The 72,089-nt window shown below is 37.6% G+C and overlaps 1 pseudogene; it reads left to right on the top strand.

Annotated features, from left to right (window-relative positions):
• The first annotated feature begins 30,468 nt into the window (after positions 1 to 30,468).
• On the top strand, positions 30,469 to 35,089 carry LOC148125318 (uncharacterized; annotated as a pseudogene).
• The last annotated feature ends 37,000 nt before the right edge of the window (positions 35,090 to 72,089 follow it).

The raw sequence follows: 72,089 nt of genomic DNA on the forward strand, positions 1-72,089 counted from the left end.
ATCCTTGAAAATGCATCCTATAAAATAACATATTTTTCACACTTTAAGGTGCACCTGACCATAATATGCACCTGGTTTAAAAGAGGAAAACAAGAAAAAAAATATATCAGGCATAGTCTGAAAGACCACAGATAGGTGTCTTCTCATGTGCCAGCTCCGCCTATTGACTCCTGCACTGTGGAAAAGAGACAGAAGAGGTGGGCAATGATAAAGGCAGAAGAGGCAGGGTTCAGCACTGTAAAAGGACCCCACTGTGGCTGCTATTCATCAAAAGACCAGCACCAACATACAGACATTTCCACCCACTTTTTGGGGGGAGAAAGTGCCTTTTATGAAGCAAAAAACTACGGTCGTCATTGGGTTCCACACCATTAAGATTACCAAGAATATTCAGGGCCTCTAAGAACATAAAAAATGACTTTAAAGTTTGCACCTCTAAACTGAATCCTGGAATACGTATGGAATTTTCTGATTGTCTAAATAAATATGTATTTCCTTTAACAAGAAAATCCCCCCTCAAAATTATGCAGTGTCAGATGAATGTCAGAAAACAATGTTGATTGGTCTTCAAAAATGGAAACTATTGATCAGCTGATATGATGTTAATACTTGATAAAATTCTTAGGTAGTGTGCAGAAAGATCAATCTCTAAAGCAAAGTTATTATTACATGTACAGGTCTTAACATATTATATTGCTTTTTAACTAGATAACTTTCTTACAAGTTGGGGAAAAGGTTGCTAAATATTATTGAATGCTATTCCTAAAACTTAGGTTAAAAAGCATATAGCACCCGTTCCAGATTTCTAACAGAAAATAGTACATTAGGAATCATTTGGGATTGTAGCATTACAATTAGCAAGCTATATGAAATATATTTATCATAATATGCATTGATCACAAACATGCCTGTATTGTATATGCAAATGCAATAAAAATATTTCTGAACATCAGACAGATTTTGTAACACTGGTTCTTTAGTGAGAAGCACAAGACAAATGTTATGGTATATAAAATGCAACTGCGATGTAGCCAAGAAGGACAACAGAAAGGGAATCCACTTTTTTTCTCTGAATAGTGCCATTATTTGAATTGAGAAAAATTACAAAAGGAAGTATGCAGGTATTCAAAGTTCCAAATCTCTTTAACAAGCAATGTCCAGCAAATGAAAGGGAAATAAGAAATCATTCCTACTTTATTATATTTAACTATGTTTATTCTTTTTACTCCTGGATCCTTATTATTTTTTTTAGAATTGTTCTTTACTACTCAGATAATACAAAATTAATAATACAATGACATATAAGCATTAGTAGGGTTTATATTATAATAATTGGCTGCAATAATCACCATATCACTATCTTTCACTTCACTGATAAAATCTCAACTAGCCCATAAGCATTGTGCCAGTGTTGCAGTATTAATTCTTATAATTCAATGAAATTACCTAGCTAAGCTAAAAGTAAGGATCACAATCATTTTGATATTATTCTTACTGTAAGGTAGAACAACTGAAACTCAGTACAGGAAATGGGGCATATACTAACATGGAAAAGAATTTAACTTTAAACTATACAAAACGTAAGGGATACCAGGATTAGCTGGAATTTTTAACTTTTAAGTAATTGAATAATACCAAGTTGTATTTTTAATATATATTTTGACCTTTTAAGCTGGGAAAAAAATGAAGTAGCTTGAAGGATGCGCTATGAAAATCAAGCTTGTGGGCTAAAATGTTACATGCCATTGCTAATGGTGACATGATTACTAATTTGGAAAATACTTAAGGCTGAATTTCTGAACTGGGATTTTGCCAATCTGGAAAAAAAAACCCATTGAGATCTGGCCATAATATTTTAAACCAATAGTTAAACTAGTGTGATGTAATGATGTATTTTATTGTGCTGGTGTTCTCAAATGTCAAAGTAAATTATTAATGTCATTCTTATTGTTAACAGTGTTTATCGTATTCTACCATTATTAAAACAGATACTTATGTTGAATTATACTTATTTTACAAAAGTATTAGATACCATCAATGGAAAACAATTCAACTGAGCATGGATAAGCATTACTAAGGATGACCTCATGACAATAAGAGTGCTGAAATATGCTTTTGCCACTGGTCTTATTTAAAGTTAACCAATAAGTGCAGGTAGGAGAGACTAGGATCTATTTGCAAGGCTGGTTTAATAAAGTCACTTATATATACTTGGTGCTGTTGTTGATTATGCAGTTCTTTGGAACTGGTTGTGGCATGGTCTAGCAGTAGTATTAGTAAGAGTTGAAGACTATTAGTCCAAAGGAAGCTCTTACCATCAATGTGACAGGTATCAAACTCACAGCATCACGTTGCCATCACGTGATGTATCATGTCATTTTTTTCCCCTTCACAGAGCTGGAGTGGGTGTGGTCTTTGTGTGATGCATCAGTTTGACACCCCTTTGGATACCCATGCTTTAGATGTCAAACTCCAGGCCTGCAGGTGGACCTAGAAATATCAAAGGACTAGCCCTTGGTGCCTCTGCTAGCAGCCCCTATGGCCCATTTTTGATCTGGACAGCATCCTGCAGCACTCTGCTGGTCAAAATGGGCTGTGAAGACCTCCAGAGGCCTCCCTGTCTTGTTAAATGAAGGTTCCATGGGTTTCTCCAGGCCTATTACAGGCCGAAATGGAGCCTCTGTGGGCTGCATTCGGCCCTCCAAGATTCCATTCAGTCCTTTGGAGGCATCACCCGGCCTGTTACAGGCCAAAATGGAGCCTCTGTTGGCTGCATCTGTCCCTCCTCACCCCTTGGCTTTATTGTACTTATTTTCAGAAGAGCTCCAGAAGAGGCTGACCCACATGGCAGAGAAGACAAAGTCTTTTATTCAGAAGTCTGTAAAACTGTAAGAATGTGAAATGTAAGGAAAACATTCCCCATCTGAATAAAAGACTGGCTTCTCTGCCATGAGGGCCTGCAGGCTTAGTTTAGGTCCAGTCTGGCCAGCGACGAGCAGCGACGAGCAGCGTCTCGCTTGCTGCTGACTGTCTAGTTCGAATGAGCAACTTCAGGGATTGGGGCATGGCAGCCAATCAACAAGGGGCTTGCAGTTCAGCCAATGTAAATAGTATCTAGATTTTGCAAGAGAACAATATTGTTTCCATGAGAACAATATTAACAATAATACATCTCTGCAGCATTATGGCTGACTAGTAAGAACAGATTAAGAAAATGTCCCTGTGTTTTATTATAATGAAATATAATTTAAAATAAACAAATAAATAGATGAAAATTGAAAATAGTGGTAGATTAGTGCCAAAGAACAAAAATTGCCCTGTAGCAGCATGATAGTCAAAACAACTCATCTCTCTTGCCAGCCAGAAAAGGAAATAGTCAAAGAGCCAACTGAGATGACACTGAAGAGTTAGCAACAAACCCAGATGCTGCTGCTAGGAAAAAATAAACTAAAATGCAGACTTTGGCATCTGGCTTCGACTTTTGCCAAATATGCCCTGTTTGTTTCCACAGCTGTTAAATGTATTTTCTATAAAAGGATGGAGCTGGAGGAAAAAAGGTCAGCAACTGCTATGTCAATGACTGTGAGAAGCTGTCTGAAACCAACTCCCTGTTAAACAATGTTAGCAATTTGCTCTAGAAATGTACTCCTACTTATTAAAATAAAGATGAGGTGGCATATTTATGCCTCAACTTCAAAGGATAACAGAATGGTTAAAATATATATTTCTTTCAAGTAAAAATGATTTGCTCCTTCTCTTCTCCCTTTCCTTTTTTTTTATTTCTGAATACCATTCCTGTTCTTGAAACCAACGATATTTATTGTGCTTATATTCTGCCTCCTTGACACCATTAGCAAAGACAACATTATTATTGTTGTTGTTACCAGTACCTATCCAGGGTCACAGTTCTAACATGTGATGTGATTTCATTCAAACTTAAGCCATCTTCAATACTATACATGGTATTAAACCTCCACATAGGCAACACTAAGTAGATTATAAAAGCTTGCTAATAAAAATCATAATTAGACCAATAATTAGGACATGAAACTGAATATAGTACCTAGTAATAGCCATTTTCAAATAGGAATTATTATTAGAAAATTGAATGGTTAAGAAATAAACATGAAGAAACGCAAACAAGAAGAGCAGATGGGGAGGATGTGAAGCCAATCATATTTAAGTAGCTGAGACCAATTAGAAAGGTATCAGTGAAAGTATAACACTACAATCCTAAAATGGAAAGTAAAAATTTCTAATAAAATGTCATGGTTGACAGCATCTAAGGCCTATAGAATGTCAAGAAGCAGCAAGAAGGTAATGTTACATTCTTAATAAGCAATTTATTAGCAATTCAGGCCAGGAATATTCTAAGTTGGAAAGCAAATTGAATACTATGTGGAATGAAAAACAGTTGGACATTCCTATTAATTTCTGCAGCTACCACATGCTCAGGTAGCTTATCAACAAATAATAATTGGCAACAGATTAAAACGATGCATCATTACATCTTTAGATTTTAGAAAAGTAAAGTGACATTGTACATTTAAAGTAAAATGAAAGCTAAGGACATAGAATATTTTTAAAAATCTCAGAAATTAACTCTTCCTTAATGTTGTTGTTTTGAAAGTGAAAATTAGTCTGCAGAACAATAATTCAACATTGTGCCCAATATTATGAATAACACATATTAAACATAGTAGTTTTGCAACTAGAATAAATAAGTTTAAACTGTAATTCTGACTCTAGTTTCTATTGCTAAGTAAGAAAGTTGTTAGGGAATCAATGTAGTTGTTAAATTAGTAACATGGTTGTTAAGCGAGTCTGACTTTCTTATTGACTTTGCTTGCCAGAAGATTGCAAAAGTAGATCACATGACCTTGGGACACTGCAACCATCGTAAATGCATGTCATTTGCCAAATGTCCAAACATTGATCATATGACTATGGGGATGCTGCAATGGTTGTAAGTGTAAAAAACAGCCATAAGCCTCTTTTTTCAGTGCAATTATAATTTCTCACTTAAACACTCAAATGAATGGTTGTAAGTCAAGGACTATCTGTATTTTAAAAAATGGATTAGAAATAACTGGTCTATTTTTAAAAAATATTCAGCATAGGAATTCTTTTCTATATTTATACTGTAAAGTTAATGAAAAAAATATTTAAAATTTTTCATTCTTAACTAACATGTTTAGGATGCCATGGCCACTATGATAACTGGACCACTGGTCCAATTCTGAAGATACTTCTTGGATGAGAAGTGAAACATTGTGAAAGAAAAAAACAATAAGGCAACAATTGTCTTTTGCAAAGCACCTTTTGGACAACCGTGACCCAGAGGATTGAGAATCTTCATAGAAATTTAGTGTAGGGAAAGAAAAATATGCATTCTAATAAAAAAAAGTATTATGCCCATCCTGACAAGGAATGTACATTTTGGCTAGGGTTGTTTATCTCGATATGGTAGTCATGATACACACCATTTTTGTAAGCATTTCTTATATATTCCACTAAATATTAATGCATATTTTATTGGCAATTAATAAAATATATACAAAGGTATTGACCTGAATTCTTGTCATTTCCAAGTAACCTAACTAATTTCTGAATGTACATATTTTTTTTAAAAAAAAATACTTCACAAAAATATGACCTTGCATTAGAACATCCTTTCAGAATATTAAGCACATGGATCCAAATGGTTTGAGAAATAATGAGCCAGATATTGCTTTAACATTGCTTTAAAGCTGATTAGTACAAGTGGGTATGTTTTTAACTAATGGATAACGCTAGGCCTGTAATTCTAGCAATAATGGACTACTTAGCATTGTGATCAGATACGTAAATAACTATTAAATCATTCAGGACTAGTTGATTGATATGCAGTAAATAGCAAAGACATATTCTAGACCTTGATAAAAATTAAAATTTCATTGCAAATATGACTCTTGGATCCACTAAACATTACTGAATATTGTTTTCTGCTGATGATTAAATACAGATATTCAGGTACTATATAAATCTAAAGAGCTCAGTCCATTCTATAGTCTTCAAAGTTAAACTAATTTATTTAGTGCCCCAATTTAGAATGATTTGTTAGTAGAATATGTGTATACCTTTTTTTAAATAAAAATTATCAGTAGTTTTGATCAGTGACATCATCAAAGTAAACAAAGCCCACAAACGGAAGTGATGTGTGTTAAGTTTGGGTAATGAGAGGCTGAACCAGGGCATGGATGCAACAATACTTTATTAGAATAATAAAGGACTGAACGTGCTTGCCAAGCCTGGAACTGGCTCGCAGCGATCAGCAGCTGGTTGGACCCCGCAGCCTGCTTTTATAGCTGGCTGCTGGGAAGAACCAACCAATGAGAGAGAGGGCAACCGCCCCCGCAGCGCGAACGGACCTGAGAGGGAACTTCTTCAAGTTCCAGGGACATAACACCCCTTCCCCCCAGATGCGAACACGCATAGTCTTTGAGGTACGCTGGAGGCTTGTGCTGGCGCCCAGAACGGCGCAACTCTGGTGAGTTGTCTGTCAGTTCAGAGTCTGCAATGGAGGGTTGGATCGGTAGGGAGTCACGAGCGCGTCCCTCGGTCAGGGCTGGCTCGGGACTCGAAGGGTTGGTCTCTGGGGACGTGTTCCCGTTGACTGGTCCGGACTGGTCGGCCATCTGGAGGTCGTGGTCCGTGTTCGGGTTCCCTGGCTCGGCTGCTGGTGTAAGCAGGTCACCGGAGTTGGTGCTGATGTGGGGTTGATGCTGTGGACTCGCTCCGGTCTGTAACCCTGAGTCACCGCTAACGAGGGTGTCGTGGCGCTTCCACAGCTGGTCCACGTGCCTTCTCCAGACTCGGCCGTCCTCCAGTCTGACTCGATACGACCTGGGTCCGGTGATGGCCATGATCTCGCCCGGGATCCACAGAGGGTCACCAGCGAAGTTCCTCGCAAACACGGGTTCCTGTAAGACAAAATGCCTAACCCCCGATGTGGAAGCGAGGGGAGAGTCAGGGCAGTAATGTGGGTGAAGCCTGTCCAATACAGTCCGCAGGCGTCTACCCATCAGGAGCTCAGCCGGGGACTTATTAGTGACTGTGCACGGGGTTGAGTGCTGGCTCATCAAGAAACGGGAGAGTTTGTGGTGCCAGTCTTCCTTACTGAACCTAGCTAGAGCCTCTTTAGTGGTCCTAACGGCTCTTTCTGCCAGCCCGTTACTGGCAGGATGAAAGGGAGCCGTGAAGATGTGGCGGATGCCCAGGTTGGCAGCGAAACAGCTGAACTCTGCCGATGCGAACTGGGGACCATTGTCGGAAACTATAGAGTCTGGTAGCCCGTGTGTTACAAACAGGCGAGTCAATACCTTGGTAATCGCTTGCGTGGTGGTTGTGGATAGATGTGCCACATCAATCCACTTAGAGTAAGAGTCCACGATCACCAGGAACATTTTGCCGTGCATCAGGCCTGCTAGGTCGATGTGAATCCTGGACCACGGTGCGCTGGCGCTTTCCCACTTAGTGGGGGTGGCAATTGGAGGGGATGGACGGGATTCCTGGCAGGGATGGCAGGAGCTTACCCATCTGCTGATGTCTTCATCGAGGCCCGGCCACCATACATAGCTGCGTGCTAATGCCTTCATTCTGACGATGCCAGGGTGTCCTTCGTGCAACACCTCCAGAACTTGGGTACGCAGTGAGGTCGGGATGACCACTCGTGTGCCCCACAGCAAACAGCCCTGCAAACTGGATAATTCCTGTAGGCGGGTCTTGAAAGGCGTGAATTTGGTTTCAACATCACTGCCTGGCCACCCCCTCCTCACCCAGTCCAGTACCTGGGCGATTGTTTTGTCTGCCTTGGTTTTGGCAGCAATGTCAAGGGCAGTGATGGGAAGGTCCAATTGGGTGACCTCAAAGATAGCATGGACCGGCGCAGGATCCTCAGCTGGAGCGGGCAGGGGGCAGCGGCTGAGGGCGTCTGCGTGGGACAGTGTTTTACCTGGACGGTGTGTGAGTCTATACGAGTATGCCGCTAGGAAAAGAGTCCACCTTGTCATTCTAGGAGACAGGACTTGAGGGGTCTGTTTGTCACCAGCTAGTAGACCCAGGAGAGGCTTATGATCCGTGACCAGCTCGAAAAAGTGGCCAAAAAGAAATTCATGGAATTTCTTCACAGCTGCGACAGCTGCTAAAGCTTCCTTATCGATTTGACTATAATTGCGCTCTGTTGCAGAGAGCGTCCTGGAAAAAAAAGCGATGGGGGCCTCGGAGCCATTGGGGAGCCTGTGACTTAGTACCGCCCCAATTCCAAAAGGGGATGCGTCCGCTGCTAACACTAATGGAAGGTTGGGGTCAAACTGAATAAGGACCGCCTCCGACGTGAGTAGTGATTTGACTGCGCGAAAGGCGGAGTCTTCCTTGTGTCCCCAATGCCAAGCCGATTTTTTATCCAAAAGTCTGTGTAGGGGTTCCGCCACAGATGCTTTATGGGGCAGGAACGACGCGTAAAAATTCAATAGCCCCAGGAAGGCTTGCAGTTCCGCTTTGGAGGTTGGTGTGGGTGCCTCGTGAATTGCCTTAACCTTGGACTCCAGGGGGTGAATGCCTGAGGCGTCAATTTTATAACCCAAAAAGTCCACCTGTCTAGTGGCAATGGCACATTTTTCTTTTTTTAACTTGAGGCCATGCTGTCTGAACCTCTCTAACACTGCTCGAACTCTCTGGAAGAGTTGGGGTCTGTCCCTGGCTGAGACTAAGATGTCATCGAAGTAGGGTACTACACCAGGGAGGCCCTGCAAAATCCGCTTCTTGAGGGATTGAAAAATGCCTGGGGCAACACTTACGCCAAATTGGAGACGCTTGCACCGGAAAGCACCCCTGTGGGTGAGAATGGTCTGGAGTTCCGCTGTTTGGTTGTCAACAGGGAACTGTTGATACGCTTGAGACATGTCCAATTTGGCAAAAATGCTGCCAGGTTCAAAAGTGTGTAATAAATGCTGAATGACGGGCACTGGGTAAGCGCTAACTTGTAAAAACTTATTAATTGTGGTTTTGTAGTCCGAGCAAATTCTCAGGCTACCGTCTTTTTTGAGGGGTGTGACAATGGGCGTCTCCCATTTGGCGAAATCTGTTGGCTCAATGACCCCTTGTTTTAATAATTTATCCAGTTCCGCATCTAATTTAGGCCGAATAGCGAATGGAACTCTACGAGGTTTTAGCCTGATTGGGACTGCTTGGGGGTCGACTGAGAATGAGATAGGGGTACCGTTATAACACCCCAGTTCATTGCTGAATACGTCTGAGTAGTCAGCGAATAAGGAGTCAGTGTCTGAGGTTGAGACAGCATGGACTCCTGTCAACCCTAGGCCGAGATGGGGAAACCAATCAAGCCCCAAGAGTGTGGGGAGGTTTCTGTTAACTACCACTGGAGGTAGGTGGCCTTTGAAAGTTTTAAAATTAACAGAAAACTTGCCTCTGCCGATTACAGGAATGTCCTTCCCCTGGTAGTCCTTCAGGCTAAACTGGCACTTCTGGAGCTGGTTCCTGGATAGACTGGGCTGTAGTCTCTTGAGGGTGCTCCAAGAGATAATTGAGAGCGCTGACCCCGTGTCAACCTCCATGCGACAAGGTCTACCTTCTAACAAAAGGGAGAGAGAGATTTTACTAATGGCATGGCAAGCGTGCTTAGCATGGTGGCGAGTGCGACAGTTCAATACTTGCCTTTGGGGTCCAGACTGTGAAAAGGAGGGGTGCCTTTGTGCCGAGCTGTGAGCAGCCTGGCAGACTCTAGTGATGTGCCCCTTTTTGTGGCAGATGTTGCAAGTGGCTCCCTTGAATTTGCAGGTGGACCTCAGGTGTGATCCACCACAGGATAGGCACAGGGTGATGTGCTTGGGTGGACTGACGCTCTCCTGCTTGGCTCCTACCTGCGGGTGTCTGGCGTGGGCGAGGCGGTGGATGTCGGCTGCGTCGCTGGGGTCCTCCTCTATTGCCACCTCTTCGGAGTGGACTGAAACTGCACCTTGCTTGGAAGCAGGACCTTGGATTTCGGTGGCTGAGTGTGCTGCCAGTTCTGCTGCCAGGGCTTCCTCGACGGCTTGCGCGAGGTTGAGGTCCTTCTTAGCAAGTAGGCGCCTTTGGAGGTGAAGGTCCTTGACTCCGCAGACTAGCTGGTCGAGGAGCATGTCCTCCAGGTAGGTCCCAAACCCACAATGGAGAGCTGCGGTTCTGAGGGCAGCCATGTACTGGTTGATGGTCTCTTTGTCTGATTGCTTCCTCATTCGGAAAGTGAACCGCCTGGCAATCTGTGAGGGCCTAGGAGAATAGTGGTTAGTGAGGATTTCTAACAGTTCTGTCCAGGGAACGTTTTTTAACTCACGTGGAGCCATGAGTGCCGTGGCAGTATCGAAGACGATGGCTCCACAGTAGATCAGGAAATATGATTTTTTCCTGTGCTCCCCTGCATCAGCCAACCCAATTGCGTCGATGTAATGGTTAAAACTATTCTTGTATGACTCCCACTTCTCCTCATCCGGCTTGAATGCTGGGAAAACTGGGTTGGAGTTCATGATGACAAAAAAAATCAGGCTGGATAATCTGTTGAAAAAAAATCTCTCTGGGGCAGCAGCAGGACGGTTTTTGTGCCTGTGGCAGGCAAGTGACTTCAGCTCTGGAGAGGCTTTTCACAGCTCTCTCTCTCTCTCTGGGTAACACGAGGTTAGGCTGCAACGGTCGTTGGCAGCGTTTCGAAATTCGCGCCTGCGTGGCGTCAGTGACTTGTAATACAGCACCGCGCTGTACTTTTAGGGCGGAAATTCAAATGACAGCCGTTTGAATTTCGCGCCTAAAAAAGCAGCGGCTGCGGCTCGCAGCGCTTCACTTTCCCTGTAGCTTGGCTAACAAGCGGCTACAGACACTTCTCACTTTCGTTGCTTGCTGACCGCTTTCTCTGGCTGCGGATCAGCGTTCGCTCTCGTTGCTTGCTGACCGCTCTCTCTGGCTGCGGATCAGCATTTGCTCTTATTGCCTGCCGATCATTCTCTCTGGCTACAGATCGGCGGCTAGTGATTCAGCGGTTGCATTGTGCCTCTGGTAGCCATCCCATCCTCGTCGCCAGTGTTAAGTTTGGGTAATGAGAGGCTGAACCAGGGCATGGATGCAACAATACTTTATTAGAATAATAAAGGACTGAACGTGCTTGCCAAGCCTGGAACTGGCTCGCAGCGATCAGCAGCTGGTTGGACCCCGCAGCCTGCTTTTATAGCTGGCTTCTGGGAAGAACCAACCAATGAGAGAGAGGGCAACCGCCCCCGCAGCGCGAACGGACCTGAGAGGGAACTTCTTCAAGTTCCAGGGACATAACAATGTGCACAGCCCTCCTCCCCGGATGTGATATGCATAATCTACCCCCATGTGGTGCAGGACTCATAAGGTCATAACCCTAGCTGGATATGACATATTAGCCTAAGCCCATCAAAATAGGCATGGGTAACCCTAATAGATAAGGCATGCTGCAAGGTCACAGCCCTATTTGCAGGGGGTCTTGCTGCACCTAATCCCATCAAGAAACATGCTGCAGTCAAGCTTCTGGGGTACTTGATTACATTAACCCTAGACTAATTCTATGGACATTCAAAACCAAAAGAAACACAGAGATCTGTCTTTTTGGAAAACAAAGCCCTGCTTTGGGGGAGAGCTGTAACAAAAAAGGCCTTTTATTTCTGACCATTCTAGCCTAATGATGCTTTTAATTTTTGTGGAGTTTTAAAAATCAATACCTCAAAAGCTGGGGGAAAAAGGAGCACCTAAAAGGCAGCCAGAGTTGAATGTAGAGGGAAAAGCCCACACACCTTTTAAAACCCACAGCTGGTTTTTACCTTTGTAAAAATCTAAAGACATATTTTGGCAATTGCAAGCCGCCCTCAAATCCACATATACATGTAAGCATTCCAAGCACGGGCTTAATAAATATTATTCTACCCCTACAGCAAAAGACAAGGAATATTAACAGGAATTTTTAAAAAAATGGCTACAAAAGACAGGCAGGCAGGAACGTGGCACCAGGTATGCGTGTTTGAATCTGCTAGTAGAAAAGGGGTTAGGACTTCTTCGGGGCATGACGGGGCATGACATACCCTCCAGTGATTCAGCGTCTGTGCAAGGCATCTGCTAGTAGAAAGGAGGGATTAGGGTTAGGGCTCAGGTTAGGGACATGACATACCCCCGGTGATTTTGGGCATGCGCAAGACTCCAGGATAGGTCATTTGCAAGGCGGGGCAGCAGAATTTGTGCAGCCAACCCTGAACAATTGAATTCCGGCAATCTTGAAGATGGCTAGCTCTGATTCCAAAGATGTTTTTAAAACCACAGCAAAAGACAATGTTGCACTCTCTGACACAAGGGCCCGGCCATCAGAATGCAATAAGTCCTGTTGCGGGGGTTATGATAAAGAAATTTTTTAATTCAGATCTGTTTTGCACGGCTGCAGCATGTTGTATTTAAAGAGCAGTTACAGAGTACTTACCGTCCAGCCTGTGAAATGGTGAATGATACTACATTATATTCCAACAATGGTAAGTAAACATATTTTTATTTATCATAGTTTTAAATGCTGCTGGAGAGAATAGCGCCCTAATAAGATATGTATTATATTTTGCAGATTCCGAATTAATAACACCTAGACTGCAAACACTTCAAGACACACCGGTTTTATATTCCTGTGGTAATCGCCGCGGTCACAAAGTTTCTGCAGAATATTCTGATCTAGATTATAGCGGGCATTCTGAGCTACCCCAGAGCCCACTCAATCTATCCTGTGAGCTAAAGAGCTGTGATTTGTGTAAAGAGTGGTTTGTTTGCAGCTACGAACATCATTTGTGGGGTACAGAGGGGTCAACGTATTGTGAACTAGCGCATCATGAACCTTTAGCTTTTCATTATGATAGTGGTGATGAGGGGTATATTTCTGATGATGATAGAGACATCTGAACTCTGTCTTGCCAATAAAAGACTGTGTTAACGTCAACGCTTTGACATTTTCAGTGTTCTTTCAGTATAATGATGCATGAAAAGCTTCTAAGCTATATTTATTATACACCAGGCTGTGTAGGGAGTTATGGAGTTGTGAATACCCTTTTTCCGGAAGCTAGAAAACATGATAAAAAACTGACCATAAAGCAAGTCAAGTCGTGGCTGTCAGGGCAAGACGCTTATACGCTTCATAAGCCTGCAAGAATTAATTTTCCTAGAAATAAAACAGTAGTTTCTGGCTTAGATCATTGATGGCAGGCTGATCTCATAGATGTCTCTAAATTTTCTAAGGAGAATCATGGAAAAAAGTATATCTTAACAGTTATTGATGTGTTATCTAAATATGCCTGGGCCACTCCTTTATCTGATAAGTCGGGGAGGGCAGTTACGGCCACCTTCCAGAATATCTTTGAAACAGGACGCGCACCCCGAAAAATACAGACAGATGCTGGTAAAGAGTTCTTGAATACCCTGCTGAAGAAACTTTTAGCATGTTATGGCATTCATCATTTTGTCACTCATAGTAAAACTAAAGCAGCTGTTATAGAAAGGTTTAATAGAACCCTAAAAAACAAACTCTGGAAATATTTCAGAGCTAGAAATACCCATCAGTATGTGGACATTTTGGCAGATACTCTTCATATACCTCAATTTTTTATCCACATTCTTTAACCTCTCTCCCTTCTTGCTGGAGCCAATGGCATAGCTTCTGGTCATAGATTACATGATATTCTTGTCACATAATAGATGGGGGTCTCGTAGACTGAATACTTTGCTCTTAAAGTTAGTAATAATAATGATAGAATTTTTCTTCTATTTGATCATGTCTCATTCTCAGAAAGTCCCTGAACAAGTTCTTTGCAGTTTTCTTGGCAAGGCTTTTCAGAAGTAGTTTGCCATTGTCACTTTACTAGAATTGAAAGAAAGTGACTAGTCATAGTTAAGATAATACCAGAACTCACAGTCTCACAGTCTTAATCACCACATCAGATTAGCTCTTTCTTAGCAGTAGTAATGCAAGGTCCTTTGAGTTTTGAGACATATAGCTAGAACAGTAGCTTTGCTTCTTTTGAAAATATGAGAATAAAAATAACAACTTTTGTGATTTAAAAGTCACCTGTATTAAAAAAAAATAACCAAGAAGAATAGTAATTTTAGCTGAACTGGACCTGAAAACAAAATAATCTGAATACATATTCCTGCCTAGAACTATTACTTAACCTCTGATATGATGAACACACACACACACACACACACACACACACATCACTAATGCACACACAAACACACATACTGTATAATGCAGTCTTGATATTATGTGGCTAACAACAATGATTCACGATGAGAATTAGTGCAGCATCAGCAAATCATAATTTGAAAGCATTTAGTGTAATAATTTTATTCAATGTTTCTCATGAGGAAATAATAGCTATTTGAACAATATTTATAGCATGGTCAATTCTGACAGAAACTGAGTGGTGAAGAACACACAAAAAATTAAACAAGCAAAAGTTTGATAATCAACAGTGTCCAAACTCCTGTGATGCTGCATCCACCAACAAATGATCACTGTGGTCAAAGATTAATTAAAATAATAAAAATTTTAGCTTCTTGCAGACTGCAAGAAATCCCAGGGTGAAATGGACTTTAACTAGAAGATGAGGACTCTCAGCACAGATCTCTTTCTCTTGAGCACTAATAAATTGAAAGAATGGTGCCATAATACAGTATATAAATTAAAAGCACAACAAATCGTATTTAGATAATGAGGGGAGTATGAAACAGAACATACTTATTTTTATAACTGGCATCTTTTGTCTTCATTCAGAATGGTTCCATAAAATGAGGTCATATCCAAAGAAGAAGTACTTATTCCTTAAGACAAAGCCTGATTTTTTCCATTCAATATCATTGCCGCCAAGTTTGACATTATATAGCCAAGTCTTCTCAGATGTACTAGTTAGCTCTTCTGTTCTAGTAATATATTTATTTTATGAAGAAGTAGTTAATCCATATATGAAAATTTCCTTTTGATTAAAATTGTTTAGCATATCTCTTTAAAAGTTGATGCAATTTTTATCTACTAAACAGAATACAATACTGCAGATTGTATCACAATTCATAGGAAAACCAATTACAGATTTATAGGAATATTTTATTAAATAAGTTATTTACTTTTCTTTCTTTTTTCTTTCTTTGCTTTTTCTTATGAATGTCACTTTTGAATTGCTACCAGTGATAAATTAACACCGGTAGATATAAAATTCATTTGGATGGCTAGGCATTTTGTATGTTAGAAGGTATAGTAGCATTTACTTGAAATATAACTTGCAATATAATAGCCTCTATTCACTATGACTTCCTTGATTCATATGGGACACAATTCTGCATGCTTCAAATATTGTTAAATTCATTCTCTAGAACTGCCAAAATGACTGCATTAAAATGGGCTCTTGAGAAGCCGTAGTAATATCTATAGTGGTTACATTACTTTCCAACTATCATAAAGTAATACATGAAGTTTCTGTGCTGGATTGATATTACAGGTTTGGATCATTCACTATAATCCTACATTCACAATCTACTGCTTAACACTCTTCCTAGATTTTTGTAAACCAAAACTGAACAATTATTTAGGTGATTGTTCACAAATGTGCTCATTACATTTCTGCAACACTTATATCTGTAACTTCTGGTAATATTAGTAGGAAAAGCTCCATGATAATCAGACATTAGCTTCTAGTATGAGAAAGTTTTAATCACAGAACTGCCTTATGTTCTAATATAAATCTACTCTATAAATCACCACTGAACAAAATAGTCCTATAGCAGCTTTCATGGATAATAATGATAATAATAATTCACCAGCAAAGCAATACCTTGACACCATTGTAAAGCTTGTGTTGTTTGAGTCAGATCAGATGTATGCCAAAGATTCAACCACACCAGACAGGTTTCATCAGAAGAACCAGACAAAAAGTGTGTCTCCTATAAACATTAAGGTGAGACATCATTAATCAAAACATATAGTGTCAATATCTACTAGTTTATCCCAGCTGTTCTATATGGATGATTTGAAGCAGTATAAAAAAGTCCATCTACAACAAATTCAGTGCTCAACGTTGTCTGAATGTATAGCCAAATTATTGTAATGGAGTTTGGACTGCACAAATGCTATCAACAGGAGAAAATAGTGAAAATCGAAGGAATCAAGGCAGAGGTGGTATTCAGCAGGTTCTGACCTTTTCTGAAGAATCGGTAGCAGAAATTTTGAGTAGTTCAGAGAATTGGCAAATACCATCTCTGACTGGCCCCACCCCATCTATTCTCTGCCTCTTGAGTCCCAGCTGATCAGCTGGAGCTGGAAAGCAGATTAGTGGGGTGGGAGGGAATGAGATTTTGCAGTGACCTCTCCCCAGAAGCAGGGAGAGAACAGGGATATAGCAGTAACTTTCCCCTTGGAGTGGGGTGGGAGTGGAGATTTTGCAATATCTTTCCCCTGCCATGCCCATCAAGCCATGCTACAGAATGAGTAGTAAAAAACATTGAATCCCACCACTGAATCAAGGTGCCCAATGGAAATAACATCAAGAGTCTGGATGAAGATCATTTCAATTACCTTGGTATGCTTCAGGCTGACAACAATAAGAACACTCAAGTCCAGGTTAGTAGTGAATAATTGTTTTTAGATGAAAAAACAATCTTTAAGTCACTGGTGGAAAAACCATCAAGGCAATTAACACCTTAACAATTCCAGTCATTAGTTATACAGCTATATAGTTACACAGTTATACAGAATAGTGGACTGATCAATAGCTGAACTATTTTATTTCATTTTATTTATTATTTTATTTGTCAAAAGCTTACAATATAGCAGAAGCAAGAATAAACATAAGTTTAAATACAAGTTATAGGAACTAATAATTGGGAACAATAGGACAGGGACGGTAGGCACAATTGTGCGCTTATGCACACCCCTTACAGACCTCTTAGGGTGGGGTGGGGTCAATAGAGGTTAGTTTGAGGGTAAAGGAGTGGGGGTTTGAATAGGTGACAACAGAATCAGGAAGTGAGTTCCAGACATTGACCACTCTGTTGCTGAAATCATACTTCCTGCAATCGAGTTTGGAGTGGTTTACATTTAGCTTATATCTTGTGTTGTTGTTGTTGTTAAAGCTGATATATTCATTAACTGGTAAGATGTTGTAACATATATTTTATGTACTAGCTTAAGTCTAACCTTAGTCAGTGTAGTTCAAGGTTATCTAAGCCAAGAATCTCAAGTCTGGTGCTATAGGGTATTCTGTTGTGAACAGAGAATGTAGTACTCTTCTGGTAAAATACTTCTGGACTCACTCAATTGTACTTATGTATGATATACAGTGCGGATTCCAGACAGCAGACCTGAATTCAAGTATTGGTCTGGCAAAGGTTTTAAATGCCCTAGTTAGCAAAACAGTATTACCAGAGAAGAAGCTTTGTAAAATTAAATTTACAACTCTTAAAGCCTTTTTGGCAATACTGTTGCAGTGAGCTTTGGCACTTAGATCATTTGATATGGGAACTCCAAGGTCCTTGACAAAGTGAGGGTCATCAACAAGGTCATATCTGCCTAGATTGTATTTGGAATATAGATTTTTTTTACCAATGTGTAGGACAGAGCATTTATTGGTGGGTATTTGGAGTTGCCAGTTGTTTGACCATTTGAACACATAATCAAAGTGTTTTTGAAGGATGGTAGCATTGACAGTGGTGTTGAATAGTTTTAGATCATTAGCAAAGAGGACGCAGTAGCTAATAAGGTGATCACAAAGATCATTTATATAGGGTGTAAAGAGTGTGCGTCCTAGAACGCTCCCTTGGGGGACACCGCTGATAACTGGTGCAGGGTTTGATAGGGCATTTCCTATTTTTCCTATGTGTTGCCTGTTTGACAGAAAGGCACTAATCCACTTGTGAAGGGATCCGGAAATGCCATAAGAATTTAACTTTAATGGTAATTTGTCATGTACCACTGAGTCAAATGCTTTGCAGAAGTCGATGTGAATCACATCTATTGCTTTACCCTGGTCAAGAAGCGTAGTCCATATGTTTTTGCAGCATAGAAGTTGCAAATTGCAGGACAATTTTTTTATGAAACCAAATTGTTTTTGGTTTTTTTGAAAACAATTTTATTGGTTTTTTTTAAAAAAACAAACAAACAAACAAAGCATTAAAACATTAGCTCTCTTCCATACATATATACAAGCAGTGTGTCGGTTGGTTCATCAGTTTTGTGCATTCATTTTGTAGTCTCAATTACGGTTATATTACATAATAACTCGTATTATCAATCCAAACTTATATGTCCTCATATCATTATTAAAAAATCATTTGACTATGATTTTATTCATTCATACTTTATGAGATAACTATAATTTAGGTAGTTTATTCTATAACAAATCATATAATCATACCAAATCTATCCTAAAAAACACTTTATAGATATGATGTCAAATAACAAAAGGAAAAGAAAAAACAAAGATATTCCTTATTATCTAACATTGTAAATATTCTATTATTGTATTTTATCATCCAACCATTGATAGAAAAGGTCCCAAATTTTATAAAATTGTTTATCCTCTTGCTCTCTAATTTCAAATGTCAATCTACTCATCTCAGCACATTCCAATATTTTCTTAATAATTTCTTCCTGCAATGGAATTTTCTCATTTTTCCAATTTTTAGCAAATACAATCCTAGCTGCAGTTAATACATTTATAATCAGATATTTCAAGTCTTTACTGTATGCATCTGGTAAGATTCCCAATATAAAAAAAACTCCGGTTTCAAATCTATGTGTTTCTTTTTCATTTTTTCCAACCACATGCGGATTTTAGTCCAATATTTTCTAGCATCCTTGTTAGGAATAACATAGGTTACCTAACGTAGTTTGGGTAAAATAATATATATAAACTATGATTGTAAGTTTAAGTGTGTGTCACTTTAAACTGCAAAGCATGTAATTTTGGGTGCGGTGTTGAATCACCATAAGACAGAGCAAGAGAACCTGACGATTCCTGACAATTACTGGATTGCATGGATTGACGGTTTGTTAACTGCGTGTTTCCCCTACTGCTGAGTTGCTGGAGGAAGAGAGGAGTTTTGACTTCTTCATATCTCTACTGCGAGGAGATATATTCCTGGACTGATATTTGTAAGTTTACTGACCTCTTTTTCAACACTGGAATTTGCAACTGAATAATCCCCGGACGGACTGAACTAGTTAATGATATATGGACTGTTTGACTATGCTATAACTCTTACTGGAATAAACTATTTAACTAGCACGGTGTATCTGTTTTACTGAGTGTAAGCTACAAAAACGTTTATCTCACATATTTTGCCTGACTGACTGACTGCCGTGCAGATTCTGCTAGGGTGTATCCCTAACAATCCTCACAGGTCCATCACATATGGTAGTATGAGCCAGGTATCTGATGACATTTCCAGCATTTTTCAGATTTATTCTTGAACATTCTTGCTATCCTTGTCGGGGGAAAGTGCCACCTGTAAAACATCTTATACAGATTTTCTTTATAAGCTGTTGACATTGTCATTTTATAATTTTGCGACCATAGTTTTTGCCATTTCTCTAAATCAATCCCATATCCAAAATTCCTCCCCCAAGCAATCATAGTTTCTTTAACTTGTTCTTCCTCTAGCTTAATTCCCAGTAAATAACCATATAGTTTTTTAATCACCTTTTCATCAGTACCTGTCAAATTTTTATCTAAATCAGTCTGTTTATCATAAAATCCCTCTGTTTTAGAATCTTCATCATACCTTGAGTGTATTTGTGCATATGAAAACCAATTCATCTTTATACCTTGTTCCTCTAGATTTTGTATCGATTTAAGTTCACCCTTTTCATCTAATAATTCCCCATATCTAACTGTTTGTTCCTTCTTATAGATTATAGGATAGGAAAATGCTTCAATAGTCGATAACCAAACTGGAATTTTCAGATAACATTGTTTTTTTATCTTCTCCCAGTTTAACCACAAAGACTCCCGTATATAATGTCTTCTAAAGTAACCCTTTGTTTTAGTTCCCTTATACCATAAAAAAGCGTGCCAACCCAACAGCAAATCATGACCTTCTAGTGTCAGCAATCTAGTCTTTCTTAGTGTTATCCATTCTTTAACCCACATCAAATTTGCAGCTTGGTAGTACAATTCCCAATTAGGCAGGCCAAAACCTCCTCTAATTCTAGCATCTTGCAAGAGCTTTAGTTTTATCCTTGCTTTCTTACCTTGCCATATATACTTCAACACAATTTTATTTAAGTCCTCAAAATAGTCTTTTCCAAGCCTAATTGGTATTGTTTGAAACAAAAATAAGATTCTGCGTAAAATATTCATCTTGATTGTTGAAATTCTCCCTATTAATGACAATTGTAAGTTTTCCCATTTCTTCAAATCTAAGGCTATCTGTTGTTTAAGTTTAATATAATTATTCTCTTTTAATGCACTACATCTTGATGTCAAGTATATCCCCAAATACTTGACCTTGTTCGTAACTTGGATTTTCAACAGGTCTGCCAGTTTTTCTCTTTGTCTTAGTAGAGACAAAGATCTTTGACAAGATCTTCGTTTTATCTTTATTTATTTTCAGACCAGCCACCTCACCATATGTCTCTATCTTTTCCAATAACTTTGGAGCTGTTTCTAAAGGATCTTCCAAAATAAAGGCTAAGTCATCTGCAAAGGCTTGAAATTTGAATTCTTCCTTTTTAATTTTCATTCTTTTTATACTTTTGTCTTCTCTAATATTTCTATTCAACACTTCCAAAGTCAATACAAATAGCAAAGGAGATAGGGGACATCTTGTCTTGTGCCTTTTCTTATATTAATAAAGTCTGTAAGTTCTCCCTCCACCTTTGCTGTTTGCTCATGATAAATAGGTTCTATTGCTTGGATAAATTTTCTGGCAAAACCCATCTGTTCCAATAGAAGTAACATAAATCTCCAGTTCACATTGTCAAATGCCTTTTGAGCATCTAGGAATATCAAAGCCATTTGTTTTTCAGGATGTGCCTCATAGTATTCCAAAGTATCCAGAATTACTCTCATATTGTCTCTAATTTGTCTCTTTGGCAGAAATCCATTTTGGTCTGGATGAATAAAATTATTCAGATATTTTTTAAGTCTTTCTGCTAAAATTGAAGCAAAGATTTTATAGTCTGCATTTAATAAAGAAATCAGTCTATAGTTCTTAATTTGCAGTGGATCAGCCTCTTCTTTTGGAATAAGTGTAATATAAGCCTCTGAACATGTTTTAGGTATCACCTTCTTTGACATAGCTTCATTCATGACTTCTAACAATGGAGTGCTCAATGATTCTTGTAGTATTTTGTAGAATTATGCCAGGAGCCCATCTGGACCTGGTGCTTTCCCATTATTTTGTTTCTTAAGTGCTTGACTTAATTCCATCATTGTTATATTACTTTCTAGCATTTCTTCAGTCTCTTTGGATATCTTAGGTAGGTTAGCATTCTGTAAGTACTGTTTGACTTTTTCCTCATCAATATTCTCTTTCTTATATAGTTGTCCATAGAAGTCTCGAATAATTTCCTTTTTCTTCTTATTACCATAACAAACTTGGCCTTGGTCATCTATTAACTGCGATATTTTCCTTGACTCTTTCTCCTTCCTCAATTTATATGCTAGCCACTTACCTGGTTTATTTGCATCTTCAAAGTAATTCTGATTAGCATTTCTAATTTTCTGTGCCAGTTCTTCTTTCTCTATTAAACCCATTTTATGTTTAGTTATGTCCAATTTCAATTTAATATCTTTTTTCTGTGGCATTTTCTGTAATTCTTTTTCAAGTCTTTTATACTCATCTTCCAAGGCTTTAGTGGCTTGCCTTTTCCTAATATTCCTTTTTCTTATGTAATCTATTATCAAACCACTAGCATATGCCTTCATTGTATCCCAAACATTCTGCATTGAAGTATCTTCTTTTTTATTTTCTTTAAAGAAAAAAGCCAGTTCTTTCTCAATCCATTGTATAAAATCTTTCTCCTTTAAAATAGTATTATTTAGCGTCCATCTCGATCTTTTTTTTTGTCCCTTCCATTTAATTGTCATTGGGTTATGGTCTGCCCAAGTACTTGTTTCAATATTTGTTTCTTGAACACTAGATATTAATTCTGTTATTGGAGAGTAAGTTGTTTGACTCTAAGTGGAAGGTAATGCATTGATTAATAATTGATTCCATAACTTTGCACGTGACACAACACAATGAGATTGGTCTGTAGTTATCAACCAAGCAAGGGGTCACCTTTTTGAAAATAGGGATGACTGTTGCTAAGGACAATAGGTTTGGTAAGGAGCTGGTTCTGAATGATAACTCATAAATTATACTTAGTGGTTCTGCTATGGTAGTGGAGAGTTTTTTTTAGGAAGAATGCACATAAGCCATCAGGGCCAATAGATAAAGATGGCTTAAGGTGACGTATTGCATTTTCTACGTTATCTTCAGAAAAGTCAATTTGTAGATTGTTGTAGTTAGTTATCGTATGATGAGGAAATGTGGGGCATAAACCATTACTGTTAACAAAGACTGAACTGAAGAACGTGTTGAAGAGGTTTGCCTTAACGGCTTCATCACTATAGTCTTTCCCATTAGGACCTTTTAGGTGTGGGATGGTTTTTGAGTCTTTAAGTTTGGTGTTTACAAAGTTATAGAAGGCCCAGGTGGATTTTGTGCATAGAAGATTTTCCTCTTGTTTGAGTGGTAATAGGTACATTCTGCCTTTATCTGTCAGCATAAGGTGTTGTAACGGTTTTTAAAGTTAGCTACGTATTTAGTTTTGTTTTTACGCCATAAGGATTTTTTTTTTAGATTGAAGTTTTCTTATTATTTTGGGTAATTTTTTTTTGTTTATGGGGGTTACTAATGGAACATAAAGTTTAATTACTCTTTCAAGTTCAAGTAAGAAGGCTCTATAATGTTCTGTAGTGTTATAGCCAGAGAACAGAATTTGCCAATCAAGAGATGATAAGTCGGCAGCTATGAGTTCATCATTGGCTTTTTTAAAATTGTATTTTGGAGATCCATCATTATGATCCTCTTTTAGAGGGTGTAAATTTAGATAAAAGTCAATCATGCTATGGTCACTGTTTGAAAATGATTAGTGTATTTGTATGCCATAAATTGAGTTTGAGCTGCTGCAGAAGATGAGGTCGAGGAGTTGTTTAGTCTGGTGTTGTTATATACTAATTGATCCAGTTCCAGTGTGGTAACAGTATTGTATAGGGTTGTATGAATGGGTTCAGATGTACATTCATTTAGTGTCCAATTTATAAGAGGTAAATTGAGGTCACCAAGGAAAATAAGAGGGTGTGGGCAAGAGGCAGCCCATGTCAGTAGTGAAGTTAGCTTGTTTGCATGAATTATATCATAGTCGGGGTTTGATAGCAAAGTAAGAAGCAGATTGAGGTATTTAAGGACAGATGACAGATGATGGCTTTGGAAAGAGCAAGCTCTTGTATAATTTAATTTTTTAAAAAAAGTTTAGAGACTTTTTATAGAATATAGCAACTCCACCTCCTCTGTGGATTTTATGATCAGACCGATAAACTTGATATTCTCTTACAGTGGTATTGGAGTCTGGGAAAGATGCATTCAACCATGTCTCACAGACAAATATAATGTCAAATGTGGCTGTGCTTTGTAAAATGAGGAATTCATGCATTTTATTTGTGAGGCTTATTGCACTGAGTAGTTTATATTTAAGAATAAAGGAGTGGGTCTGGAGGAAGTAAGGGGCATGCATCCCTAATGTTGGATGTTTGGGTGTTGGTTATTATGATGTGGGTTGTGGCTCTTGCTTTTTATACAATCTGCAGGGTAGTCAATGTATAGATGTATAGTATTACCTAATTTGTGTAGTCTTTTGACTTTTAACATAGTTCCCAGGATCGTACATGTTGTTGTAAGGTTAGATCAGGGCGAGAATGAAGGTTCTTATGGTTGTTGTTGTTGCTCTTTGTGAGTGAATTTATTGACAAGATGAATTTTGCGTTTGCTTGATTCATTTTTGCAAACAACCCTGCAAAGGCATGGGTTCATCAAGCTGTCTTTGTTTTTGAGCTCAGGACTGATACAGGAAATATCAAGTATTTCATCAGGGGAGATGGTTGATGCTTGATATTCACTGATGATGTTTCAAACATTAGTCTTTGTATTTTAATGTTTTCTCTCTTACCACCTGCAGTATCTGTGTTTTAATAGTTTTCTTAGTAAATCTGATGTGAAATTCTGTAGGTAGCTTATTTCTCATTGCATATCATGTATAGACACAGAACACTTCATCCATCCTATCCATCATCTTCTCTTTGGTTATCTCTAATGCTTCTGCCAGTATTTCTATCATTATTTCAGCAAGGTTTTCACCCTTTTCTTCTTCTACATTTTGGAATCTCAAATAGAATTCTGACCTATCAATTTCCCATCCTAATAGTCCACTCCTGCCCTTTTCAACTTCGCTCAATCAAGTATCAATATCTCCATTTTTCTTATCACTTTATATAGCTTGTTCTTCAATTTTTTTTAAATCTATCCTCACATTTCATCATCATCTGTTGGATATTCTCTGTTTTCTCATCTGTCTTTTCAGTTCTTTGCTCAATATTCTCCGTTCTCTTTTCAATCTTTTGGATTCCTTGCATAATCATTTGCAATGTCACTTCCTTCTCTTTCTCCTGTTGTAACATCGTCTGTATTGATCATTGTCCTCCAGATGGTGAGGAGGAAACTATTGGTATTGAAGAAGCTGGGGCTGTTGTCTTTCAACTCATCTTGTAATACTTAGCAATAAAACAAGAAAAAAGAAAGAAAGAAAGAAAACAAAAGCAAGCAGCTGCCACTGTAAAAAATAAAAAAGGAGGGGGGAAATCTTCAGGCACTTGTATACCTTAATCCAATTGGTTTCAATAATACACAAAAAGAAAAGGGGAAAAATGTAAAAATATGAACAGGTAAAAAAATAGAGAACGTTTTTTGTTTTTTTTTAAAGGAAAGCGAAAGAAGAAGAAAAAATTAAAAAATAATAGTCTATGTATTTCCCTCAATAAAAAAGGAAGCAAAAGGGAAAATATAGTCTAGTTCCTGGATTAAAAGGCTAAAATCCAAACATAAAAATCCGGCTAAAGGGGAAGTAAAAGAATAGCAAGCAATTCTAATAAAAAGCAAGCCACTGCCACTAAATATCCAAGGCTCTTTAGTAAATCAAATCAGACTTTCCAGTTCCAGTATTTTCAAGGTCACTTCAATCTTCTTTCAACTTCAACTCTAGACTCTGCCTATCTATAGTTTCACAGATGATCACCTGTGTAAACAATCTGCCATGCTCATCCCACTATCTTTTTCAGTAAAAAGCTCAGAGTCCTTGAATGTAACACCAATACACAAACAAGTAAGAGAGAAAAGAAAACAATATATCCAAGCCTCTAGATGGCAGTGCTACTTATTTTCCTTCACTTTTACTTCCCCTTATATATCCAAAGCCAGGAAAAGATTAACAAAAGTAAAATCTTTTTTTTTTAAAGGGAAAGAAATAAATCTCAAATCAGAAAGAAGAGTCTTAATCAAAGCAGACTTTCAAGAAAACTGTTAAAGAAAATAAAAAATTAAAAAAGATCAGTCCAGTTTAAAATTGAGAAGCTTTACCAAATTCCAAATTCCAATAAAAAGGGGGAAAAAAACCATTCAGTTTAATTAGCTTAATCTCGCCACTCGACCTCTTTTCTCTTCACTTTTGATTTCACTTTAAGTCTTTTATATGTTCTCTCCAAAAAATAGTAAGTAAAAATTCATCTCACCAATCTGACACACTTCCGATCTCTTTTGTTCCAAAGCTATCCCAGCTTCAGCAGCTTAAATGGCTGCCTCTCTGCCACCGGCAAAAAGGGCTTCTTCTGGATCTACCAGGGACTTTGCAGTATCCCTGGGATCAGCAGGACATGCCCTTATCGATCACCATCTCTACAGGAAGGTTTCAGTCCGGTGGAACCATCCAACAGCGGAGATATCGATGGCGATCCTGGAGCATCAAGTTCACGCATTGTGCCACTGCAACACCAGCTCCACCCTCCGATATTTCGAATGTTAGTGATGTCATCATTTTCATTGACCTTTAGACCAAATAAGATGGCATTTGGTCGTTTCTGTTCATGCTCAATGGCTTCTTTGATGAGGATGGGAATATCGATATTTGAAGAATTTGTGTTTTTTTGTGGATTGGGTTTTGGTTTCAGTTGTTGGGTAGAGGTATGGTTTGTGGATGTTTGGTGTTCATTTTTTTGTGCTATATCTTTTTTTCAAAGTTTGTTAATCTTGCTTGTATAGTGTCCAGGGATCCTACAATGGTGTCAAGGGATGTTATACATGTTTCTATGATATCAACTATTTCAAACAGGGTAATGTATTTTTCTAGTTTGGGTCTGCACAGTGGGAAGAAATATGAAAAAGCACTGGCAGCTGTAAAATGTACATATGTGTGTATATATGTGTGTGTGTGTGTGTGTGTGTGTGTGTGTGCAGGTCTAGGTGTGTTTGGGTCTTTTCCCATGTAAGATTAAGAGTATCTTGGCGATGTTTCGGTGAGGTCCCACTTGCCATCCTCAGGCTGATGCTTTTGGCTTCGTGACAGTGCAAGCAGTGTGTGATCAGAGCTGCCGTCTCTCTATAAATACTGGTGGGGGGGGGATGGTGTGCTGGGCTGGTTGGCTGTGCTGCTGCCTCTTGATTGGTTGATGGAGTTGATGTTAGTATAATGGGCTGTGTGATGGCCTTGTGAGTTTTGTTATGAAGATATCCTGGATCTTATCCTGGATCTTTTTCCATTAGCCTCTTGTATTTTAACAGCTTGGGTAAGACGGCTAGGCCGTCTTTTTGAGGGTGCTTTAATTTCCCACCCACATGCCTCACCTAGCCACCAGGCCACTTCTTTAGTGGCCAAAAGAAGCGCCGGACATGCAGCCTCCCTTAGCCTGGGAATCCAGCCTTAAGTCCTTCTACTTGTCCCAGGAAAACATCTGATTCTATTTTTTTTTTTTTTGCAGGAAAATCTTAATGACAAAGTCTCCCAACTCCTTGACCCATTTTAGTCTACTGATGCCCCACAGCCCTTTTTCTCCTCCAGATCACTAGCCCACTTTTCTCAGCAAGGGCTCCACAAAATGCATTGCTTTGGTCGGGTGGCCCGGGGTCTCTTGCGCAGGAAAGATGGGTCACACCAAGAGGCAGATGCCTCCAGTTTCCCATCTACACAAAAGGCACTGGCTCTACCCCTCCTCTGCCACAATCCCAGCAAGGGCGTGGGAGCTGATCTTAAAATGGACTCTATCCATGTCCCCTCAGGCAGCCAGAGCAGGCCTCAGCAAAGACCCCTCCAGCAGGAAAGCAGAGGAGTGAGCAACCCAGCCTGCTGCTGGCGTGCCACCCTTTGACCAATGTTCCGCTCTGGGAACAAGCGGGTGCAGCAGCAGCCCAGCCCAGCCTGCGCAGCCCGCCTTTCCTGGAGACCACAAGCTCACTTGCCCCACTTGGCCTGGCTTTCAGCACTGCCAGCTGCTTTTACCTTATGCGGTGGAGGCGCCTCCTCCTGCTGGCTGCGCCTTGCAGGCCAAATGCGTGCAGCCCCTGCTTGGTCATCGCTGAAGGTGTCTCTGCTGAGCCCTGCTCTGGCTGCCCAAGGTGATGCAGATGGAGTCCGTTTTAAGGTCAGATCATGAGCTCTTGCCAGGCCTGTGGCAGGGGAGGGAGAAGTTGGTGCCCTTTGCACAGATGGAAAACCAGAGGCATCTGGTGTGGCCTGTCTTTCCTTCACAAGAGCCTCCAGGCTACCCAACCAAAGAGGTGCGTTTTGTGGAGGCCTTGCCAGGGAAAGTGGGCTGGTTATCCGGAAGAGAAACAGGGTTGTGGGGCATCAGTAGACTAAAACGCACCAAGGAGTTGGGAGACTCCAGTGCTGGGCCTTCCTATTGGGGGGGGGTGTATTGTTGGAGAAACATGGTATATATATATATATATATATATATATATATATATATATATATATATATATACACACACACACACACACACACACACACACACACACACACACACACATACACATATACATATACATACATACATACATACATACATACATATATGGCATTCAGCTTTGTTCGGGTATTTTCCCACATCATTGTAGTTTTGCTTTTAAAGTTGTAGCAACGTTTCGGCAGAATCTCATCTGCCATCATCAGGCTTCTGTATAGTGTTCATCTGTGAGTCAGCCTTTTATAGTGGTTTCAGTTTTAAATTTGGGGCAGCCTATTGCTGTGCCAGAATGGTTTTTTCTTCACCCTGATTGGTTGGGAGTCTTGGTCTGTGTTTATTGGTCTTGGAGTTTGCTGTGTTCTGCTTGATTGGTGTTTCTAATATCTTCTGTCTGTTTTTTGGCTCTTTTTGTATCTTGATTGGCTGGCAACATTGTGTTACTTTATTGGAGGCCTTTAGTGCAGCTTGGCTCCGGGTAAATGGACGGCTATCATTAGTTAGGAAGCTAGGTTTCATCTGGATGCCTTGCTGGGGTGTGTTTGAGCTGGAGGTATCAGGGGGGATCTGTTTGTGCCCAGGTGTTTGCCTGGCTTGTGGTGTGGAGATTTTTTTGTTTGTGAGTCTTTTTTCAATCTCTATGGCTTCTCTGATGATTCTGTGGCTGGGGTTTTCTATAGTGGCTAGGGTTTTGGTGCCATTGAAGTTGATGCTATGACCTGTGGCTTCCATGTGTTGGACTAGTGAGGAAGTGTGTTCCAGCTTTTTGACTGCATTTTTGTGTTCATCCAGGCAGGTACTTATTCTTCTATTGGTCTGTCCAATGTATGTGGCCGGGCATGATGCACAGGGGACTTCGTATATGCCTTGGTTTCCCAGGTCAATTTTATCTTTGGGGTTTCTAAGGATGGCTGCTATTTTTCTGTCTGTTTTGAAGGCAGTCTTGATGCGATGTCTGTGCAGTATCTTACTAATTTTGTCTGTAGTACCTCTTATGTAGGGCAGGACAGCTGTTCCATAGGTCTGTTCATCTTCTGGGTCTCTATTATGTCTCAGTGTGTTTTTGTGGCTCAAGCCGGTGATTTTGCTTTTGTGGAAGCCATTGGCTGTCAGTACCTTAGTCAGGGTGCATAGTTCAGTCTTTATGTGTGTCTTGTCTGCCAGGCGTTTGGTTCTAGTAATTAGTGTTTTAGCCACGGAGTTTATCTGTGCTGGGTGGTGGTGGGATTGGGCGTTGAGGTAGCGGTTAGTGTGTGTTTTCTTCTGGTATACCTTGTGTCCTAGTGTGCCATCTGTTTTTTTGTAGATTAGTACATCTAGGAATGGTAGTTGTTTGTTTGTTTCTGTTTCCATGGTGAACTTGATTTTGGGGTGTGTGCTGTTTAGGTGTGTTAGGAAATTGTTTAGGTTTTCTTTGCCATGGGGCCAAATCACGAATGTGTCATTGATGTATCTTAACCATAGTTTGGGTTTGTGGATGGGCTCTGGATTCGAATTCTTCCATGAACAGGTTTGCAATGACGGGTGACAGTGGTGATCCCATAGGGGCTCCTTCAATTTGTTTGTATCTTTGTCCTTTGTATATGAAATATGTGTTGGTTAAGCAGTGTTCTGTTAGTTCCATGAGGTGTTTAGCTGGTTGGTATTTATTTTTGATGATTTCAAGGGTCTCTTTTATCGGGACTTGAGTGAATAGTGAAACCACGTCGAAACTTACAAGCAGATCTTCTTGCTCCACGTGTAGATCTTTGATCATTTCCAAGAGGTGGTATGAGTTTTGTACACGTGAAGCTGCTGTTTCAGCATGGGGCTATAGCTGTTTTGCTAAGTATTTGGCTAGGTTTTGTAGTGGTGCTCCTCTGGAGCTGACTATGGGTCTGAGAGGTATGCCTTCTTTGTGTATTTTTGGGAGGCCGTATAGTTTGGGGCATCTGGAAGATTTTTCTCTTGGGATGATTGTCTGTTGGATCTCTTTGCTCATGTGGCTGGTTATAATTTTCTTCTTGGTTAATTTTTCCAGGTATGTGGTTGGGAAAATACCCGAACAAAGCTGAATGCCATACTTGTAAGTACCCGCAAAAACTTAAGAAAAAAAAAATACACACACACACACACACACACACACACACACACGTATTGTATTGTGTTGTGTTGTAATGTAATGTAATGTAATGTAATATATATTATAGAGTCAGCGTATTGCCTCCAACAATTTGGATCATCATTTTACCCACCTTGGAAGGATGAGTCAACCTTGAGCTTGGTGAGATTTGAATTGCCAAATTGTAGTTAGCCAGCAGTCAGCAGAAGTAGCCTGCAGTACCATACTCTAACCTCTGTGCCACCATGGCTCATGGTGATGGAGAAGGCAGAAGTATGTGATGGTCTTCTTTGTAAAATGTTTTAGTAAATCTAGGTATATTATATCCATGACATTTCCCTTGTCAACTCTTTAGTCACTTTGTTTAAAAAGTAGTAAGATTTGTCTGGCACAATTCATTTTTTAACATTTCTATCCTGGATTCTAGCATTACTTCATTCTGTTCTAAGAGCTTGCAAACTCACTGTTTGATATTATTTTCTAGCACTTTCTAAGTATTGATGATGAGTTGATTGGTTTGTAGTTTCCTGGATCTCCTTTTTCCATTTTTTAAAGGATTAGCTATTCTCCAGTCTTTGGACATTTCTCATGTCTGTCTCAAAGATTAAAGTTAGTGGTTTTATAGTTGCATTTTCCAATTCTTGTAGAACACTGGAATGTTCTAAAAATGGGATCCATTCAGCCTTGGTGAATTACATTTGTTAAAAGCAATTAAAAGATATTCTATTTCCTTGCCTTTTTCACCTGCAATTTTCTGACCCTTCTTCTCCCCTCACTAGTGCACCTACTGACAGGTTGGATCTTTTTTTCTTTTGAAAAAGCATAATGTAGGAATTAATAAGTTCATCTTTCTTCCTGTAACTTTGTCTTGCCATCTTTTCCAAATAATGAACTGTTTCCTTGACTTTTGTCCTGCATATTTTGTTGTATTTGTTTGGTTAGTTGGCATTCACTGAAATCTCAACTCATTCCAAGCTAATAACCTGTTGTCTCTAATCTGTTTTCTGCAGCCAGCTGTTGATTTTCCTATTGTTCAATACATATCCCAAACACTATTTTTTGCATGCATTGCAAGCCTCAGCTAAACTGCCCAACTCAATCCTTTTGTTTCAGTTTGTTACTTGATGTTATAATTTTGTTATGTACTCCTCTCTCTATTATTTTAACTTGTCCCCTACAATGTTGGGAAGGCATGATTCCAGATTTGCCTTCTCTGTGCTTGCTTTCTGTTTATGACCTTGGTCGCTATTGTTGCAATGGGAAGACCAACTAATATAATTTATAGTGGTCTATAAGAACTTTAAAAATTACATGGAATAATTTCCTACTAGTAACATAATTTGTTTTGTTGTTGTGGTTCATTATTTTCCTTTGTATGTTTATTCTACCCCTACAGCAAAAGACAAGGAATATTAACAGGAATTTTTAACATGATGAAGATTTTTTTGATGTAAATTTGATCCCCAAACCCCCCAAGCATAGGCATAGAATAAGAAAAAGACCTGAGCCATACGGCTTCGTTGAAGAGAACGAAATTATAAAGCCATGTAATTGCCGATTCTGCAAAACATCAAATGGTAAGTAAATTTTTTTTTAAAAAAAGCAGTGTATTGTTTAGTTGAAACAGCCATTTTAATTTTACCTTATTTCCTGTTTAGAAATGACAGGGGCTCAAAAGATCAGCATGCCTCAGATTCTAAAAGCATGTATCATTAAAATATTACACCATTGTTTAATTGGGTGCCTACAATCAGATGAAGAACACGTGGATGGTACCAGTGAAACAGAACTTATTAACAGCTTATGTTTTAGACTTTCTATTCCTCATGTTCTCTGGATCATTATCAGTATTTCTGACAAAGTGGATAAATTATATTTTACCCGGAGTTCCCTTGGTGAGGTCAAGGCATTCATACAACTTATTGAGAAGAACAGTAAACCAATGTCGTTAATGTCAAAAATTGAAGCTTAATTGCCATTGTCTCTGAAGAGATACATATGTCAGAATGTAACAGAAATTAATTACAAGAAACTGTTAACACTATGAAATTTATAATAAAACACACTTTACAAATCACATGAAGGATGTATTATATTTTTCTTAATATGGGTGGACTGGTCAGTTTTGTAAATGGGGTGAAGAACTCACTATAATTAATTACAAGAAACTGTTAACACTATGAAATTTATATTTGCTGATCTAATTAACCTTATCAGATGCTAAACCCAGATATATAAATTAATCAATGCTCATGTGATACAGTTGTGGGGGTTTCCTGATAGATGGGAGGGTTCCTGATGGATGGATGGGGGCGTGATTTGTGACATTACCAGAGTGTACAAAAGTAGGGCTCATACGATCCCCAGACATGTTTGCTGGTTTCTGGCATATCCATACCTCTGGACCCCTGTGATTTGCTAAGAATACCCCCCCGCCTCCTTTACAGAATGGAGGCTACAAATGTAGGTAATTTTATTTTGAAACACTGTACCTATATAAAAAAGAATGTGTTTATAATATTCTTGGCCTGTTTGCTTTCTTTTATTAGATGGAATTAACTGATTCCGAATGTGTAAGGTGCACTGATCTTGTAAGTAGTTTTATTGCTAAATTTTGAAACACTGTCTCTCTTGGATATAAAAAAGAATGTGTTTATAGTATTCTTGGTATGTTTGTTTTCTTTTACTAGATGGAACTGATTCCGAATGTCTGCAGTTTTATAATGGTATTTGTTTTTCATACTTTCAGACATTCAGATTCTTACAAACATTTCTGCAACATTTCTGACCATTGGGGTTTTTCTTTTCCTTCAGATTGGGGAGACGATCAGGCATTTGTGGATCTCACTATCCCCACAGAGCAGGAAGGACCCCAGCATGGCATGATATCTCAACTATCCACAAGCCACACAACACAAGAGTTAGGAGGTATAACGGCTAGCATTTTATCCAACTACAAAACCATTAGTATTAATTTAGAATCTAAAAGTGTGGGGGGGTGCACTTGTATTACATTATTAGGAATGTTGGTGATAAGATTTTGTTTGTTTGATTAACCAGAACCATCCTGCAAAAAAGCAAAAAAGCATGGAGGTGAACTCTCCGCAACCCCAGAAGACAATGCTAGTAGTGAATCTACGCCTGTATCTCAACCAGAAGAGGAGATATATCATTCTATGCCCCGGCTACAAACCCCTAACTCTGCAAATTCTCAGAATATGAACAATGTTTATCTGGATATGGTGCAAGAGTGGGAGAATCCTATCTGAAATTTCACAGCTGTGGAATACTATCAGCGATATAGATTTGTTAATGTTGACCATATCCGGTCTTTTGTACATGCTATAGAGGCTATTCATAATGCTATACAGAATCTTTTAAATAATGTTGCTAGAGACATAGGCCCAAATGATTTTGTTCAACTCCAGTTGGATGCAGATGGGTTAAATCATCCTCTCTTTTCTCTTAAGAGGAATATGGATGATTTAAATGCTGATGATTTTCTGACCAGTATTGAAAATCTGCTTCAAAGTAAGGCAGAGATATGGGGGGGGGGGTATAACTAGTGGTTACTATTGTGAAGAACAATGAGGGTGGAGGGCTTAGGAAGTTAAGCACTGTGCTGTTCACCAAAGTACTGGAGAAAAATAGACAGCACCTGGTAGATTTCAATCTGGAAGGCGAATTTCTGTGTTTTGCTAGCTGTTTGCTCTGACTCATTGGTGGGGGTGTTAGAAATCAAGAAATTATTCCCAGGGCCAGGGAACTTCACATCAGACTGGGTATTTCCACAGAAAACATGGTTAACTTTTCTCAGATACACCTCTTTGAAGAAGATTTAGGGGCCACTGTAAAGATCTTGTTTCATCTGCAGGATGGATGGAGGTTTTTTGTCACAGGTCGCCCACAGCAAGAAAAAATAGTGTTTATATTGTTACATGACAATCATTACTATGCCATCAAAAATATCAAGGGTTTGCTGGGTGAACGCTATTTCTGTAAATTTTGCCACATCCCCCATCACCATAAATTTAGTCATGGCTGTCAATGTATCTGCAGAGCATGTCTCAAGCAAGAATGTCAGCAGGTAGAGAAGGAAAAGATGTGTTGCTATAGGTGCAAAGTGCTTTGTCATTCTAAGGTATGTCTTGAAACTCACACACAATTCGCTAGGGTGGGGAAAGTTGACTGTAAGAGTAAAGAATATTGTGAAAAGTGTGGGGTTTACGTCTTTACTCCTCACATAAAATGCAAGGAACCCAAGTGTGGTCAGTGTTCTGAGAAGGTTGAAAGCTTGGAATATCATTTATGTTTTCTAAAAGAGTTGGACTGACCACGAATTGGCAAAAGGTACATCATTTATGATTTTGAATGCTGTCAAGAGACAGGCACACATATACCTAATTATGCATGCGCCAGAGATATGTTGAAGGATGATGATGATGAAGATGTTGTGAGGTGGGACTATTATGGTGTTAGTTGTCTGGATCAGTTTGTAAAGGCATTTATAAATAATAAGTTTAAAGGATGCCCTTTTATCGCTCACAATGCCAAAGGTTATGACGGGTACCTAGTACTGAGACAGCTGATCCGGGAAAAGGTTAAGGTTCAGCTTATAAGTTGTGTGGGGGACTTCTGTGTATCACCCTACCAGCTTACAAGATCCGGTTTATTGATAGCCTCTCATTTTTGCCCCTTAAATTAAGTAAATTACCCAAAGCTATGGGTTTTCAAGGCTGCAAAGGATATTTCCCCCATTTGTTCAACACAATGGCCGATCAAGACTACATGGGGTCACTCCCTGAAACCAAGTATTATAGCCCTGAAACCATGATGCCCAGGGAGAGAGAAGAATTCCCGAAATAGCGCGCTGCTAATACAGGTACTGTATTTAAACTAAAGAAGGCTCTGGCTTACTATTGCAGGCAGGATGTAGATATATTAAGAGAGGCCTGTATTCGATTTAGGGAACAGGTAATGGAAATGACTGAGTGTGAGTGTATCAGGAGGGGCGGTGGGGATATTGTTGAGGAGATAGAGACTCATTGCATTGACCCCTTCCAAAACATCACATTGGTGTCTGTCTCTATGGCACAGTACCAGTTCATGTATTTGAACAACAACTCCATTGCTTTAGCTCCTATGGACAATTATCACAAGACACAGAAAAGGTATTCAGCACCTTCAGTGCAATGGTTGATGTACATAGAGCGCACTGAGAACATCAATATTCAGCATGCTCTGAAGGGGGGTGAAAAACAAGTAGGCAAATATTTTTTGGATGGTTTTGTTGTCATAAATGACACCCCCACAGCTTTTGAATTCCATGGCTGTTATTTTCACGGGTGCCCTATCTGCTATTCTGAAAAAGACTTCAACAAATTACTTGGTTCAACATATGGTACCCTGCACAGCCATACTAGGATTAAAGCAGAGTACATCAGGGCCCAGGGTTATGCTGTGCGCTGCATCTGGGAACACGAATGGAGGGTCATGGTTGAGGATAACACCTCTTTAAAGCAATTTCTAGTTGAGAATAAGCTACCAACACCTTCGATTCCTTGAGATGCTTTTTTTGGTGGTAGAACAAATGCCACATGCCTGTACTACAAACCAAAACCTGGTGAACAAATCTTATACTATGATTTCACCGGTTTGTACCCCTTTGTGAATAAGACTAAGGAGTACCCAATTGGCCATCCACAGATCATCTACCAAAATTTTGGGGACATAAAACAATATTTTGGGTTAGCCAAAGTCAAAGTGTATCTGCCAAGGAATCTCTATTTTCCTGTCCTACCCCACAAATCAGGAGACAAATTAATGATTAGTTTGTGTGCAACCTGCACAGAAAAACTGCAAACTACCCCCTGTAAACACAGTGATGAGGAAAGAGCTCTGACTGGGACATGGTGTACTATTGAATTGAATGTTGCTTTAGAAAAAGGTTACAGAATTGTTGAAATCTATGAGATCTGGCATTTTGAAAGTACCTCAAATGAGCTATTTTCAGGTTATATGAACACACATCTCAGACAGAAACAGGAGGCCAGTGGTTACCCTGACTGGTGCAAAACAGAACAAGCTAAAGTGCAATATATTCAGGATTATGACAAGATGGAAGGTGTCCACTTACGCCGTGAACACATTGAGGTAAATCCTGCTAAAAGACAGATTGCCAAACTCTTTTTAAACTCATTGTGGGGCAAGTTTGGTCAGAGCACCAATCACCTGACAACATCCATGGTGACAAAACTTGAGGAATTATTCAAATATCTTTTTGTGCCCTATTATGATGTTTCCTCATGTGAGTTTGTGGATAGAGAGACAGCCGTTGTGACCTGGAAAACATCCAAGAACCACCCTACCAAAGCCTCATCTACTAACATATTCATTGCCAGCTTTACAACAATTTATGCACGGTTGGAATTATACAGGCTACTGGATGGACTGGGCGATAGATGCCTGTACCATGACACTGATTCAGTCATTTTTGTAAGTAGAGAGGTGGCACGGACACCTCCTTTGGGTGATTATTTAGGACAGCTGACAAGTGAGATTCCACCAAACACTATGATAACAGAGTTTGTTGGAGCCGGCCCCAAAACTTATGCTTATGCTTTGTCCAATGGTGAATCAGTACTAAAGGTGAAGGGGATCACCCTAAACTGTGGTAATAGCAGTAAGATTAATTTTGACAGCTTGAAAGATTTGGTAGATGATTATTGCCTGTCTGATGCAGAGAAAGAAAAAGAGACCAGGATAGAACAGTTGGAGATTGTTAGGGTTAAGAAACAGTGGACACTTGAAATGCGGGTCCTCCGAAAAACTCTAAAAGTAGTGTATAATAAAAGGTTATTAAAGAGTTTGGATTACTGTACGTTGCCTTACAGTTATTAAGGATGTCAGGAAATATTACACAGTTTGTACACCCTTCCTCATGTACAGTATTATAAGTGGTCCATCCAATTCTGGCAAATCTTATTTTATCAAATAATTGTTAGAACATGGTGATGTTGTGTTGTTTCAAATGTCTCAAAATATTGTATGGTTTTATGGCTGCTGGAAGGCTCTGTACAAAGAACTGCTTAATAAAATCCTTTATATCAAGTTTATGGAGGGGCTTCCATCTTCTTTTGAAGATGATGATTTGTTTCCACCAAATCAAAACACTCTAGCCATGATAGATGACCTCATGGCATCGGCTGGTGACAGTGATCAAATAGAGAAGGCTTTTACACAGTATGTTTATCACAGAAACCTGAGCATTATTTTCATACTGCAAAACCTGTTTTTTCAATGTAAGAAAATGAGAACAATAGTTCTGAATTCCAAATATTTGGTTTTATTCAGGAGCCCCCGTGATCAGATGCAAATTGTTACACTAGCCAGGCAGATATACTCCACTAACACAAAGTATTTTTTAGAAGCATTCCAAGATGCCACTCGCAAACCACACGGGTACCTCTTGGTAGATTTGACAGTCACCACTCCAGAATCCTACAGGTTGAGAACAGGGCTCTTTCCACCCGATTGGCCTACTGTTTACACAATGAAAAAGAAGTGTAAAAAGTAGTAGCCCAGTTACCTTAGCATTAGTTCGTTTAAGATGTCAGAGAGGGTATATAGAAATTGGGGGCTTTTAAAATTTTTAGTAAAGGCCAGACCAAGACAGAGAAAAGCCATCTTGCGCAATGCTAATAATGACCTGGTGGGGGCAATTGCAGAAATAGCTCCGAACACCCTAAAGGAAACCTTCTCGCTTTGAAACCAGAGTTCCCAGCTGCTGTCAGTAGAGTACTCTCCATGAGTTCCAAGTCATCTTTGTAAAAAACCACAGCAGTAAATTGGGTACCCAATTAATCACCACCAAAATTCAGAATCAGCTTAATTATGGCCCGATAAGAATAGCAATGATGGCTCTGAGTGATGAGTCAGTCTCCCAAGGTAACATCCAGCTGGTTAAACAATGAAGCTATGGGGTAGTTGGTCAAGGCCACCCTTGCCCCATCGTCAATATCCGATCTGTCAGGCTTTACAATCTTGCAACTCACATACAGCAGGGTATTGTTTAAATCCGTGTAATGCTCACCATGTCCCGTGATAAAAAATTCCAGGGGTGTATTGGGTATTAGTGCTGATAAAGGAGGGATCTCGACATAGGTACTGTTTTCAATGCTGGTCTGTGTAGTTGCCAGCTGAAAAAGATCCAATTCTGATTTAACACATTCCTCTGAAGCAGAATGAATAAATGACATGTTGTATTAGAATATGTCTTCCTTGTTACATGTGTTCCTCTTCTGCACATGTCTCCTCTTGGTATGACGAGTTTTTTTTCACAAGTCTTCTCTTTTTAAATGGAATAGGCAGGCCCTCTGCATAATTCTTCCTGGCTATGAACATCCCTGACCCCTCCTGACCCCTCTCAACAATACGGGATACAAGCTGTCCCACAATATCTCTGGCAATGTTTTTGGCAGCAGATTTCATATGCGGCTTAATGATTTCTAATCCGCATCTCAAAAAAGGCATTGCTTTTTGAAAAAGTCCATGGAACAGTCCTCCTAAACCTGTCCCATACATAATGGGGGATCCTCGGAAGCTGGAAGATCTACCCTGGCTTGTGCCCTGTAGTAAGCCACGTAGTCTTGAGGACACCTGTGCTTGTTGATTACAACCATCCTTCACTTTTCCGAGGTCTAAAATGAAGCTTGACAATCACCTTCCCATGATAAAAATGCACATTTTTGTCCTGGTCAGTTTTTATTTCTACAGTAATGGTATTGATGTGATGTTTGCTGACCGGTACATAATGGGGACGATCATAGGTCATTGTGATGATATCATTGTCTTGCCCTCGTACAGGTACACAATGTAGTAATGGCAAATAGAAGTCACCTACTATCTGGAGCTCTACAGTGTCTGTGTAAACATATAAGGTGCTGAAACCAGGCAACATCCCTAACAGATGTCCAAGTTCTCCACTAACTAGTATGGTATGCGGTTCATCTCCTTTAAGATTAAGTTTTCAGACCACTGGATCATAATGCAGGACTGTTTTAGGTCCATCCTTAACATTTGATATAATCCTGCTCATATTTTCTAAGTTGATGGATGCTGCTATAGTACCCGCTTCTCAAACAAAATACCAACTCTTTTTCTCATTAGCAATTTCAAAATATCCGGTAGAAGTTAATGTATGCCAACTATGTGGATACTGTATCTCTGCTAGTCCTACTTCCCATGACCCTAGAAGATCCAATGATCTTGCTAATTGAATAGTAAAATTAGAATTTTTGTTTTGGGGAAAAATCGATGCTGAAGCATTGCTGGGAAAGGTAATGTAAAACTCTGCCATATCAAAGATGTTGTACTTCAGTATCCTTAATCCAACTGTTGAACTTCTCTGGCCATCCAGTCCATTTGACTAGAAACTCTCTGTGGCTCCCCCACCCTCTTTTTCGTATAATTTTCTCTATTCAGTATATGCGCTGTTGGTCGTCAGGGACCTCTTGGAGCTCCTCAAAGTGAAAAGCTCCCTTTAGAGGGTCACCTGCGTAATCATTTAACCTATACACCACTCCTTCCCTTCTTGTATCCAGTTCTTTGACGATGAATATCTCATCTGTATAGATTTGCTGATAGCCCTTTTCTAACTTACCCTTCAGTTTGGATATCCTGACATGATCTCCCACCTTTCCCTTTCTTTTATTTTTTAAAGCAACCCCATAAAGTTTCATCCAAACATCCCTTTCATTAGACAAATTTACAGTGCTAGGAGATGCCCCGATGCTACAATGGTAAGTATGTCTTTCCCCAACCAGCCATTTATTACATACTGTATGTAGGTCTATATTTGAAAAGGGTTCATAAGCATCAGCTAGCCAGAAGTAATCACATTGATTGTCTAATGCTAGCAGTAAAAATAAAATATAAATAAATAAAAAAGAGCCAGTTTGGTCTAGTGGTTAAGGCTAGAAACAAGGATACCATGATTTCTAATCCCACCTTAGCCATAAAGCCATCTGGATGACTTTGGCCCAATCACTCTCTCTCAACCCAACTAACCTCACTGGGTTTTTTCTTGTGAGGAAAATAGGACAGTAAAGGAATAGTTAGATGTTGTTTGTAAAAATAGTAAAGGCTGGATATAAATTAAATACATACAGAAAGAAATATTTTTATGACCTTTAACCTAATATCTCCTTTTAAAATCTTCATACAATGATCATGAAAAGAATCCCATTTAAAAAAAATACATATACATATACATATACATATACACATACACACACACACACACACACACACACACACACACACACACACATATATATATATATATATATATATATATATATATATATATATATATATATATGTTTTCTGAGGTTCTCGGGTATTTATATGTGATCTTGTTGTTCGGTTTTCTCCGCGTAAGATTCAGTATCTAGGCAACGTTTCGATGAAGTCTCATTCATCATCTTCAGGCTTCTGTCTCCGGCTCTGTGCTTTTCAGAGTAATGTGAGATTGCAGCTGCTTCCTCCTTTTAACTGCCAGTGGGGTGGGACTTGATTGGGTGGGGCTTGGCTGTGTTCTGATTGGGTGGGGGTGTTCTCATTGGTAGGGGTTTGGTTGTGTTCTGATTGGTTGGGGGTTAGCCGTGTTCTGATTGGTTGGAGGCGTGTTCTGTTCACTTGGCTGTGCTCGGTTAGTCTAGCTGGGGGATTTGAGCTGGTGAGTTGTGATCTTGCTGTTTGGCTTCTAGTTCGTGGTCCTGTTGCATCTTCATAGTGGGTGTCGGTTTGCTTCATGTATGGCTCGGAGGGGTTTGAAGTGGGTAGTGATGCAGCTGTAGTGCAGCTTCTGGTCCATGGTCGTGTCTCATCTTCTGAGTGGGTGAGAGTCTGTTTTCTACATGGAAGTGTGGTGGTGGCATCTTGTGTGGCTCTCATGGGGTGTGGGTCTGGTGTCCTTCTTCATGTTAGGTACTCGTCTGTTCATGAGGGCGGGTTTCCAAATGGCTGGAAGGCGGGAAGTGTCATCTCGTTTGTTCATGCTGTGTGGGCGTTTTTCTATCTCTATGGCTTCTCTAAAAGGAGGAAGCAGCTGCAATCTCACATTACTCTGAAAAGCACAGAGCCGGAGACAGAAGCCTGAAGATGATGAATGAGACTTCATCGAAACGTTGCCTAGATACTTCGAATCTTACGCGGGAGAAAACCCGAACAACCAAAGATCCACATATATATATATATATATATATGTTATGTCCCCTCTTGGAAATTCAAACGAACAAATGGAAAACAGCCATTTCACAATCAAATCAAACTATAACTGCTGACAGGAACGGTCAAGACTCCTCTTCAAAAGTCAAATAGACAGAACTCTTTCCTTTTTTGAACTCAAAGAAACCGGAGGCTCCCAAACTGAAATGTCTTCATCCCAAGCAATCATTAATCATTTTGTTCCTGGCGAGAGGCGCAAGCTCAGCTGTGTCCTTTTATACTCATCAAGGCAACGTGCTAATTAGCTGGCTTGCCAATCAGATTACGTTTCCTGGATCTGACGTCAATCCAAGATCTAACAGTCATTAGATTCAAAGTTCTGAGCCAGGCCGATCCTGCAAATCAAATGTGTCCTCCCTTGTAACATTCATCTCCTCCTCTTCATTGCACTCACTAAAACTTGCTGATTCATACAAGTCCTCCTCGCTGGAGCTTCCATTCAAAACTGCAGGCAAAACTGTTAGGACTCCACTTTGAAATTCAAACAGTCATAGATTCAAGATCTAACAGATTTCCATTAGATTCAAAGATCCAACAGGATTGGTCCTCGACTCCACTTTGAAATTCAAACAGTCATTAGATTCAAAGATCCTAACAGGATTGGTCCTTCCAGACTCCACTTTGAAATTCAAACAGTCATTAGATTCAAAGATCCTAACAGGATTGGTCCTTCCAGACTCCACTTTGAAATTCAAACAGTCATTAGATTCAAAGATCCTAACAGGATTGGTCCTTCCAGTCACAACACTATCCCCCACCTCAGGGCCCTTCCCCGAGTCTAACGATCAGGATGTGGTTTTGAAGGGAATTGTGCATGATATCTTCGAATAAGGTCTGGGGCATGTACCTTGGCCACATCCTGCCAATAACGAATCTCTGTTTCATTTTTAATCTTCCCACAAAGTACTGGAATCGTCCCTTTTTCCATCGTGAATCATAAATTCCAACCACTGTAGTATCTGTAACAGGTTCCAGTGTTGGGCCTAGATGTGAAACGTGCCAGACCTAGGACCTCCTTAAGGTCAGATCTACCCTGTTTTCCTGACGAGCCAAGAGTAGTGTCAGGTACGGGTCTGCGGGTTCCTCTCCGTTTGCAGGAATTAACAAAATGTCCCAGACCCCCGCAATAAAGGCACAAGCCTTCCTGAAACCTTCTTGAATGTTCTTGCGCCGTTAAGCGAGGGCGGAGTGCTCCCAACTCCATCGGTTCCTCCATCTTAACTGTAGCTTGTGAACGAAAAAGAGAAGGTGGTTCCACAATGGGCCGCCTGTTTCCGCGCTGTTGTAAACGGGCTTCAATACGTAGGCACTGAATTACTAATGCATCCAGGGTTAAAGCCCGCTCTGCATGGACCAGCTCATCTTTGATGGCATCAGACAAACCTTCCTGGAATGCAGCCATATGAGCCGGTTCGTTCCAATTAGAGTCCAAACACAGCAACCGAAATTCTGCAACATATTCCTGAAGGGAACGTTTCCCCTGACTAATATCCCATAAACGTCTGGTCACAGTTTGACTTTTAATTGGGTTTTCAAACATAACCCTTATTTGTTGCAGAAAACCTTGAAAGTTATCTAGTAATGGGCTATCTTGAATTAACAAGGGAGTAGCCCATTTAGCAGCCTGCCCAGATAAAAGGCTGAGAATGAATCCCGTCCTGGCCCGGTCATTTGGAAAGTCTTCAGGCCTCAAGGACATAAATAATTGACACTGCCCTAGAAATGCCGGAAACATGTCCATTTGTCCCGAAAACTTCTCCGGCATGGATACTGGGCTTTTCCTCAAGGGAGGGGCTGAAGGAGCAGCAGCAGTTTGCAAGCTTGTAATATGACTTAGCAATTGGGTAACCTGGTTTTGAAGAGACTGGTTACTTTCAATCAGCTGCTTTATCTGTTGCTGCTGCTGGCCCACCAGGTTCTGCAATTGTTTTGTATCCATCTTGGTTTGAAGATAGTTTGTCTTTAGGCTTGAAAGCAAAAAATGTAATGTCTCACTTATAAGCTCAGATGAGCAGACGAAGTTTCAAAACTCAAAATATTCAATGTAAACAAAGCCGAATTCAAAAGAAATAAATTAGCACAGTTGTACAGTCTTTTGGCAGACTTCCCGGACTCTTATCAAGCTAGATGGAATTAATCAATTATTTTTAGCAGACTTCCCGGACTCTGTCAGGCAACAAAATTTTCTGGTCTCACACTAGAGTTGATTTATAAGTCCATCTTACCTGAAAGATGGTTTGTTTGCGGCCAGGAACAATAATGTTATGTCCCCTCTTGGAAATTCAAACGAACAAACGGAAAACAGCCATTTCACAATCAAATCAAACTATAACTGCTGACAGGAACGGTCAAGACTCCTCTTCAAAAGTCAAATAGACAGAACTCTTTCCTTTTTTGAACTCAAAGAAACCGGAGGCTCCCAAACTGAAATGTCTTCATCCCAAGCAATCATTAATCATTTTGTTCCTGGCGAGAGGCGCAAGCTCAGCTGTGTCCTTTTATACTCATCAAGGCAACGTGCTAATTAGCTGGCTTGCCAATCAGATTACGTTTCCTGGATCTGACGTCAATCCAAGATCTAACAGTCATTAGATTCAAAGTTCTGAGCCAGGCCGATCCTGCAAATCAAATGTGTCCTCCCTTGTAACATTCGTCTCCTCCTCTTCATTGCACTCACTAAAACTTGCTGATTCATACAAGTCCTCCTCGCTGGAGCTTCCATTCAAAACTGCAGGCAAAACTGTTAGGACTCCACTTTGAAATTCAAACAGTCATTAGATTCAAAGATCCTAACAGGATTGGTCCTTCCAGACTCCACTTTGAAATTCAAACAGTCATTAGATTCAAAGATCCTAACAGGATTGGTCCTTCCAGACTCCACTTTGAAATTCAAACAGTCATTAGATTCAAAGATCCTAACAGGATTGGTCCTTCCAGTCACAACATATATATATATATATATATATATACACACATATACACATATACACATACATACATACATATATATATATATATATATATATATATATATATATATATATATATATATTGTATATGTATGTGTATATGTGTATATATATATATATATATATATATATATATATATATATATATATATACACACACATATACACATATACACACACATATATATATATATATATATATATATATATATATGGATGGATATGGATATGGATATGGATATGGATATGGATATGGATATGGATATGGATATGGATATGGATATATATACTACATGTGATAAAATAATATGAAAAGGGGATTCTTGGTAGATTCTCTTTGGTCTTATTCTTTTTGTAGCATGTAAAGCATTTTTATCTAGTGGGCTTTTCATATGATAGTGGGTTTTGACTAGTGAAGTTGGATGCATAACCTTTTTTTGTTAATGATGTTTTATGGTGTATTTTAATGCACTTTAAATTATGTTCTCAGTTATGTTTTAATTATATTGTTCTAAAATTATTCTATTTAGTCTGAGCACTACTTGTAAGCAGGAAGATGAGATATATATCTTATAAATTAATCATTGTCATTTTCATGGAAATCTATTATAAAATAATATATTGAGCTTACATTTTCATTGTTTTGCAAGCATATTTTCTCTAGGCATAATAAAAAAATCAACAAAAAATAGGTTAGCTGAATCAAAAGTCTAATCACCAGAATAGAAATAATTTGAAGTATAGTAAGTTGCTAGCATTTTCTCCCGAAGCAACATTTTTCAAAAAGATACAGAATATGAGGTGTTTGTATTATCACTGTGAATTTTCTGTAGGCTGTATTGTAATGCTATTTTGTAATATTTCAAAGAATGTTGAGATTGCAAGAAAAAGAAGATATAGGCACAAACACAAATTATCACATCCTGGATAACTGGCTACTGTAACTACACACACACACACACACACACACACACATATGCATGCATGCACACATCCTTACTAGATGAAAATAATATCAATGTTCAGAAAGAGTAATTTGGAATTACTCCAATTATTTCTTCTTTCCATTTTGGTATCTCAATCTGTTCCATTCATCCTAACAGGGTAATACCAACATGGAGGTGATGATGAAAACATGAAATTACAAAAAAAGCTGCCAACAAAGTTTGATGAAAATTTAGCGCACTAAAAATACAACAACAAGTGAAAAGTGTTAAAGTTAAGGAGTTAGTCTGTGCAAGTGATGCTAAGAAGATATAAATTTCTAAACTGAGACAATAAATGCATGATGTGTTATTTTAATATTATCTATCCTGATGATGAACTTGTAATGTTGTTTAGCATATATAAAAGTTATAAAGGAACATACAAATAGAATACATCAGTTTTAATAAATAATAATAGTAATTTTAAATAAAATATTTATTTAATAATAAATTAAATTAAGCAGTTTTAAACAAAAACTATTATAAAATGATTTGTTAGTATTGAACATGATATAATGAATAATGAAGTAACATTTTAAATAACTTTCCAAAAATATATAACCAAATGTCTATCATTTAATACAATTGCTACTCTATATAGTAGAAAGTAAAATTCTTGGTGGAAATTTCATGTAAATTACTTCTTATTGGCCAGTACAATAAAAAAAATATGGATAAAAATACATTTATAAAGCAAAGATAATACTAAACTTCAGAGTTCAGTTATGAATTTATCATTATTATATATTTAAATGCTTAATACTGAAAGTTAAAGTAGGAATTAATGTAAGATGATGATGATGACAAGTTACATCTATTAAATTTATATACAAATGTAGTTTTCAGAAAATGTTCAATACATACATAGATAAATAGCAGTGGCCCCAATAATACTTTATATAAATTCCCTGACAGAAGTATGGTCTCACTTATATTTGCTTTTAAATTGTTTTAAATTATTTTAAGTATGGTATTATGTTGCTTTATTTTACCTGACTGTTTTATTGTATGTTCAGAGTGATATCTGTGAGATAAAAAACATATACTTTTGATTATTAAATAGTATATTAAAAATGTTAATAGTATAAGGCATACCCATGAAAATGTAGTTTTATTTCATTTTTTTTATCATCAGTACCTATACTTTAATATAAAGACAACCAGAATAATTATGAGATTATCAATTTCAGTTCTCATTAAAATGAAAAATGTAAATTCTATAAAGAAAAGGAACTAGGCCATAGAAGAGGTCTAAGACATTATTAGGATAACATGGGAATGTTGTGAAGTGATATGAAGTCACATGAAAAGGAAAAAAAAATGAGACTAAGATTCAAATCATTTTCAACTATATACTGAAAATTTTGGAAAATTATTATTTTTATTTTTAAAGCAAAGTTTTTATTTTTTACAACAAACATACAAACAAAACATAAAAACATGAAACCATCTTTCAATTATATACATACAGTGTATTGGTTACAATCTTTTGTGCTATCCTTTTTTTAACCATTACTCACAAGTTATATAAATTCTCACCTTATCGATCTAGCTTGTGCTTATATAATATCAATTATTAAACATTCATTTGACTATTTTTCCATCATTTTATACGAGATATTCTGATTTTCATTCTGATTTAATCTTATACATTCATCCAATGGTTATATATTTTATATTGTATTCTATATCAATCTATTAACTTTTATTGTAAGGCTTAGTAGTCTATTTCTTTACCACGTTTTTTTATCTAACCATTGATAAAATGAATCCCATATCATATAAAATTGTTTATCTTCTTGTTCTCTAATTTCAAATGTCAATTTACTCATTTCGGCACAAAATTTTGGAAAATTATTATTGGTCAGATCAACTTCCATATAGGGAAATGTTTTTGTGGATCATAATGGATGAGATGTCTCTTTCAATTCCTGAAGCTCAATATATATATTGATTAATATTTATGGTAATTATATATAGATAATTATAGTAAATTTTATATAGAGAGATAAAATAACTATATGATAAGATGTTTTAGTGTATATATTCCTACCATTTATCAGAGGGAAGACCTATGGATATGTTCCTGAAAACCTATAAGTTATAATTAGGATGCAGCAGAAATCTCAAGCTTTTGTTTATATCAAGAGTAAATGTTCCTCATGGAACATTAAGATATTTAAATGACTTAATCTGATCAGTAATTTAAGGGAGAAGTGGGATAAACCAGTTATGTTTCTTAATAGATAAATTAGGTAGAGTGAATTCAAGAAAGGGGTGGCAAGGACCTCAGGGTAGGGACTGACTTCTATGTGACAAGGAAAACTAATTTTTGTTCATTTTGCAAGAAATACTAATTGGTAAATTAGATAGCCCTTCCTGTGAAGAATGTTTCAAAGCCTTGACATAGCCATGAAAGAAATTGTCTTACACTACCAAATTCAATTATCATTACACACCAGAGGAGTATATCAGTTCCAAACAAATTTTTAGGTATTATGCCAAAGTTGGGAACTAAACCAAAGGTATGCCCACGTAGTCAGAAATATGTCTGTCTGTATGTATGTATGACATTTATAAATTGTTCATCTTCCCAACAGCTCAACACTATATATGAAGTCCTAAATGTATTCAGGAAGACACACATGTACTGTATATATTTTTTCCTCAAGCAGAAATGGTACAACTAGTTTCTAAGATGGTTTTGTTGTTTGCCAAATAGAGAGGTGTATTTTCATTTATGACATTGAATGTATTCTAAAAGCTTTTAATTATGGCCAAAATAGATTTATTATTATGGTTTACAAAAAGGTACTCCCTAAAGAGCTTTTTTCTTATGCATTATGAAAAGGCTTCTTAATAGTCTGGGAGTGATCATAATTGGAGTAACTGTGGGAGCCCTTCAAAATAAGTGCCTACAACAAAACACTCAGTTAAAAAAAATCTTTAGTAAATTCTTCCTATGTTTATCATAATTTGAGTAGTGTCCTTGTTAGATGTCCAGCTCTTCTTGTCACAATTAATGTACCAAACACAAGCCTCCCTGAAATGCTATATTTGCATATCAATGTCATAATTGTGTATTTTGTTTTTGTTTCCTTTTCTAGTTGAAAAGCAATTGGGCTAATGGTGATAGGACATATGTGGATTAATGGATTTTAATATAATTAATTATTATTAATTAACATTAATTATACTATTAATAATTGTAATAGTAATAATAATCTTGGATGCAAAATCAACAAATAAAAAAACCCAAAGAATGCATCACCAAAATGGAAGACAGATTGAAAAATAAGATCAGCATACTAAGAGCAGATGCAAGCAACCTAGAATAGATGAAGCAGCTAAGGAACAAGTATACTGTATGATCAAGAAATATCATCTAGAGACAAGGAAAATCAAGGAAACACTGGAAATAAAAAGCAGCAAATAATACTCACAGCCTAGAAAAATCAGAGGATACAAAGCCCAAAATGCACACAACAGGCAGAATGTTTAATTTTAATTTTAATTCAATCTGAAATATTTCTATCAATGCATTAACAGAGACACAACAAACACCTGACAAAGAAGAAACAGTTCTGGAGCAGCTATGGGACAACAGAAAGAAATACAAAGTGGATAAAAATTTGAAATAAAAGAACTGTCATAATAGCATAAATGGTAAATCAAAGGGCATGGAAATCAAGAATTGGTCAGCACCAGGTGAAGATGAACTCCATGTTTTTTTATTGAAACCTCAGACTGGTCTTTACCACTCAACAACATATTTAACAACATACTGCAAGAAGGAGACATTAAAAATTGGTAAACAAAAGGGGCAGCATCAGGTAACCACAGAACAATTACGTGGTGCTGGCTGCAGGCCGAGTAAGCACGGGCAATGGCGGCATGGATGTCGGCCTCAGCAATGGTGTGGCACTTTGCATTGTGGGACCTTCATCAGCTGCCACTGCCACTTCCTCCATCGCCATTGCTTTCTCTTCTGCCCTCGCCATGGCTTATGCCACATTCGGAGTGCTGCCATTGGGCAAGACACAGAGCCTGGAGTCCCTGCTGGACATTGCAGCCTGATGGATAGTGGAGAAGTGGCCCTTCCAGTGGGTGGAGAAATGGTTCAAGCGCATCCCAGAGCCCATGCAGTGCTACATCGTGTACTGGTCCTTCCCCTGCAGCGAGAGAGAGATAAAGGATTCTTCTGCTGGCACCGTTTAAACTGCTTCTTGGGTGGGGGAGCTGCCTCCATAGCTTCCACAGTTCTCACCAGTGGTGGTGCCTCTCTCACCTGCACCGTTTCCAACAACAGTGGCGGAAACAGGGGACAGACCCCGCTGCCAATGAGAACCACCTGCTCTCCCGCAGAGGCATGGCTTTGCTTGACAGTGGCTGTGTCAACAATGTCCTGCAAGTCAGTGAGTCATTCGGGCTTCAGTGGGTGGAAACGGTGGTGGGAGGGTGATGCCACCATTTCTCTCCCCCCATGCCTTGCTTTGCTTCCAACCCAGAGCTTCGGGTCATGGTCTCATTGGATTCTGTCCCTCCCGCCTGCATTCTTCAAGTGGATTCTATTAGCTCATTCACCTGTACAGTTGGACACTCTCCTCTTGCTCCAGCTGCCCAAAACCTCTCCCCCATGGACCTTTTTCCCTTCTTTAAGTTTTCTTTATTCTTATTCCTTCTGTCAGTTCCTTAAGAATACAGACTGGCAGGGCAGATTCCTCCTCCTCCCCCTCCTGGTAGTTTTAAAAAGGGAACCATCTATCCATTTTGCCCTTCGAGCAGAGGCATAAGCCCTGGCGAGGGCAGAAGGGAAAGCAACAGCGGCAGAAGAGGTGGTACAGGAAGTGGCAGTGGTGGCCGATAAAGGTCCTGTGACAGAAAGTGCCCCACCACCGCCAAGGCCGACATCCATGCTGCTGCTACCCACCCGCTGATCTGGCCTGCAACCAGCACCATACCCATGTCTGCAGCAAAGGCACTTGGAGGGAGTAGGGAGCTCTCTGCGCTCCACCATGATTGGCCGTTAGGAGTGGTGGCAAGGTGTTAGGAGCTGGTGGCGAGGCAAGTTTGCCCGCAGGCCACTCCTAATGGCAAGTTAGGAATAGAAAGAACTGGAAAAATCACAAAACTCAAAGACCTGCAAATAGAAGTAGAACAACTGTGGTAGAACAAAAGATAATATAATGGTAATAGGCATTTTGGATGCAATCTTAAAACATCTGGAAAACCACGTGAATACAATTGACAAAATCCTCAATGAATTCCAAAAGGCTATTCTACTTGGAAAGTTTATATCTTGTGATGTTATCCTTAACACCATAAAATAACAATACTGCCTATCCCAGGTTCTTGGGAATAGAAAAATTAAAATACCAAATGAATCTAAAGATCTGGCTCTTTGCAACCACCTATAAATGTGGTTTGTACATTATTATTAAAGTAATAGAGAGTAAATCAGACAGGAGACTCAATATTCCAAGAATTATTAAATGAAATCTTAAAGTATGTATGGGTTTGCTTATTAAACTGTCCTTTGGGTAGAACAAATCTAGAATGGAGATTTTTAAAAAGTATTTTTTGGAAAATTAAGTTTGATAATATGGTCTTTATTAGGATAATAAAGTGGTTTGAAAAGAAAAAGGAGCTTTGGAGTTCATAGAGAGATGTCTGTTTATTCCTGGACTGTATGACTGCCATCTCTAGTCACAACAGAAATCCAAATTTAGTTTAAGGATCTCTAAAAGGATCTTCATGTTTCCCACTTGTTTCAAGCATCCTTTTAATCTGCAGCACTGACAACCAAACAGTTGATTTTGTTTCTTTTTCCATGTCATGGACAGAGTTATAGAATCATACATTAGAATGAACCATTAAGGCTGTTAATGTCTTATTTAGAGTAGGAATATGAAGAATATCTAGCAGACATCAATGATAAGTAAGACAATACATATAACTAATACAAAGTGAAGAAATGCAAATGGAGTTATTAGAATGCAGCTGCTATTAATAACATATGACCACTGTGTTTGTGTTGCAGCACAGACATATATCACTGCAACACCTACCAGTTATCCTTGCATTCCTGTTCTATCACTCTCTTAGGAAATGGGTTAATTCTAGCACTGACTTTCACACACTCTTTGTCATTAATAATGACTGCACACTTTATCTGAATGATTTTTTCTTTACACAAATATGTTTCTCGGTTGTGAAGTAGCATTGTACATTCATTTCAGTTTATTGTATCCCAGAATGTGCACATTCAAAGTTCTCTTTTCTTTTTTAAGAACAGCAAATTTCTCCTTTCATAGTTCTAGTATTCAGTCAGCTAATAGTATACAAATCTTTGAAGCACCAAACTTCTTTTTTGCCATTGACCAGATCAGCATTTCCATTTAATCTAGCCACATCTTTAGCAAAGTGCCATTTAAATTCACCACTTCCACTTTTCCAGGAGCTCATTAGATGCCTTATGAATTATGTGGCTCATCTGTCAATATCACTATCACAATGGCATTCTTGTTTGTTTTTATTGGCAGAATAGTTTTATTTAATTTGTTGTAGTTGCGGTGCTGAGGAAGAGGCCAGTCGAAGGTACTTTGAATGGCTAACTTGTTTAGTACTTAACACAATACCCGTGGCAGCCGGCAGCTAAGGAGTGCGGTTCGTGATGGGGTAACAGCTGTTGCAGTCTGACAGGTCCTTTTATATACAACTGTCAGATGGCCAGCCAATCCAGTGGCTCCGGCTCCAGTTCAAAATGTGGACTGGAGTGAGAACTCAAAGAATGTAACACTCCTTTCCCCCGGCTAGGAACGTGCGTAGTCTCGTAAAAAGGTGGGGCATTGTTGGACATGCCCCGACCTTCGCAGTTCAGTCTGAACAATGATTGGAGGAGGGTCTGTCTCCAGCAGTGGTGACTCAGGAATTTCCGTCATTGATAGCTCTTGCTGGCTTGAAGAATTGTCTGAAGGTAGGCTTTCCTCGGGATGGTTCTCCTCAGTCGCTTCCTCAGTGCTGGGGTTGTTGGTCTCTTCATGGGTAAGTTGGGTAGTCTCCACTCAGTCGTCAGTGGGCTGGTAACCTGTGAATGCACTCCAACGCCCTCGTAAGTGATCAATGTGGTGCCATCTTGAAGCCACACTTTATATGCTTTAGGGCCACTAATTTCAGTTATTTACCCTGGCAGCCATAAGGGGTCCCCTGCAAAATTCCTTATGTAAACTAGATCATGCAGCTTGAAAACTCTAATCCTGCTGGAAAAGTCCCAAGGAACCTTGGGGGAATAATTTGGGTGCCTTCTATCAAAATTCGTGTTCAATCATCAGCCCATCAAGAGTTCGGCCAGGGAACATTTTGTGGAGGCGCTCAGGGTAATGTGTTGGATCAATAGATATTTAGTCAATTTGGAATGCCAATCATCCCCCTCCAACTTCCCCAAGGCTTCCTTCGCTGATCTAACTGCTCTCTCTGCTTATACATTCAAAGCCAGGTGGTAAGGAGTGATTAATGCATGACGGAGGCCCATTTTAGCGAGGAACATTTTGAAAGGGGTGGATGTAAATTGGGGTCCATTGTCTGACACCAGAACATCAGGGAATCAGTGAGTTGTGAATAACCACGTCAATGCTTTTGTGACAGCTTCCAATGTAACTGATTGTTTTGGTGACAGTTCCACCCATTTGGAGTAGGAGTCTACTAGAATTAAAAAGGTGCAGCCCTTGAAGGGCCTGGCCAAATCGATATGAACCCTTGACCATGGGGATTTAGCGAACTCCCATTTCCCAGGAGTGGCCGCTGGTATGTATGACTGGCATGTTCTAACTGCCTCTGTGATTTCCGCATCAATGCTCAGCCATCAGATGTAGCTCCTCACTAAGGCCTTCATTTTAGCCATTCAGGGGGTGTCCTTCATGCAAACTTCCTAACACTAGGGATCTCAGTTTAGTGGGGACCACCACTCTACACCCTCACCCTCTACACCACAAACACAACCCATCTGGGTTGATAGCTCATGCTGTTTAGTTTTGAACAGAAGGAATCTGGATTCCAAAGGCTCCTCTGGCTACTCCCTCCTTGCCCAGTCCAAAACAGGGAGGATTATCTCATCTTTACAAGAGAAATGGGCAATGTCACTTGCAGTGATAGGTAGCTGGTTGTCATCAATTTAAAAAAATCACCACTGTTGTTGCTGGGTCTTTGACTTGAGTTGGAAGGGGACAATGGCTTAGTGCATCAGTGTGGCTTAAGAGTTTACCTGCTCTGCAGGTTAGTGTATAGCAATAGGCCACTAGAGACAAAGTCCTGCAGAGCATACAAGGCAAGATAATGGCAGGAGTTTGCTAGAAGCCCTAACAAGGGTTTGTGATTGGTGACTAATTTGAAATAATGTCCAAAAAGGAACTCATGGAACTTTTTTATAATTGCTATGGCAGTGAGGGCCTCCCTATCTAATTGGCTATAGTTTCTTTCTGTAGATAACAACGTTCTAGAGAAATAGCTGATAGGGGCTTCTTTGCCATTTGGCAATTTGTGACTAAGAACTGCACTTATTCTGAATGGAGAAGCATCACAAACGATAACAAGTGGGAGGTTGCTATCAAACTGGACTAGCATGCTGTCTGAGGACAGTAAGGATTTGGCAGCCTTGAATGAAAGTTCCTCTTTTGGCCCTAATCCCAGGGTGCGTGCTTATCTAGGAGTCTATGGAGCAGTTCCACGACTGAAGCTTTGTGAGGAAGAAAAGAGCTATAAAAGTTAAGGAGGCCTAGAAAGGCTTGTAGTTCAGTTTTGCAAGTAGGAGTTGGGGCATTCTGGACAGCCCTTACATTTGATTCAATGGGATGAATTCCCCTAGCATTGATACGATATCCCAGGAAGTCTACTTCAGGGACAGCAAATTTGCATTTGTCTTTCTTTAACTTAAGACCCGCTTTCTGAAAACAGGATAAAACTTTTCTGAGTCGGGTGAGAAGTTCCTCTTGGTTAGTTGCAGATACAAGGACATCATTGAAGTAGGGGATGACTCCAGGAATGCCTTGCAGGAGGTGCTCTATCAGGCTCTGGAAAATGCCAGGAGCTGTACTAATGCCCAATTGGAGGTGCCTGAATTTAAAGACTCCCTGGTGGGTAATGATGATTTGAGCCTCGGCTGCCTTATCATCCACAGGGAGCTGTTGGTATGCCTGAGCCATATCGAGTTTAGTGAAGATATACTCCTTTTCCTAATGAATGCAATAAGTGCTGAATAACTGGCACTGGGTAGGCATTGGTATGCAGGGCTTTGTTCAAGGTACTCTTGCAGTCAGCCGTTGTAACTGTTGTTGTGCTCTGAGACGATGAATGTCATCCTCATCATCCTGGGTATACTTGAACTGGATGTCAACATAGTGGACTGTGGCTTTAGTTATTGGAGCACAGCCAGAGCCTTGGATTTCAGCCACTGAGATCGTGGAAAGTTCTGCGGCTTGAGCTTCCTCAATAGCCATTTTCAGTGTGAGATCAGTCTTAGCCAAGAGATGCCATTGTAATCTTAAGTCCCTCTTCCCACAAACTAGTTGATCTAGTAACATATCATCCAGATGATCTCTGAACCCACAGTGTAAGGCAGCTGTACGAAGAGCTGCCATATATGAGATAATTGTTTTCCGCTCAGCCTGGGCTCTTCGTCTAAATGTGTGCCTCCTTGCTATGCATGAGGGTTTGGGAGAATAGTGATTACAGAGAATCTCTTGAAGATCATCCCAGGATACAAACTTTACTGTCTGTGGGGCTAACAAGGTGGTCGTGGCATCAAAAACCGTAGCACCACAAAGATTGAGGAAATAAGCTTTCTTATGATGACTGGAGTTTTCAGTCAGGTCTGCTGCATCCAGAAAACAATTGAAACGATTAATATATGAGTCCCATGTCTCAGTATTTGGGTGGGAACATGGAAACGCTCGCGTAATTGACATCGTTAGCAGTTAGTGAGGGAAAAAAATTAAATTTGTAACTGAGAACTTTTTCCACAGCTAACCGAACATCAACTTAATCAGATGAATGCCATCCTCATCACCAGTGTTGTAGTTGCAGCACTCAGAAGAGGCAAATCAAAGGTACTCTGAATGGCTAACTTGTTCATTATTTAACACAACAGGTCACCCATGGCAGCCGGCAGCTAACGAGTGCGGCTCATGGTGGGGTAACAGGTGTTGTCGTCTGACAGCTCCTTTTATATATCAGACAGACAGCCAATAAAAACAGTGACTCTGGCTCCCACTCAAAATGTGGACCAGAGTGAGAACTCAAAGAATGTAACAGAATTCTACCCAAAGTCTACTTGGCAGGACTTTTATTAATACAATTGAAGCTTGGCAAAACTCTTTTGGCCATCTTTTCTATTTGCTGATCAAGTAAAAGTCTAGAGGACCTGAATTTACAGATGTGCTTCTTGATCTATTCTAGTGGTGTCACCAAAATCAGTATTTATGGAAAAGCTGATGTTTATAGACAAATAGCAGTATTCATTGCTATAGTTTCACCTGAACATGTGTCTTATCTTCCTGTGTCTCACAGACTCCAAATATTTATTCTAGAATCCATAGCATCACTGGAGTAATAACATATAACTGAATATCATCATCTTAGTGATAATACATTGCCTAATCACTGGCTGTTTTCTTCCATCCATTTCATTAGAATTAATTACTTGATTGTATTATTAGAAAAGAAAGGAAAACGGATGAAGCCATTTTAAATAATAGAAATGATGGAAATTTATTAAAGAGAACATGGTTTGTTAGGAGACAAAACGTTTATCAAAAGAAGCAAAAATGGAGTATATATAAGAGCATGCTTCTGTCTCCTGTGTTGAATGGAAATGGTAGGTCCAGTGTTAAGTCCAGTGTTAAGGGGGTAATTTCAGAAGTGTATATAGTAAAAAGGTGATAAGTTTAAGACTTGATAAGAGCTGAATAAATATAGATTTAATATAAAAAAGAGTGACCAGGTGAGGAAAAATATGTTGAGATGTTTTGTTCAAGAATGAATAGATATAACAGTGGAAATTCTACAAGAAAGAAAAAAAAACTTTTAGAATCCCTGTTCCTATATGAGTCTGCCCAAGAATTTTCTGAGCAGGATAGATGAATTCATAGCAGCTTGACTTTGGACTTTGCTTCATTTTTTTGACAGATTTTTTTAGTAAAGTGTTTTTTTACTTTGCAAGACTTAAATTTTAACTATCATGCATTATTTAGACCTGAATTATTTTGTACTTGGCATTATATATATTTTTATTTAATAAGATTGCTCAAAATCATATCAGAAGTGGGATTATTTCTTTAATTTATCACACAAATATAAGCACAATTTCTCTCCGTGCTTATGTGTACTTGCAATATTTTTAAAGTAAATGTTTGCAAATTGTTGATAAAATTTTGTGTGAAAAATACATATTAACAGAAGAGTCAGAAAGCTGTGGCAAAATTCTGAATATATTGTGTTTGGAAGAAAACTGAGAAATTAACTAATGACAGAACAATTGTCATATGCCTGCCTCTTCAGATTCAAAATTAATCAATACTATATTTAATGAATATGAGAGAAATGAGACTAGAAACTTCAAGTACATTTCAGAAAAACGTAAGTTATTTGCACTATGCCAGGAGGATATGGTTTTGTTTTTTTAATAAATTTTATTGAATTTTCATCTTTAAAAAACAAATTCTATATACATTTTTGCAGTTATTTGTAGCATCAGTTATTCCATTTTCCTGTACATACATACACACACACATATACATACATACATACTGTTTACAATTACGCCTTTTCCCTTTTACTTTTATGTTTTTTTTTCTTTCTATTGTCTAACCAGATATACCATTTTTCCCAGACCGTATCAAATTCTTTTTCTTCCCTCTCCTGAAATTTCATTGTGAGTTTATTCATTTCAGTGCAATCCATTGCTTTCTTTATAATCATGTCCTCTGTGGGCCTATTATCTAGTTCCAATTTTGAGTGTATAATATCCTGGCCACTGTTACTATATGTATTAAGCATTCAATATCTTTTGCATATTCTCCTTTAGTTATCCCTAATAAGAATGTTTCAGGTTTGGATACTATCTTTAAGCCTGTTATTTCCTGTAACCAGATCTTTACCTTATTCCAAAATTTTGTTGCTTTTTGGACAGGTCCACCACATGTGAAAGAAGATACCTTTTTGCATTTCCAACGTTCTGATTTCAAATCTGGATAGATTTTGGCCAATCTCGCCGATGCTAGATGCCAATGATATAACATTTTATGCAAGTTTTCTTTATATGAGGTTGCTATCATTAATTTATAATTTCTCATCCATAACCTTTTCCAATCTTCTAGTTGTATACTGTAACCAAAAATTTTCATCCAGGCTATCATTGTTGGTTTCACCATCTCATCTTCTCTGTCAAATTTTAATTGTACATTTTAGTTATAATTTTTTCCTTTGTTCCTAATAATATTTTATCTATTTGGTGTGGAGTTCTATCTATGCTGACTTCTAAGTCTTTTTTGTATTTTGTTTGTATTTGTAGGTAAGGCCACCAATCTATTATTATCCCTTCCTCTTTCAGTTTTTGGTTCATTTTCAATGGGTCATCTAATAATTGGTTATATCTGATCATTTTATTTATATCTAAGGTATTTGGGTAGATTATAGCTTCCATAGTAGAGAACCAGCCTGGTATTTTCATATAATGTGTTTTCCTGATTTTAGTCCAGATCACTAACAGTGCCTCTCTAATTCGATGATTTAGGAAGTGTGAACTCGCCTTTTTTCTCTTCTCCCATATAGCAGCATTTGTAGATCATGTCCTTCAATAGTTAATAGCCTCTTGTTGTTTAGGACAAGCCACTCCTTGATCCAAATTAGTGCTGCTGCATGTTGGTGTTATTCCCAGTCCGGGAGTCCAAAGCCACCTCTGCATCTACTCTCTTGCAATAATTTTAACCTTATGTGTGGTTTTTTCCCTTCCATATAAATTTAGTTACCACCCTACTCAATTCTCCTCCCCCCCAAAAATATTTAATTTTATAGGAATTATCTGAAATAGATATAACCACCTTGGTAAAAGGTTCATTTTTATTGCTATCCCTACTAGGGATAGCTGTAATTTCCCTCATATTTCTAAATCTTTTTTCGTTGGACTCACTAATTTATCATAGTTATCCTCTTTTAAAGATGAGCATCTTTATGTCAGCTAAATACCTAAATATTCAATCTTATTCATAATTTGTAATTCTGTTTCCTTTCCTAATTCTGTCTTTTGATATTCAGTCAGGTTTTTAACAAGCATTTTATTTTTATTTTTATTAATCTTGAGTCCTGCTATCATACCAAATTCTTCTATTTCTTTTAATAGAATTTTCCCAGTCTCATTTGGGTTTTCTACGAAAAATATCATATTATCTGCAAATGCTTGTATTTTATATTCTTCCTTCTTTAATTTAATACCTACAATTTCCTCATTCTTCCTAATTTGTGTTAATAAGATTTCTATTGCGAGAATAAAGATCAAAGATGACATTGGTCACCCTTGTCTCACTCCTTTCGCTATGTTGAATTTTTCAGTAAAATCGCCATTAATCATTACACTTGCTTTCTGGCTAGAACGGATTTCCACTACAAACTTTTCAAATTTTGGTCCAAATTTCATCTCTGTTATTTGTTGTAAAAAAAAATTCCCAATTTAAATTGTCAAAGACTTTCTGCACATCCAGAAAAATCAGCACTGTTGATTTCTCGGGATGCGCTTCCAATATAGTTGTTAATAGATGAATTAGAACCAAATAAACCAAGCTTCAAGTCTATTCCTAGACTTAGAAAGTCCCAAGGTGACTGTGGACAAGTAATTGCTGTGTTAGCTGAGTTTGCTTCATGTGTAGATATAAAATAAAGGAAGATTTCCTTGAAAGATGCCTTGAATATTAACAAGATGTAATATGAATATAACAAATGAGAAAACAAATACAAACAAGCAAGTGCATATATTTATTAGTGTTTCCTTTTGTGCAATCATCTATTTAAAATAATTTCATATTCCAGATGAATGAAAAAAACTATAAGGAATATTGATCTGAAGATTTTTCAAAGGCAAAAATTATTGTGATAGAATGCTAACTTGAAATTACGGGACCAAGAGGAACATAAAAAAATAATTTGGAGTGGGAAGGAAATGTATTGCAAGCAAGTTTTGATGACTGGGACTTACTGGAATGAAAGCAGAATTACCATTTCTTGTTATGCTTTTTTCTTCTCCCTAAACAAGTGTTGCAAGAAAAGAACTTTTATTTCCCCAAACCTTGGCCAAAAATGCACAGAACCACTTCTGTAGGACTACAATGAAGTCATTCCCAAGATTGCCACAGCCTATGCCCCTGATGGCGAACCTATGGCACGCATGCCGGAAGTGACATGCAGAGCCATCTCTGCTGGCACGCAAGCCATCACCCCAGCGCAGTTCTACTGTGCATGTGCACATGCCTCTCACCAGCCAACTGATTGTTGGGTATCTGCCATGCATGTGGGAATGCATGAGCAGGAGGGCAGGGGAGCATGGTGGGTTTGCATGCGCATATGCAGGGGGTAGGGGGAGCATGTAGGATCATGCACACAAGCGCAGGGAGTGAGGAGAAAGCATGCATGCATTGAATTATGGGTGCAGGCACACGTGCACACATGCATGTTTGACACGCAATGACAAAAATGTTAGCCTAACTGGCCATTTGAACAGCGACAAGTAAAAGAAAACAAAACCTCTTTTATTTTGTTTCTCTTCTTCTTCCCAAAACTCCAAACATCAGGAAGCATTCTGCTCATCAGATAATCAAATTAAGGACCATACTACAATAAATAGAATATCCACATTTGTAGTTTAGTTATAGAACTCCACAAAATGGAAAGATTTCATTTGAAAAGTTTTTTAGCTACAGATTATAACACTGACAATGGATAGTTATTTCAAAAGTTATTGGTATTTCTGTGAGAATGAATTTAACCCCATCCCAACTGACTTTGAAACGCATCAGGCTTACAAAATCATCATAATAAAATATAGCATTAGGACTCAAATAATGCATATATGTATTATGGATAGTGATGAAATAATTCAACATCCTGTCTTCAGTTTTCTCTATATTGAAATTTTCAGTTTTCTCTTTGTATTCAAGTATCTTAACTTTAAAGCACTTTTAAATAAATAGTAGTGTCTTTAATGCTTATGCTAACATTTATCCTGTTGTAAGAGGTCACACAGCCAGCAGTTATAATCATTATGGGAATTAATATTTTCTTTTGGGAAAGAGCCAGTGGCTCAAATATGCTTAAATTAATTTTATAGAAACTCTAAAATGTGTCTAAATGGAAATATTCACTGAATCTAAAATAAAATGATCACTTTAGAATCTACCCAAAACATAATGAATTAAATACTTTAAACAGTCCCACAGTATGTGATTTATTGAATAGTATACCATTAATCAGCTATCTTGCAGCCAAACATATCTTTGTGAAAGAAAAATCAAACTTCTTTTATTGCTGTTTGCCTAGCAATTCAATAATATCTTTAAAATACAGTATCTTTCAGGCTACAGCATAACGTGTTCAGTCCCCCTACTGAGTTTCAGATTCACAAAACTAATCCTTATATGAGAATCATTGAATGAACTAATGGACAATCAAACTGAATGCTGCTGTGAAGACAAATGAGATAACATTTGCAAGCACTTATACATCAAATACTTTCAAATATCTGAGTACGAATAAGTATTTCACTTTTTTTTTTAAAAAAAGTGCATATTCCCAAGGTAAATTTCATTATTTAAAATTAGAATACCATTATTATTTAGAAAGGACAAAATTACCTTATTGGGTATATTTACTGAAACCTATTTTCTTGTTTTATATATACTATGTAGATGTTGAAAATGTACTGAGGCCAGTTAAAACATTATTATCTCAATACTTATGTTTTTGGATGAGTATGTTCTTACCACAGGCCTTTTCAGATATATCTCCCTCCCTCCCCTCTCCCAATTGACACAATTTGAGGCCCTAAATATTCATGAGTAAATGTCTCATGCATACACAAACACAACTATCATGTCTAGAAATAAATACAAATCAGGAGTTTATAAATGTAGAGAAGAAGAATATGATGCAGTTTTGTATTCTATTCCCCTCAGATTATATAATGTAATAGGTGAGATAAGTTCATTATGGGATAGCATTATTGTAACTCTTGTATTTCTCTTATTGTAACTCTTATATTTCTGGATTGACTTTATTTTATTATTGGTCACAGTTTCATTGAAATTAATTTAACTTTTCTAGTTGTTGAATTTCCCAGTGGCAAATTGTCTCATTCTGAGCTTCCCTACTTCCCTACTACCAATATAATTGGTAGATGGTACTGGGCAGAAGGAAGTATATGGAACAGTAATAAAAACAGACAGAAATAGTTATACAATTGTTGATTGATAATATGAGTTATTATGTAATATAACTATAATAGCGACTAGGAAATGGATGCACAAAAAAAAGTGGTAAACCAACCGATACACTGATTGTAAATCTATGAAGGAGGAGGATGTTTTTATGTTTTATGTGTTTTTGTTTGTTGTTAAAATCAATAAAACTTTAAAAAAAACAGACAGAAATAGTATTGCTAATAGTGTAATTGAGGATCTTTAAATTATCTTTCAGTTCATAGTATATAGACACATCCACAATCATTCTTTGATTTCTCAGTTTCTGAATAACAATATTAAATTTCAAATTATTAATAAAGGAAAGAAGTTGCAATGCTTTATTTTCTGAATATATACTTCTGCCATATAACAATAGATTAAAAATTATGTATGTATACAAATAAATCAGTACTTCAAAAACTATGTCACAGAAAGACTTTTCTGTGTTCTCTTTCTTTGAAAATCACATTTTAAATTTTGTTCCATTTCATGTTCTATTAGACCACAAGATTTTGCTTTGAACTTGTCACAGGTGCAGAAATAAATATGCTTGCTCTGGGCTACGAGCCAATGCAAATTTCATATTAGGTGGGAAGAATAGAAACCATTTGGTTGTACTTGTGTTTATTCACTCATTTGATTAAATGGCCATTGTCCCAAGTTTCTTAGAAAGGAACAGCTGAACTGAAACCATTAAAGATGGAGAAAAGAAATTCTGATATTTTCTTTCCTATCCTATTTCTCTATTCAAAATTAATATGGCTGCTTTTAGAGTTCTAAATGTATATCTTTAAAGGCTGCATGATTTAGATCAGAGAAAGAACTTAAGAATGGTGTATAAGTAATAAAGTTCATATGATCTGTTTTCATAGTTGTATTCCTCAAGAATTTCCTGAAAGGAAAAGATGCATCAATAAATCTGTGGATCGGTGTCCATTGTGGACCAGCTTAACCTCTAATTGCACCTTCAGATGCTCAAAAATATTCTATCTAAATTTGGATCATTGTTATTTCTTAACTATGCACCCCTTTATAGTCCTTTGCCTAAGATCCGGGAGAAATTGAAAGCCTGCAAAACACTGTGTTTCCTCTGGATACACCTAATAACTGTTGGTTGTTTTGGTTAATTAGCTTTATGGGTCCATCTAAAAACTTCGTCCTGCCTTGCTCCAATTGGATCTCTTGACTTCTTTTTCTTTCTTTGTAATATACACATATTTAATACAAATAACAGCTAAGTACTGCGGTGCTTATAGAAGAGAAATTAGAAGCTATTAACACTGACGATTAGCATTAATTAATTATTTCATAACAGAATATTTATATCAATGTTAGATATAATTTGTAAGATATAAATCAACGTAGAATTGCTTAAATTGCATAATTAATGTTGAATATGACATCTACAAGAAATTACAAACTTTATTGAACTATTTTGTAATATGAAAATAATATCTGCATTTAACACCCTATGCCTCCATTGTATTATTATTTACTAGACAACACATAACCCATTGGATCATCTTTTCACAGATATTTCCTTACTTAAACAGAAAAATAGTATGACCACAAGTGGGCAAAATAGCAGTGGGAGAAGAAACAACTACTGACTTTCTGCTGGCTTCCCTACTGATTTTATTTGTGGGAATTTGGCAGGGAGTATCAGAAATCATGACCATATGATCACAGCTAATGTCAATGATGCTGCAGCAACCACAGCTTTCTCAATACAACTGATAAGAAAATCCTTGATTTTCTTATCAGTTATTCAATTACATGGGAGTAATGAGTTGCAGATTTTGAGCATATTCAACTTAGAAGATTTGACGTGCCTTTATTCATTTTTGTATATGTGTGTGTGTCATAATGTTGGGCTAATAGTTATTTATGAATACCAAAAAGGGAGAGGAAAGAAAGAGTACTAAAAAGAGAGAGGAATAAGAATTGTTTGGAAAGGTAGAAAGGTCTTTAATTTGTACTGTGGTCAATTTGCAGTGCTTATAAACAGTTAAATACATAAAGAAACTATAATGTAAAGGGTTGTATTTGCTGTGCTACATATTGTTGTAATTATGGAAGCTATTCTTGCTTGGATTTAGTTAATATTCTGTTGTGAATGTATCAGAGGTTAATTTGGGCATTGCAATGAATTCTTCAAATTTTAGTTCATAATCAATTATCATCGTTATTCCAATGTTGGCCAAAATTTATCCTCACAAGTGTAAACATGTATTTCAATAAATATTGTATCTGTAAACATACAGCTGAGTAAATATTGATATTGTTAATTAAGGTATTCTGCAATTATATTAAGTTAAATGAGATTTCAGTTCAACTTTATAAAATCTCTGAATGGTGCTATTCTTGTGTGCTTTGCTTTACATTTCCCTCACATGCAGTAAAATGTTTTATACCAGTTTCTGACCATGATTTAGGTATCCTCTTGTTTAACATAACTTCATTCATAACTTCTAGCAATGGAAGATTCAACGATTCTTGTAATATTTTGTAAAATTCTGCCGGAAGTCCATCTGGGCCTGGTGCCTTTCCATTATTTTGCTTCTTGAGTGCTTCAATTAACTCCATCATCGTTATATTGCTTTCTAACGTTGTTTCAATCTCTTTAGGTATCTGAGGTAACTTAGCATTCTGTAGGTACTGTTTGACTGTTTCCTCATCAATATTCTCTTGTTGTATAGTTTCCCATAATAGTCTCGAATGATTTCCTTCTTCTCTTTACTACCATAGCAAACTTGGCCTTGATCATCTATTAATTGCAATATTTTCCTTGATTCTTTCTCCTTTCTCAATTTATATGCTAACCATCTACCTGGTTTATTTGCATCTTCAAAGTAGTTCTGTTTAGCACCTCTAATTTTCTGTGCTAATTCTTCTTTTTCTATTAGATCCATTTTATGTTTGGTTATATCCATTTTTAACTTGATGTCCTTTTTCTGTGGCATTTTCTGTAGCTCCTTTTCAAGTCCTTTATACTCATCCTGTAATGCCTTAGAGGCTAATCTTTTCATGGTCTTTCTTTTCCTTGTATAGTCTATTATCAAGCCTCTAATATATGCCTTCATTGTATCCCATACATTCTGGACTGATGTATCTTCTTTTTTGTTTTCTCTAAAGAAAAAAGCCAGTTCTTTCTCCATCCACTGTGTGAAGTCTTTTTCCTTTAAAATAGTATTATTTAACGTCCATCTAGATCTTCTTCTTTGTCCTTTCCATTTAATTGTCATTGGATTGTGATCTGCCCAAGTACTTGTTTCAATATTTATTTCTTGAATATTAGTTAAAAATTCTGTTGACATCCATATCATATCTATTCTGGACCATGATAAATGTCTATTTGAGTAGAAGGTGTATTGTTTAGTTTTAGCATTTCTTTCTCTCCATGTATCTTTTAAGTTTATTTCATCTACCATTTAAAAAAAAAGATTTAGGGAGAGTCTTTCTGTTTTGCTTTATTGTTTTCTGTGCTGTATAGTCCAGTTTGTTGTCTACAATTCCATTAAAATCTCCCATCATAACTATATTAGCATAGTCCAGTTCAATTATTTTCATATGTAATTTTTTATAAAATTCTTCTTGTTTGTCATTCGGGGCATAAATTGCAATCAGGAGTGTTTTTGTATTATTATCCATTATTTCCACCATTAGTATTCTTCCGTCGTCATCAGTATAAATCAATTTCGCTGGAATAGTCTCTTTAATATATAAAACCAATCCCCTTTTCTTGCATTGTGTCAAGGAGGTAAATAATTTCCCTAGTTTTGGCTGTATCAACAATTGCTCATATTGCCTTCTTACTGTACTTCTTGCAGGCAGATTATATCAAATTTCAATTTCTCTAATTTATGGAAGGTTTTCCTTCTTTTAATGGCTGAATTAAGTCCATTTATATTAATTGAAATTTTTTCTCTTCCACAGTTATATTTTATAATAAGTTTTGGCAGCTCTCATGGATCTTGGTTCATGTTGTTCTTTGGCTTCCTCCTTTCCACCTACTACACCTTCCTCTTTTTCGGTCGTCATTTGGCAGTCCTCTTGGAATTCAATTAGTGAAATTTCTTTTTCTGCCTCTTCCTCTTTCCTCTGAAAAATTCTGTATAAAATGATTCAGCTTTCTCAATTGAATCAATTCTGTATCTCTGTTCTTGCCATGTCAACATTAAACCTTCTGGAATCAGCCATCTATAATTCACCTCTTTTTTAAGTTGCAATTTGGTCAAGAATTGGTATTCTCTTCTCATCTCTCTCACTCTTCTGGGTACTTGTTTCAAAACCACAATCTCATCTTTATATTTCAATGTTTTCTCTCTTGCCACTTGCAATATTTGCATTTTAATGGCTTTCTTTGTAAATCTGATGTGAACTTCTCTTGGTAGGTTATTTCTCATTGCATATTTTGTGAAGACTCGATAGACCTCATCTATTCCATCCATCATCTTCTCTTCAGTTATTTCCAAAGCTTCAGCCAGTATTTCTATCATTATCTCAGCTAGATTTTGTCCTTTTTCTTCCTCTATATTTTGGAATCTAAGACAAAATTCTGATCTGTCCATCTCCCATCTCAGCATACCACTTTTATCTTGTTCAACCACAGTTAATCTGTTATCAATGTCTCCAATCTTCTTATCTCTTTGTTTATCTTCTTCAATTTTTAGTTGTCTCTCATCATACTTTGTCATCATTTGTTGGATGTTTTTGACTTTTTCATCGGATTTCCCTGTTCTTTGTTCAATGTTCGCTGTTCTTTGTTTGATGTTCTCTATTCTCTTTTCAATATTCTCTAATCTTGTTTGAATGTTTTGAATTCCTTGCATAATCATCTGCAGGTTCACTTTTCCTTTTTCTTGTTCTTTCTCTTGCCCTTAACATTGTCTGTATTGAACGTTGTCCTCCAGATGGGAGAGAGGAGGAAGTAGAAGTTGAAAAACCAGGAGCTGTTAATTTCCTACTCATTTCAAACATTCAAAATCTTCAGGTTCTTCTAGACCTTAATCCAATTATGAAGTAACCAATTGCAATTCCAAATAAGAATAGTAGGGAAAAAGAAGCCAAATAGTAATAATAATAAAAAAAGAAAAAAATAATTTCTTCAGGTGCTTGTATACTTTAATCCAATTGATTAGTTTGATAACAATGAAAATTCAAAAATGAAAGAAAAAACTATAAACATACACAAAAGAGAAAAAGTTGTAAAATCCTAAAAAAGATGGAAAAGTGAGGAATGAAAAGCTAAAAAAAAGAGGAGAAATTCTGGTCAGAAGCTTATATTACACTTGTTCCAAAAGAGGAGGCCGATCCATTACAAATTAAGAACTATAGACCTGTTTCCCTACTAAACGCAGATTATAATTTTTTTGCTTCAATATTGGCAGAAAGACTTAAAAAATACTTAAATAATTTTATCCATCCTGATCAAAATGGATTTCTGCCAAAGAGACAAATTAAAGACAATATGAGAGTAATCTTGGACACTTTGGAATACAACAAGGCACATCCTGAAAAACAAATGGCTCTGATATTTTTAGATGCACAGAAGTTATTTGATAATGTGAATTGGTGATTCATGTTATTACTGCTGGAATAGATGGGCTTTGGTAAAAAATTTATTCAAGCAATAGAAGCTATATATCATAAGCAAATGGCAAAGGTAATGATAGAAGGAGAACTGACAGACTCTATTGATATAAGAAAAGGAACAAGACAAGGGTGCCCACTATCACCTCTGTTGTTTGTGTTAACTTTGGAAGTGCTAAATAGAAATATTAGAGATGAAAAGAATATAAAAGGGATGAAAATTAAAAAGGAAGAATTTAAGTTGCAAGCATTTGCAGATGATCTGGTTTTTATTCTAGAAGACCCACTAGAAACAGCATCAAAATTGATAGAAAAGATAGAGACATGTGGAAAGGTGGCTGGTTTGAAAATAAATAAAGATAAGACAAAGATCTTGACAAAGAATATGCTATCAAGACAAAAGGAAGAACTGGCAGACCTACTAAAAATTCAGGTCATGAATAAGATCAAGTACTTGGGGATATACTTGACAGCAAGATGCAGTACACTAAAAGAGAATAATTATATCAAACTTAAACAGAAGATAGCGGTAGTTTTGGCGAAATGGGAAAATTTACAACTGTCATTAATAGGGAGAATATCAACAATCAAGATGAATATATTACCCAGAATTTTATATTTGTTTCAAACAATTCCAATTAGGCTTGGAAAAGACTATTTTGAAGATTTAAATAAAATTGTGTTGAAATATATATGGCAAGGTAAGAAAGTGAGAATAAAGTTAAAACTTTTGCAAGATGCTAGAATAAGGAGGATTTGGTTTGCCTAATTGGGAGTTGTATTACCAAGCTACAAATTTGATGTGGGTTAAGGAATGGATAACATTAAGAAATACTAGATTGTTGACATTAGAAGGACATGATCTGTTGTTGGGGTGGCATGCTTTTTTATGGTATAAAGGAACTAAAACACAGGGGTACTTTAGAAGACATTATATACGGGAGTCTCTGTGGGAGAAGATTAAAAGACTATGTTATTTGAAAATTCCAGTCTGGCTATCGACTATTGAAGCATTTTCTTATCCTATAATATACAAAAAGGAACAAACAGTTAGATATGGTGAAATTTTGAATGAAAAGGGTGAACTTAAATCTATACAAAAACTAGAGGAACAAGGTATAAAGATGAAATGGTTTTCATATGCGCAAATATATTCAAGGTATGATAAAGATTCTAAAACAGAAGGTTTCTATGATAAACTGACTGATTTAGATAAGATTTTGACAGGTACTGATGAAAAGGTGATTAAAAAATTGTATGGATATTTATTAGAAATTAAACTAGAAGAAGAACAAGTTAAAGAAACTATGATTGCTTGGGGGAAGAATTTTGGATATGGGATTGATCTAGAGAAATGGCAAAAATTGTGGTCTCAAAATTATAAAATGACAATGTCAACAAAATGTTTTATACCAGTTGTCTTTTAAATTGTAGCTTAGATTAAATGTTTATAGATTTGTCTATATCCCTTCCCATAGTTATTTTGTCACTGTTTCTTTAAAGTTTAACATCCAATGCTACAATTCATCATGCAATTTTGTATTTCTTCTGGCTCTGTCATATCTTAGTAGGAATTTATATCTATCCCTTTACAGATGATGTTGGTTGCATTTCAAATCCTGTCATCTTTTTAGTGTACCTCTTTTATTTTCAAAATCTGCTGTTATCCTTCCAACAATTTGCAAGTACATCAATCATGGTATGTTCCAGCCTTCACTGAGTAATTGTCTTTGGTTTATTCATGGAGTCTGCATAGACTATATTTGCATATATAGTCTTTTTTTTTTACTATAATTGTCTCCAATATAGAAAGCTTTTAAAGGAGAAGCTAATGGAAAAATTAATGGAGTTATGTTTTCCTTGCTTTTATTGAACTTTTATATCTCTGTACAGAGATGTCCATATATAAACATTTATTGTTGCCATTAACTAAAACATTTCCTTCCAATATTGACCTTCTGCTATTTGGAAATTATATCCACTCATGACAAGCAACTTGCTTTGTGATACAGTTGAAAATATGAGAGAGAGAGCAAGACCATGCCTGTCCTTTAAATATTATAATTTAAAAATAATAATTTCAAATTACATATAAATATATTAATACTTTCTTGCAATTCTTGCATAGTATTCTCTGAGATTGATTTTAGCATCCTTTGGAACAGGTAATTTATATTGAGTAATATATTTGTCTTATTAATCACAATTGATTCTAACCAGGTAGGCTTTAAATTTCCCTACTTTTTAAGCTCTTTTTATTTATTGCCATAATTTAACATAGCTATTTTGATATATTTCTTGATTACTACCTGTCAAATCCAGTCCAAGGTATTTCATTGTTGTCTGACAGGCAGATTCTTCCCACAAGAGATTTTCTTTTTGCATTAAATGTCTTGTAAATATTTTTGGATATTGATTCTACATCCAGAAGATTCTCCAAAGTTTCAATTTTTTTTCATCAATTGTCCATTGTGATTTTATTATAGTTAATGTTATATATGCATTTCATTTAAGCTTATACAGTATTTATTTAATTTGTTTGTTGCTGGAGACCCTGCAAATATTTCTAAAACAATGATAAATAATAGTAGAGGAAATAGACAATCTTGCCTTGCGCCTTTACTTATTTGAAAATCTGCAAACAGTATTTCATTAACCATAATTTTTGCTGTTCAGTATTGATAGAAGTATTTATCTCAAGCTTTGTGCAGCAGCAGCCAAAAAGGCTAATACAATCTTTGGTTGTATAAACAGAAGCATAGAATCAAAATCACATGAAGGATTAGTACTGCTTTATAAAATCTTAGTAAGATCATACCTGGAATACTGCATCTAGTCTTGGTCACCACATTACAAACTTTGGAAAAAGTACAAGGAACAGCAACTATGATGATTAAAGGCCTGGAGACTAAAACATATGAAGAAAGGTTGCAGGATATTTGAATTTGGCTCAAAGAAGGACAAGGGGGGACATGATAGCAGTATTCCAGTGTTTGAGAGACTGCCACAAAGAGGAAGAGGTTAATTTATTTTCAAAAACATCAGAAGTCAGGAAAAGGAAACAATGGATGGAAACTAAGAGAGAGAAGCAACCTGGAATTGAGGAGAAACTTCCTAGCAGTGAGGACAATTAAACAGTGGAAAAGCTTGCCATCAGTTCTTGTGGGTACTTCAGCACTGGAAGTTTTAAAGAAGAGCCTGGATAGTCATTTGTCTGAAATGGTGTAGGATCTAGAAGGAACAAGACCACCAAGTTCCCTTCCAGCTCTATTCTTTGAACTCTTGTTCATTTTGTTCAACAGTGCCAGTAGAAATTGTCACTTCAAGTTGTCAAAGGTTTTCTCTGCACACACACACACACACACACACACACACACACACACACAAATACAGCAACTTTCTTTTTTGTTTTATCTATGTTTTCTTTATCAATTGGTTAGTATTGTTATAGATTTTTAAAATCTATCTGTGGTTCTTAGGAATTAAAAATAACTTTATGGGACATAATTATTTAGCATTGTAAATTTTTTATAATCTACATTCAGCACAGAAATTGATCTTTACATTCTTTAATAACATTAGCCATGGTATACTTTTGATCATGAGACCACATTTTCATAACTGAGAGTAACGGCACAAAACATTGTTTTTCTCCATTATTGTTCTAGCCCTTTGAAAGAAGACTCCTACTAGAAAACAGCTTAACTGCATTCTAGAAGCTGATTTAAAAGAAGCTCTTCTACTAGGTTATTTGGTTACCATCTGTATTGTGCTTGTTTCTGATTATTTTTATGGTTTTAAATATATATTTTTTGATAAATGGCATGTGTTATTCTTGAATACCAGGAATTAGTGGAATTTGAATCTAATAAGGAAACAAAAAAATAAAATCTGTTCAGCATCAGATATTTGGAATGGTTTCAAAAGGACAGCTCGGCTTTATGAAGATAGCACAGCTTTATGAAGACTCAGGGAGCCCAATGTACTTTAGGAAACATTCTCCAGAGAAGCTAGGTCCAAAAAAAAAAGATAGCAAAAGGTGAAGGATTGGTGTGAGGAACTGAGAAAGAAACCAGTTGGGTTGTTGAATGCTTTCTGGTGGTTGCTGGAGTGGGCTGGAGACTGAATGGATGCTTGCTGGACTGGCCAGCCATGTGGGACTGAGAAGTGAAGAACAAATGAATGCTTGCTGATGCTTACTGGTTTGGGATGGGATAGGTGAGGCTTCCTAAAACATGACAAATAACCCCAGAGTCACTTAGTTCAGGGAATCCTTCAAGTCACCTGGAGCAAATTTCCCAGTTGCTGTTTTTGATTGTTCATCTGTTCTAAGAAACTGTTCCCTTCAAAAAGCAAGGAAACAAATTATTGCTTTTCCATAATCTAGTCTTAGGCAACTTTTCTCTATGGTGCAGGAATGTAAATGAGTAAAGTAAAGGTTTTCTATTTGCCAATTAAGCAAACAAAAAATGACATAGGCAGAGGGCTGAGTTCATAAATTTAACCCATCACCAAAGCAGCTGGAAGTTCTGAA

This window comes from Pseudonaja textilis, chromosome 7 (assembly GCF_049901715.1).
Source record: "Pseudonaja textilis isolate UNSWEBS1 chromosome 7, rPseTex1.2, whole genome shotgun sequence".
Lineage (NCBI taxonomy): Eukaryota > Metazoa > Chordata > Lepidosauria > Squamata > Elapidae > Pseudonaja > Pseudonaja textilis.